At 39.7% G+C, this 62,254-nt stretch overlaps 2 protein-coding genes across 6 annotated transcripts; both read right to left on the reverse strand.

Moving 5' to 3' along the window:
• Positions 1 to 8,695: 8,695 nt before the first annotated feature.
• Positions 8,696 to 25,427, reverse strand: LOC135462798 (zinc finger protein 883-like). Of its 3 annotated transcripts, XR_010443493.1 has the most exons (4): positions 25,290 to 25,427; positions 19,237 to 21,309; positions 10,592 to 10,738; positions 8,696 to 9,622 (listed from the first exon to the last, which is right to left on the reverse strand). XR_010443493.1 is itself a non-coding variant. In XM_064740064.1 (2 exons), the coding sequence occupies exon 2, from the start codon at positions 21,264 to 21,266 to the stop codon at positions 19,554 to 19,556; it is 1,713 nt and encodes a 570-aa protein (XP_064596134.1). In that variant the 5' UTR covers positions 21,267 to 21,309; positions 25,290 to 25,427; the 3' UTR covers positions 18,793 to 19,553. The 3 variants fall into 3 exon arrangements, 1 of the variants encoding a protein (XP_064596134.1); XR_010443494.1 differs by lacking the exon at positions 8,696 to 9,622 and having other exon boundaries at positions 10,722 to 10,738; positions 19,298 to 21,309; XM_064740064.1 differs by lacking the exons at positions 8,696 to 9,622; positions 10,592 to 10,738 and having other exon boundaries at positions 18,793 to 21,309.
• Positions 25,428 to 33,456: 8,029 nt separating this feature from the next.
• LOC135462937 (uncharacterized) lies at positions 33,457 to 55,185 on the reverse strand. 3 transcript variants are annotated; one of them, XM_064740251.1, is made up of 12 exons: positions 55,018 to 55,185; positions 48,662 to 48,700; positions 47,086 to 47,115; positions 46,253 to 46,291; positions 44,675 to 44,704; positions 43,842 to 43,880; positions 42,271 to 42,300; positions 41,558 to 41,596; positions 40,598 to 40,636; positions 39,824 to 39,868; positions 35,283 to 35,376; positions 33,457 to 34,012 (listed from the first exon to the last, which is right to left on the reverse strand). In XM_064740251.1, exons 1-12 carry the CDS (start codon positions 55,082 to 55,084, stop codon positions 33,997 to 33,999), a joined length of 507 nt encoding a protein of 168 aa, XP_064596321.1. In that variant the 5' UTR covers positions 55,085 to 55,185; the 3' UTR covers positions 33,457 to 33,996. The 3 variants fall into 3 exon arrangements, with proteins under 3 accessions (XP_064596321.1, XP_064596322.1, XP_064596323.1); XM_064740252.1 differs by lacking the exons at positions 44,675 to 44,704; positions 46,253 to 46,291 and having other exon boundaries at positions 55,018 to 55,183; XM_064740253.1 differs by lacking the exons at positions 42,271 to 42,300; positions 43,842 to 43,880 and having other exon boundaries at positions 55,018 to 55,183.
• Between the last annotated feature and the right edge of the window lie 7,069 nt (positions 55,186 to 62,254).

Genomic DNA, 62,254 nt, shown 5'->3' on the forward strand with positions numbered 1-62,254 from the left:
GAATAATAACCAAGATTGTAATCCTGTAATTAAAATTGGCGTTATTTGATAATCTCGCTGAAATCAGTTGTTGTTTAGGCTCTTTGTATTAAGTCCTCCTCTCTTCATCGCCACATTTCTTCCCTGCCCTCCACTCACCGGCTCGTCCCTCTCTTCACCGGCTCACCCTTTCTTCAGTACCATCTCTTCATGCAGACTCGCCAATCTGTACAGACTCACGACTTTAAATACTGACTCACGACTTTTTCTACTGACTCACGACTTTTTCTACTGACTCACGACTTCTTCAGTACATACTTTATGTACCAACTCGCCCTGGTAGGATGTAGAAAGCAGTTTTAATACTTCTGGTTATATGTGTATTTACACCATGTCCGAAAACTGAGATCATTTGTTTTATAAACCTAAATTCTAGACAACTTGTACTAAAGTGTATCGCCAGGTAAGTTAAGTTTATTACCACGTTCATTTTATGCCGAATAAATTGCATCACAATACAGTACAGATTTGTGGTCTTTCTGGCCCCGAGGTGCTTAGTGTGTAAGCATTGTGTTTTGACTCATTAGCTGTTGGCGGCCGTCGTATAAGTGAAATATTTTGGAGTACGGACTAAAGTGCAGACTTCAGGTAATACCTGGGCCTAAATCACAATACGCTTCTAGACAAGGTGGGTTTTCGAGTTAGAAACAGTAAAAAAAAAACATATACCATGTGACCTATCAGAAACGTTAGGAAACAATGTCTATTTACATATCCAATGGCATTGGCGTGGTAAACAAGCTTTGCAAAAGTTATTTTGGAGTAAACGAACGGTGCAGACAACTGAGGCTCTGTGTGTTTGTGAACTTATTACGTTCCGTGATGAAAGGAGTGTAATATGTTCCTCCATAGCAGGGTGACACAGGTGATCGGTAAATCAATGTCAAACACACAAATCTGATGCAGTCACATGGTGCGTTAGGACCTTTTTTTCCCACTTTATGACGACAGAAGAGTTTTTCCTCAAGACTCCCATTCTGGGTTGGCCCATGCAGTTGTTCATAGTAGCCCGTGCCGTTGTTCAAAATAGCCCATGCAGTTGATCAATATAGCCCGTGCCGTTGTTCAAAATAGCCCATGCAGTTGATCAATATAGCCCATGCACTTGATCAATATAGCCCATGCACTTGATCAATATAGCCCATGCAGTTGATGAAAATGGTATCATTAGTTATGTTCAGAATTAAGTTTAGTCTGGCCTGTGAAGTCTCGTTAGTTTTGCTCATACTCATATTCCCTACAGCGCATGCGCCGCTATCTACCCTTCGCTTTATATCACTGCCACCACTAGTAAATTTTATATAGGAATCTTGAGTAACACCAATGTCACTCGGGTCACAGTAATGAGGCGGGAAGTGATGTAAGAAAACACGAACAATACCGTCTCAACCTTAGTCTCTAATAAGACGTTATACGCATGCATTCTCTTTATCCAGAGTGTGTTCAACGTGGTTCTAGCCAAAACCTAAAACAATTTTGTTGATGAATGCTGATTAAATAGCCCAAACAAGCTTACAAGTGAGTGTGATGTAAAGCGGAAGGTCGAGAGCGACTCATGCGCTGTAAGGAGTGTGAAATATACACTCAAAAAATAATCTGTTGATTTTAACAGAAAGTCTGTTGTCTGAGTGATGCTAGAATGTATTTTGTTATAGCAACAGATTATTCTGTTAAATACACACAAATAGCTTATTCTTTTAATTGAACATAAAGATTCTATTAGACTAACAGGATATTATGTTGAGTATGAAACTGTTATTTTATAATAACAGGATGCATTTTAGTGCCAGTCAGGCAACAGACTTTGTGTTAAAAGTAACAGATTTATTTGGTGTCGTCACTGAATGACGTCACTGAATGCTTGTTATATGATTGCTGACATTCCAAATTTCTCACGGTGTAATTTGGCTGCAATTGACAGCTTACTTGGTTAATTATCACACTTTGAACTACCGATAATTTACCATGTGAATCATGCGTGAGTTTTTGGAACAGTATATATGTATCATTACAATATAGTTAAAGTATCTTTTCTGCATCGTGTAAATTACATATGACAGTAGATCTTTGTATGGCTGCAAACAGTTTGATTTGTACAGTTAGTAACAAAGCACACTGTCGTACGGTGTTTAATGTAAACTATTAATGAACATGTATGCTGTACAAAAAAATAAACCAAAATGAACTATATCCTGGTTTGATTATTACCGCGTTGCAGTGGTTGGTTCTTTAGCACCCCTGGCACATATAGACAGAAACCTGCGGATGGTCGTGGGCTTCCCCTTGGCTCTGCCCGGTTTCCACCCACCATAATGCTGGCCGCCGTCGTATAAGTGAAATATTCTTGAGTGCAGCGTAAAATACCAATCAAATAAATAAATAACATGTAGACGGAAAGAGGGTTTGAGTTCAAAACTGCCTATAGGACCTGCCAAGCCGGTAAAGCGTCAAACTTAAGACATGGTGTTGGCTGGTAGGTGGTTTACACGGTGGCGCAATTGTCCCCCGCCCGTAATAATGAGTCCATCCCATCGCCCATGGTATAAGTGAAGTATTCAGCAGCTTGTCATTAAACCATTAAATAAATAAATAGATCACCGGTTGTCTACGTCAGTGATTTTGACAGACGGATACTGCCTAAGATGAGGTGGACCCAACTACCGTAAATATACATGTAATTGTAACAGAAGTGCAGTTTCTCTTTTCTCACCTGTTATAGCATATATCGGATACATCACTTTTTAGTACTTTCGGAAAAAACTGAGGTATTTTTTTTTCTTTCCACACTACTAATGTCTGTCCTAAAAATCCTAGGAATTACAGTATGTTGGCCTACAAATTGCGTACATGTATTAACTCGTATAAAAATTAGGTCAATAAAAGGAATTTGAAACAAACTGGCAGCTAACAATAAATGGCTATACTTTCTTAAGGAGGTCCAGGAAATGAAAAGACAGCGTAATTTTACCAATAACCCATATTAACATGTCGCTTGCTGGGACTTGCAGGGACGTGTTTTGTCAACATTTACGCGCCGGAATTAAGAAGATAGGGACAAGAACTAAGGTAACTAGAATTGAGAACTAGTTGACCCACGATTAAATTAAGAAAGCGTGATATCTCCTGTGATAATCATTGGGAGTATGATAACGTACAACAACAACAACAACCTCGTGATGTTGATAACGTCAGCACATGACGTTAGGGAACCGTAAAAAACGTAAACTTTTTGCACCCCCGCCGTCCCCCATCCCCCCATCCCATTACCCTTATAAGGTGTACCAGAGGTATTCCACTGGAATACCTGAGGTGTACCATTGGGGTGTAGCATATCTGAGCGGAGGTGTACCCTGTAAATATTGGGTAAAAAATATGCCTGAGGTGTATCTGAAATCACATCTACCCTTATACAATTACAATATCTACATGTACACTTATACAATCACAATATCTACACTTATACAATCACAATATCTACACTTATACAATCATAATATCTACATGTACACTTATACAATCACAATATCTACACTTATACAATCACAATATCTACATGTACACTTATACAATCACAGTATCTACACTTATACAATCACAATATCTACACTTATCCAATCACAACATCTACACTTATACAATTGCAATATCTACACTTATACAATTACAATATATACACTTATACAATCACAATATCTACACTTATACAATCACATAATCTACACTTATATAATCACAATATCTACACTTATACAATCACAACATCTACACTTATACAATTACAATATCTACACTTATACAATTACAATATATACACTTATACAATCACAATATCTACACTTATACAATCACAACATCTACACTTATACAATCACAACATCTACACTTATACAATAACAACATTTAAACTTATACAATCACAACATCTGCACCATGTTTTTAATGTTGTTAGGCCTTTACCTCCATTACCTTGTAAATAAAGTGGTGTTTGCGACTGTGCACATACATTTAGTACCTTGTACTATACTTTTTTTGCAAAGTTTTTTCTGCTTATACTTGACAAATAGCCTTGGAGAAATGAGATCACATATACAAGTGATGGTTGCCATAGTTACAAATCATAGCATAACATCAAATCTGATACAGTGGTTTGCTGCCATGCCTCTTGGTACTGGCCAGTCGCAAAACATCTGATGAAAGTGAAATGTCCAAAAACAGGACTTGAACCATTCACCAATCACTGTTTAATAACGAAACAGGTGTATGCTGTGTGTTTTGAGATGAAAGCTGATTGTTGTACCTAATTTGATTTTATTGTACCTTTCTAGACCAAGATCAAAGTTATATGGGCGGGAAATGCCATTGCTGAGCAAATCTCTGCATGCAAATAATAAAAAGTGTATACCCAAAGATGTTATAAACAAAGCTCCAAGTAAACAGTGGGTACAACCTTGACTTTGGTAGACAACTGAAGTAATGTGGCGACCTGTTAAAATGGACATCAAAGTGGAGCCAGTTCATCAACGGATAGGCGCTAAGTACAGTGCAGTCTCTCGCAGACAGGATTTAGCTAATGCTGACAAGGTTCCAGATAGACATAGTGTACAGAGCTAAGCCAGTACATCAATGGATAAGTGCTTATAGTCAGTGCAATCTCTCATAGACAGGATTTAGCTAATGCTGACAAGGTTCCAGATAGTCATAGTGTACAGAGCTAAGCCAGTACATCAATGGATAAGTGCTTATATTCAGTGCAATCTCTCACAGACAGGATTTAGCTAATGCTGACAGGTTCCAGATAGACATAGTGTACAGAGCTAAGCCAGTACATCAATGGATAAGTGCTTATAGTCAGTGCAGTCTCTCACAGACAGAATTTAGCTAATGCTGACAGGTTCCAGATAGACATAGTGTACAGAGCTAAGCCACTACATCAATGAATAAGTGCTTATATTCAGTGCAATCTCTCACAGACAGGATTTAGCTAATGCTGACAGGTTCCAGATAGACATAGTGTACAGAGCTAAGCCAGTGTAACAATGGATAAGTGCTTATATTCAGTGCAATCTCTCACAGACAGGATTTAGCTAATGCTGACAAGGTTCCAGATAGACACAGTGTACAGAGCTAAGCCAGTACATCAATGGATAAGTGCTAAGGGTCAGTCCAGTCTCTCACAGACAGGATTTAGCTAATGCTGACAAGGTTCCAGATGGACATAGGGTACGGAGCTAAGCCAGATGTTGTGCTCCCTGATCAGCCAGGTGGTGTGCTCCCTGATCAACCAGGTGATGTGCTCCTCATCAGTCAGATGTTGTGCTCCCTGATCAGCCAGGTGTTGTGCTCCCTGATCAGCCAGGTGGTGTGCTCCCTGATCAACCAGGTGGTGTGCTTCCTGATCAGGCAGGTGATGTGCTCCCTGATCAACCAGGTGTTTTGCTCCCTGATCAGCCAGGTGGTGTGCTCCCTGATCAACCAGGTGTTGTGCTTCCTCATCAGTCAGATGTTGTGCTCCCTGATCAGCCAGGTGATGTGCTCCCTGATCAACCAGGTGGTGTGCTCCCTGATCAACCAGGTGGTGTGCTCCCTGATCAGCCAGGTGGTGTGCTCCCTGATCAACCAGGTGGTGTGCTCCCTGATCAGCCAGGTCGTGTGCTCCCTGATAAATCAGGTGTTGTGCTGCCTGATCAGCCAGGTGGTGTGCTCCCTAATCAACCAGGTGTTGTGCTCCCTGATCAACAGGGAGCTATGTTTTCTGTTGAACTAAGTGTTGCGCTCCGTGATCAGCCCGGTGTCTGGTCAGTAAAGCTAGAGGACAGATGACCCACAGGTCTGGCACATCGTTAAGCAGGAAGATAATGATGTGTCAGGGGGAAAACTGTGTCAAAGTAGTGACGATGAATACAAAGGCAGTCCAGATGACATGACCGAACGACTTGAGTGCCAGTCGCAGAGTAGCCTAAGTGCGGGAGAGGAACTGGTCGGTCCTATTAATTGTGCGTCACTCCCATACACGTTCCTGGTGTTACAGAAGGTGACAGGGTTCCAGACGTTGCGCTTTTGTATCACCAGGTGCCGAATGAAGCTGTTAATATGCCACACATAGTGACGCTCATACAGCCTGTTTACTCATCTTGGCCAGTCGTTTCCAAAGCAGGTCCTCTCTTTCAGACCCTTCCTACACAGCTAGTCAGTAAAGAGGGTGACAGACAAATTGACACATGGCGCGTTGAACCAGGCGCGTGTTGGTTAATTTCGGGACACACTACAACAGATGATGCATTACTTAAAACAAAGCTGAATGAAAATAGTCCTGGATTTGTACCAGCGGTGAACCAGCACGATCACCCTGGTTATATAGAGCAAATGGATAACTTGCTGTAAAAGCTGTACTGACAACTCTGCCTTTAGAAAACGTAGAAAGTACCAAAGGCAAAATGTCACATATTTGCTAAACCTGTGGCACAGGCTTTACAGCGAAGAGAAAACTGGTAAAACCCCGCCGAACACACACAAGAGTGAAGAAACCCCTCTATTGTGATCTGTGTGGTATGAGCTTTTTCAAGCATTTTACACCGAAAGTTCGTAATCTTACGCACACTGGGGAAAAACCTTACCTTTGCAGTGTTTGCGATAAATCCACATTAACCATTCACATTCCAACACACACAGGTGAGAGACCTTATGCATGTACAGTCTTCGACAAGAGCTATAGAAAACTCAACGCTTTGAAAATACAACAGCGAAAACACACTGGTGAGAAGCCATATAGCTGCATTACTTGTGACAAAAGATTTAGATGCAAACCATCGTTGAATTCCCATTGTCGAAAACGCAGATGTGAAAACCGTGATAGGCGCACGATTGAGGAGTTGCGTCGAGAGATGCCGACTGAAGATGAAAACCAGAATGTGCCTCAAATGGCGACACTCGCACAGCCTAACAGTCGCCTCGTTCTGATGTCATATCTGGTCCGGATTTCATTGGGCTTCCTACACAGCCAATCAGCACGGAGATTCCGACTGACGTTGTTAACCTGAACGTGCCACAAACGGTGACATTCATACGGTGTAAAGCGTTACCAAGTTCTGATCATCATGTCGCCATAGGTAGTCGGCGTTTTTAGGGGCTTCCTGCACAGTACACTCAGTGCAGCGAGTGTGACGGAAAAAATGAGTGAGTGACTGTTTGCGGTTTAACGTCGTACTCAACAATTTTTCAGTCATATGACGACGAAGGAATCATTAGGGTGAATGTAATGTGCCTCCCTGTCGCAAGACGGATTTCCGCAGCTATTTTATCTAGTGCTGCTTCACTGAGATGGCTCTCCGAATGCAAGTAAGCCACCCCTCCCGAGCCATTATACTGACAGTGCTCAACCAGTCTTGCACTATCCCCTTCATGCTGAACGCCAAGCGAGGAAGTTGCAACTTCCTCTTTTAAAGTCTTAGGTGTGACTCGACCCAGGATTGATCCTGAATCTACCGCTCCCGAAGCAGATGCTCTACCAACTGTGCTATCTGGGCCGGTACCGGAAAAATTGACATGTGATCCTGGGTCGAGTCACACCTAAGACTTTAAAAGAGGAAGTTGTAACTTGGGTGAACTGATAACTCTGCCTTTAGAAAACGTAGGAAATGGCCATGAAAAAAATCACTTATCTGCCAAGCCTGTGGCAAAGGATGGAATTCGAAGGAATTTTACAGAATGGAAAAGACTGGAAAGACACTGTCGAACACACACGAAAGTAAAGAGACATAAACTTTATCCAAAAATATGGGTTGAATTTCCACTGTCGCAGACACATGGGTGAGAAACGTTTTCTATGTCATATTTGTGGGAAAAGTTTTGGTTGCAGGAATTATAAGAAAACACATTTTTGCTTGCGGCAAAAGTTTTACCTCCAAAGCTTGGTTGAAAAGGCATGCTTGTCGTGTGAAACATATATAGGGAAGTGTGCGAGTTATATGTACCATATGTAACTAATGTGTTTATTACATTTACATTATGTGAACACGACTGAAAGTCTACCTTGGTTTTGAGTTGCGATTTACATGTTGCTGTTTATCTGACAGTGGGTCAGTTGATGTAAGGTTAAATGTTTCCCAGTCTCTCCTCGACAGACCATTCGGTTTTAAAGATTCTGTGCTCTGTGGAAAAAAATCTGTTGCAGATTCCACAAGGCCTTTCCTGATTTTAGCCAAAATTTGAAATATGACTTTAGCGGTTATTATTAAGCCTTAATAAATACAATTTTGACAACCTATTCAGTGTTATACAGAAATGTGCCACAAGTTTAACTTCGAGTGCTAAAAACAAAACATTGCGATGAGGATTTAAGTTTTGACTTAAATCAGAAATGGCTTCGTGGAATCGGCCCCAATAATAACTGTATTACAATTCCTCTCTTCCTGGAATAGGAAAATCCGCATGCATAAAACGAAGTGTACTATTTATTACATACGCCTACGAAGAAAGTGTTTATTTCACAAGGTAACGTTTTTCTATGGAATTGAATGGCAAGTCTCGAGGAAATCTGTTGTCAGATATCCTCGACGCAATCATCTGATTTAAATCACAGATTAAGTTTGGTAACTGATCCGAAGAGCCAGATCTAAGGATTCAATAATTTCTTGTAGATGCTGACCATCAGGCCTGTTTGTGTAGTCAGTCACTGTCATGTCAACCACTTCGAGTAATCTTCCCTGATTAAATGCCACGATTCCTAACACTATGCTTTGTTCAACCCTTTTCTAGTAATCAAGGCTAGGCTGTGGTTAATTTAACACCTTCAGTAATTGGAGTCCACCAGGGAATCCTTTAGTCTGACTAAACTAGATCTTCTGTTATGTGTGCATTCGTTTCTTTTTTGTTCATTCTCCTAAGTTTTTGTCGTCTGTTGGCCATGCTTGCTACTTCACTGTTCCACAATACTTCATAGAGACCCTTAAAGTCGCGGCCTTCACGCCTTATTGCTGCATTATTTGTTGGGTTGGGCAGATTTATTTCACCAGACAAATTTGTTTCACGTAATTCCCTAGTACTTGGGCTAAGCGAGGGAAATCGGGTTCACATTCTAAGTCATTTACAGCCTTCGTCACCGAATTAAATCCGGAACCCGATATGAAAAAGCTTAGGGGTTTGGGCTGAGGATTACCTTTGTTTACTTTCTTCAGCAATCTCGAAACAGTCCTTAGTTTTCTTCTTAAGTTTTCCAAGTCTTTCTTCCTTTGTTACGATTCCTCTCCAATTCTGCCCGCAAACAATATCTAAACCCTTTAATTAAACTGTCTTTCTCACAAATGTCTTACACTCCAGGATTACCGATGGTTTCTTTCATTCCGGAAAGTACGTATTCTAGCGGCTCATCACCTTCCAAAGGATTATGAGCGAACCGAGACAGAAGCATTAGACCACTCCGTACGAAACTGCTCTCGGACTGTTTCGGGGTAGGTTTGGCAGTGCACTTTGTGGCATGCGTCCAAAGAGAATCTCTTGGCAAGAAATCCTTGGCTGTAATCTTGGCTTTGTCATGATCTCGAGGGCATGGAGAAATTACGAACTTCCCTGCTCCATACATAATGACCTGTAGCAATACAAACAGGTAAAGGTTTTTGAGACCTTGTTTGTGAGGAAGGTTTCAGTGAGACATAATAACAATCAAAAAAAGATATCTGCCAGAAAGCCTGACACAAGAGGTTTGAATCTTGTGACTGTCGTCGTTAAGGACTGTAAACTGATCTCCACATTCATATACATGCTACTGCACAATTTCTAAAGTGCTCTTGCGGAACCTAGATGATTAAAGCCACTCTGTGGCCGAGGTGTTTAGCACGCCAGCGCGAAAATGACCCAGGAGCCTCTCACCAATGCGGTCACTGTGAGGTCAAGTCCGGGCTCATGCTGGCTTCCTCTATGGTCGTACGTGGGAAGGTCTGCCAGTAACCTGCGGATAGTCGTGGGTTTCCCTCGGGTTCTGCCGGGTTTCCTCGAACCATAATGCTGGCCACCGTCGTAAAAGTGAAATATTCTTGAGTGCGGCGTAAAACACCAATCAAATAAATACATGACCAAAGCTCTGGCCTGCAGCAACTACACATGTATCAGACCCTTAGGAGCTAGCTGTATTCCTTACTTATTTGACTGATGTTTTACATCGCACTCAAGAATATTTCACTTATACCACGGCTTCACCACTATGATGGGATGAAACCTGACAGATTCCTAGGGAAACACACAACCATCCGCTAACATGAGCAACCGCATTGGTGAGAGACTTTTGGGTCATTGCGTCGCTCTGGCACTCTAACCGCTCTAACCGTTCCACCACGTGAAAAAGACTTCGAGTGATGTCAGAGCACCCAGACATGTTCATAAAACCCACAATAGAATTCAAACATTTCACATGTTTCAGTGAGTTTAAAAACTTAGTTCTGTATTACCAGTCTAATGAACCTTGCCCCATATATTACCATTACTTCACTGCTAAATCTAACGTCGCATTGCTCTTGAAATTGCCTTCGTTCGGTAACTTCAGCCAAGCAGCTTTTCTCACCTTCCTGCCAACTTTTAACAGAAGGATCTTCTTAACAGAGTTTTCATCAGAATGGACGAGTGCGTAATGTTCCGATGTTTTGGACTTGAATACATGGACAGAAAAGACGCAATGGTCAGCTTACTGATTACTTCTCCGCACATTCGCCTTGTTCAAAGGAATGGAAAATAAATAAAAGACAAGCATATATACTGATAAAATCATGAACATTACTGCCCCGGATTTCCTGAAATAAATATAATTCAGAACAACGGGGTGTTGATCATTGCAAAATAAGGAAATAAGACCATTTGCATCTGCATCTACAATGGAAATTTTATTTTTGGGTCATACGATTTAACGACCTGGACAAGAGGGGTAATGATGTAAATGCACTGCTTTGATCTGCCTAATGGAAAAGACAATCAAATAATCGAAATACTTGTACAGGAATTACATATACCGCTATAACTGATAAATACATGTATACATGTTTATGCATATGGTGCGGGTTCAAACCCAGCAAAGGGCATGAAATTTGCAATATTCCGTTCTCTAATCATGCTAATTGTCTGTGTGGTCATGGTGATGTTATGCTGTTTATGATGCACCTATGTCCCTTAAACGTTTGTTGAACACCGCTTAAACGTTCGTTAAACACCGCTTAAACGTTCGTTGAACACCGCTTTAACGTTCACCCAATATGGTTTGCATTTGTGTACTTGAAGGAAAGTTCATCAATAACTTGCCAATGGTCCTTGGTTTATTTCGGGTATATTTTTGACTGGGTTTTGGGGGAAAACCAGGCAACTTTCCCACGTGTGAGGTGCAGAGGCACATGGCATTTTCATTTACGGCAGAAGAACTTGATTGGTAGTTCACAAGGTAAAAAGGAATACCACTTTGGCAAGTAATTGGCAAAGTTTCGAACCCGTGGCATAAAGACTATTACCACAAATTTGTGGAAGGCTCTCATTGTATGTGTCGGAATAGTACGAAAGCATTCATTGCTAAGGTACGATATCACACAATGAGTAATTTCATATTCCAAAATCCACTATTTTCATACAGATCATGTACAGCGGTTAGTCCTAAACAATCAGAGGTTTCACCTGCGTGTCTTTGTCTACTGTAAATCTTCAAACTATTCAAGCACTTTCTCTAGCGAAAGTTATACATACAATTACAATGAAAATTATGCTAAAATGATATCTTTGTGTTATTATGATATTAAAGATGCAAACTTTATAAAACTTATAAGCAAACTATATTCTACAACCCATCGTTCTCTCAGAATGTTTCAAAATATTGGTTGTAGAGGTGGTTAAAAAAGTTCGAAAAATTAGCGTATGTCTTTTCAATGAAAATAGCTGAGCAAAGTACTGATCACCAGTACTTCAGACATAACGAATTTTAACGATATGTACATGTGTGTACATCCATGTCTTTTCAACCAGGAATGCTGAGCAAAGCAATTATCACAAATATTACTGGCGTAAGGATTTTCACTTAGATGTGTGTGTTAGTCTATATCTTTTCAATCAGGAATACTCGGCAAAGTGTTTATCACAATTACTGCTGACGTAAGGATTTTCACCTACATGTGTGTGTTCGTCTTGTCTTTTCAACTAAGAATGCTGAGCAAAGTTTTTATCACAAGCACTGCTGGCGAAAGAATTTTCCTGTGGTTTTTTCTTCTCTGTGTGTTTGTGCATGATTTTTCCATGTAGGGAGCTGAGTAACGTTTTTATCACAGATCGAGCAGGTGTCAGACTTTTCTCCTGTTTATTTTACTTTGTCTCTACAAGGTGGTTAACATTATACACCCTGGTACGCAGTCATCACAGGTAAGCCCTTTCTTCTGGGTCCAACCACTCCCTCTGTCTGTTTTTGGGAAATGATGCCTCCCACAGTCGCGTAAAGATTTTGCCACAAATTGTGCATGCGATCAGTTTTTCCCCTGTGTATATTCGTCTGTCTCTCTAATCCAGACTGACCCGCAAAGCTTTTATGACGAGTATCACAGGTGTATCGTTTCTGTTTATGAGATCATTTGATGGTCTAATGATGTTTCTATGGCAACAAGGCTTTTCTGACCGATATAACAGGTGAATATTTGTCTGTTGCTCTCAAATTCAGACTGAGTCACAAAGCTTTTATGTGTGCCGCTTGTCTTATAGTAAGGAAAGGTAAAACTTTACAGGGGAGATAACCCATGGGGTTGTATATGGTAGAGTAAGACGGTGCGTTGAAACCTCCGATGTCGTACTGGCCATGACAGTACATATAAGTGCCATAGGGACAAATACAATTGATTTGCAAATACTAGGGATGGATTTGAGCAGATAATAGCTCCAGGTAGGGAAATGAGTGGAAAGGCTAGAAATCGAAGGCTTTATTTTTTGAATTTCGGAGACATTGCGTCGTGCCGGTAGAACGTCTTCTTAGGGTTTACGGACTGGACTCAAGCGCCTGTGTCCATACACAGTCCGAGGTTATGCAAATGGCAATGTGAATCAATTCCTATCACAAGTTCAAAACTGGTCCTACTTCGCTCCGCAAAGAGCCTTGCGAAATGGACCTACCGTGTTTTTTAATTCAACGATTAAACACTGAGGCAGGTAAAAATCAGAAATTGTTCAAAATAAACCTCCACGTTTAATTTAATTGATCTAGCACTGTGGGTAATTTTTAGAGGAATTTGAGAATGTCAGGGAACACACGATACACACGAGATCAAGCATAAGCCAGTTGGATGTGCTGGATCGTTTCCTCTAACATTACACTATAAAAAAAAACAGAACTATGTTTTGTTGTTGTTGGAACTGAAAATTTGATTTGATTGATTGATTTGATTGGTGTTTTTTTACGCCGTACTCAAGAATATTTCCCTTATACGACGGAGGCCAGCATCATGGTGGGTGGTAACCGGGCACAGCCGGGGGAAACCCACGACCATCCGCAGGTTGTTGGCAGACCTTCCCACTTACGGCCGGAGAGGAAGCCAGCATGAGCTGGACTTGAACTCACAGCGACCGCATTGGTGAGAGGCTCGTCGGACATTACGCTGCGCTAGCGCGCTAACCGACTGAGCCATGGATTAGGAGGTACAATATCTCGATGGAGTCATTATACCTCCACGGAGTCATTATACCTTGATGGGGGTATCTAGTGGTCCTGATGTAACAAATGATTTCATCAGTGTTAACCATGCGCTACTTATCTTAACCCAACAACAACAACGCATACTGATCGAGTTGAAGAGGGTTGAACCCCGTCATAAAAATGATACCAACCGTTACCTTCAAGAAATATTTACTTACATATATCTCCAAAAAACAACCCAAAAAATGATTTTATTTACCTACAGCTTGATACTATTTGTCCTTCCAGGTATTATACCTCGAAATCCGTTTGGTAAACCAGTGGTGAAGCTGAACACAATCCGTGATACTGGAATAAAACTTCCTCAGCCTTTGCTATACTCACCTTATCTCCCAACACACTGATTTTCAGCTGGCTCTTTTCGGCGCCAGTTTTATGCTCGTTGACTGAATTTAACCGCAAACCGCAGAATTCTTGCTGGAGTGCCACGACAGCCTTTATCGGAGGATTTAGTTTTTTGACTCCGATCGGATTTAATTTTTTGACTCCGATGGGATTTAGTTTTTTGATTCCGATCGGATTTAATTTTTTGACTCCGATCGGATTTAATTGTTTGACTCCGATCATAAATTTTGAAAATTATACAGCTACACAATTAACTACCTGTGACTTAATCAGTTAAATATTTGATAATATGCAGAATTGATCAGGTTTAATTTTTGCATGGCGATCAATCATTCTGTAGTCTTACAGCATATCTTGGTTTGTATGTCAGTATGTGGGAGCGGGGAGTGATTTACATGGTGATCAAAAGCGCTTTTCTTTCCACCGATAGGCCTCAGTTAAGTGCTGGGTTAACCCTTACCTGGGACAAGTTATTTGTACATTGCCTCATACCTCTCACTGCCTGTGGGTCATTGGGTACAACACTCGAACGGTCGTGTACACAGTCTAAGGTTCGTTAAAGGCCAATTTTTTTATTAACACCAATTTTGTGGTGTGTAAAACTAGATCACATATGCGAGTCACGTGTGTAGTGGTTCACCACCATTATCTTGCCAAAGGTATATTAAAGGTTTATGGGTGTGACTTATTGTAAAAGAATAAATTCTTGAAATTGTTATTTAACAAACAACAAATCGAAAACGTAATAACATTGCGAAAGAGTTTCAGGCCTACGAGTATAGCTGTTCCAGTGCATATAAGAGCCTATAAACTCTATATATGTTATAAATTTCACTGCTGACGTCGCGTCTACTTCTGCTTAAGCGAAGTTATCTGAGGTACATTGTATTTATATAGCTCCGCCGCACCTAGTTACACAGCGCAATTTGTTTGTTGCGATCCTCTAGAAGCTTTGTGATGTAAAGAAAGCATGATTTATTGCCACCATTTTACGTAGCGGTATACGGCATAATCCGGGTGTCAGTTTTACTTTCTGTTTGACATATTAATGGTTAGATAAATATGATCATTTCTTATTCAAACAGATTCTCTTTTTCTTTTTATAAATAACGTGAAATCAGTATTCAAAATAATATTATGAATTCTGAAATTCTTTTTTATCTTTCGATCAGATAAGGCTCATTTACGAAGCCTTTAACACAGTGAAAAAATTTCACCAAAGACGTACATCTACATGTGGCGGCCATACAGAAGTCTGAACCCTGACTCCTAACCCCGCCGCACAGACTTTTAGCCTATTTTTTGTCAGTTTTCGGCCCCGAACTCTTCTATATCCAACGTCTTCGGGCACCATTTAACACTGAATGACTGAAACATACTGGCAATCTAGGGTCGTAAAGCTTTCGGGTCCCACGCTGCCCTTGGGGATAGGCACATAAGGTGCCCCCTGTACGCCCCCACCCCCGCCCGGTCCCTCACTATTAATATGTTTAATTATTTGATTGGTGCTTTACGCCGTACTCAACAATATTTCATTTGTACGACGGCGGCCAGCATTAGGGTGGGTGGAAACCGGGCACAGCCTGGGGGAAACCCACGACCATCCGCAGGTTGCTTGCAGACCTTCCCACAAACGGCTGGAGAGGAAGCCAGTTAATGTGTTTATGGGTGTGCACTCTTGGATACAGAATCCACACTGATTGGCAGTTGAGGTACGGTTCCCTGGGTTAAATCTTGCAGCCTTCATCACGATTGAATAACCAAAAATTCAGCTCATGCAAGGCAGAGCCAGGGCAGGGGGCAGATTGTCAGTGACTTACCTTAATCGTTGGTCCGTGGTTTTCCTCTGGCATTAGGTGCACGCAATGTGCAAATAACCTCCGTCATTCAAATGAAATGTTTCTCATCTAGTTCGTTTATTGATGTCTTACTAAATAATATATTGACATCAATATAACGGCTGACAAGGTTACGATGAATAGAGCTCGCGGTACGATTGCATGAAAATACAGTAGTACATGCTCTCTGTATATACCGTCTTTATATAAAGAGTCACTGTACTGTGTAGAAAACAAATCAAAGCAAACAAGTTGATCGGCGGTAGAGAAAGATCGCAGGTTCCAACATAAAAATACGTTTACAGAGGTACTGTTGTCCCCAACGATTTCTCCACAGAGATCTATAACGCCTAATATGTCCCCAAAGAAGCTCTTATAGAACGTAACAAATATTACCGTACACAGAACAAATTAATTTCCTCCAAACGGCTGAGAACGAATCTCTGGTAATCTAAGATTGTACAGCTTCCTGGGCCAAGGCGGCGTGATATAGTGGTGATATAGCCGAACATTGCACCCCCCCCCCCCCTCCCTTTATCCGCCCTTGTCTATTCTGTCCGTCTTTAATTCAATTGTATTCCTGCATAAACCAGGAATCTGCTGGTGGACTAATTTACTGAGGTAGATTTACAAGAGGCCGTATTTAACCGGTTAAGTGTGACCATTTGCTATCTATCTAATGCTGTCGCTGCTCTGGTTTTACTTCCCATGCTGTACGTTTTTAATTGTAATTAATCCCATTAATCTCCATGGCAACAGCTTACGCAGATATTTCAATCAATGTACGAGACAACTGAATTCGCACGGGATATCTAAGTTCTTGTACCATAGTCCGAATTTTCAGACCAGAAAAAGCAGATATTGTGATAAGCATGAAGGCATAATCAAATTGTAGTCAGAAGACGTCTAAATGCACTAAGGGTTTCCAAACAACAATGCTAAAGCTAAATTACCTACATTATCTCTTGTTTCACCCAAGCACTTACACAGTCATTTTCTCCTCGCCCACAGTTAAGTCTCGCGCAATATTTCTCCGATATCAGGAATTCATCATCACCTCTTCTTTGTTCACCTTGGTGTATTTGTTCATGTCCGCGCACGGACTACTTACATGTACTTTGCATACGCCATACACACTGTAACCGGCTCAAAGACATCATTTTCAAATCGTTTACAACGATTTACTAGTATTTACGTGTAGCCGAAGGGCAATTTCACACAGTGTTGCGGGACAAGTCTGTATCATTTACGGGCCACCACATACGCGTAATATATTCAACGACGGTATCACAAGTTGACAGAGGCATTACTTATGGATAACAACTCCTGGATTTATTGTGTTGGTGACGTTTCGGTGTAGGTTCTTACATTGTTATCAAACCATATGAACATACAGAGATACAAGACAACTTATATATAGTAAGAGAGTGAGTGGTGTCAAAAACAGGCAACATAGATAATAGCTTCAGGGTTAATGGCTTCAGGGTTTAAGGCGGTCACTGTAGGCGCTCGGTAGGTGGTACCCGCTGTCTCGGTTAAGCTGTGGATTGTGTCGTCGGATCACGATGGCTTCCAGCAGTTCCAGACAGCGGGTACCAGCTACCGAGCGCCTACAATGACGTCATCAGATTAGACAGTGACCGCCTTAAACCCTAAAGCCATTAACTCTGAAGCTATTATCTATGTTACATTGTTGCCTGTTTTTGACACCACTCACTCTCTTACTGTATATAAGTTGTCTTGTATCTCTGTATGTTCATATGGTTTGATAACGATGTAAGAAAATACATCGAAATGTCACCAACACAATAAATCCAGGAGTTGTTATCCATAAGTAATGCCTCTGTCAATGTATACCATCCCAATTCCTAAATGCCTCTGAAAGAAGACGGTATCACAACTTATGTCAGACAGCAGCAGACTGTCTCGGCCCAAACCGCATTCGTTTCCCCAGTAGACCGTAGGCCTACTTAGACACGCTACAAAAGAAAATGTGTTTTCAATGAAAAGAATGCCAAAAAAACGAGATTTTTTTCGTTTTAGAGGGTTACTTCACATGTATTAATATCCCCTCTATTTTATGCATACTTTCCGGAAATGATCTGAAATTTTCGGAATGACGTCATCGGTACACTTCCTGGATACGCGGGGCGAGCTTAATGTCCCCCAATTCCAACCATCTCCTCCAACAAAGCTTTTCTGACATCTATCACCACGAACATCACCACAGCAGGCTACTTAATTTCTGGATCGACTACTTGGGCCTTACGAAAGCTGTAGTTTGGTATCATTTTTACACCCCATGAAGGAAGGTGAAATGGTGTTGAGTACTCTTCTATGTTACGCTACATCCTAAATTTCATATTAAGAAACAAAAACCAAGCGTTTTATGTATCCTATGTTTCTGGGCGAATGTAAATTCATTGCCATTGGGTAAAGCCGAATGGGATCCTATCCTATCGACATTTCGAGTTCGTCAAGTTTAAAGAAAACATGACGTTTATTTCATAAGCAGCGTTCAGATGATGCTATTTTTCAAATCCTACAATCTCACAAAATAGACCATGTTCTATTTCATCTGACTAGTCGCATTCGACTGGTCGACTCGACAATGGTATGGTGTCAACGAGGCTTTTGTTGAACAACATGGGAAACCTAATGACGTGTAGTCAAAATATTAATACGTTAATTTCAACAGAAAGTCTGTTGTCGGAGTTATGCCAGAGTGTATTCTGTTATTACAACACAACATTCTGTCATATTCAACATAATACTCTGTAAGTTTAAAGAATCTTTATGATGGATTAATTTAATATCACAAGTGTTATATTTAACAGAATAATCTGTTGTAACAGCAGAATATATTCTAGCATCACTCAGACAACAGATTTTCTGTTAAATTTAACAGATTATTTTTGTGATTGTAGTTAACAAAAATATAAACGCACAAACCCAAAATGCTATATTAAAATGGCCCTTCATGAAACATGTCCCAAACCGAGTGGCCCAATTTTAAATGTATACTTAACTTAACTGTTGAGTTTACACGTTATTTAACGCTGAGAGAAAACAACATAAAAATTGCTTCCTGCGTTTATATTTTTGCGTATATCCACATCACAACCAATGGCAGGACTACAGTAACTCTTGTAATATACTTTTCAAACTGATGTCACTTCAGCAATTTAACCGTGTTAAACACATAAACATTTTTGTTACAAGTACCTCATATAACTAGCACCAGTAGGATTTACATAGGTGTGTTCCAGATAGTTCAACGCTATCTAGAACACTACGATAACGTAGAATCTAGCTTACGTGCAATCTAGGCCCACGCGAACAAAATGACCCAAAATAACAGCATCGAACCCGTTCTTACATTTGGTATCCACAGATTTCCTAAGTCATCAGAAGAACATAAGGTCACAGCCAGCATCCGTAAGCCATCATTTAATGTAATTCGGACATTTAAACGTCTGAATCGAGCAAGTCCAACCAACGTTCGCCATGTTTTGAAGCCCAACTTCTAAACTGCCAAGGCTCGTGCAAGCTTTGCATCTCTGTAGTGGGGCCAAACTCCAATGTCATGTCAAACCCACACTGTTTACATATTTCAATGCTACTGTTCCACACCACTACCGTTCCAAAGAGAAAACCTTGCCTTTTTGACTCAGATTGGATGCAGAGTCACTCCGAAGCAAACTCAGAATTGTTTGACATTTCCCGCGCACACGGTTCGAATGTGACGCTGCTTTATCCGTCACATCGGATACTTCTGCCGTTTGTTGCTCGGCGTTTATTTGTTGCCCGGTCTCCTCCAGCTGCCTTACCTCTTCTTCTTGTCGCTTTTGTCTCTTGTGTGTCCTCCCGTGATTATTCAGCGAGTAGGAATTCGTGAAAGTCTGACAGCAGATCTCGCAGGAATAAGATATCTCGCGCGTGTGAATCCTGATGTGGCTTTTCAACTGAGAAATTTGCGTGAAACTCTTGCTGCACACTTTGCAGACGTGTGGTTTCACGCCAGTGTGGATCGCTCTGTGTCTCTTCAGGGTTAACATCAGCTTGAAGCTCTTCCCACAAACGTTGCACGAGAAGCCCTTGCCTTCGACGTGGATCAAATGGTAGTTTAAGTGTGATGAGGATGAGAACCTCTTTCCGCACACCTCGCAGATGTACGGCTTCACGTCCAGGTGACTGTACCTGTGGTTCTTTAATGCGAAGGCCTCCGTGAAGCTTTTATCGCATATATCGCAGGTGTGGGGTCTTTCCCCTGTATGTATTCGCATGTGCCTCCTCAACTTGCTAGGGTATTTCAAACAAATCCCGCAGATTTCGCACAATAAAGGATTTTCCTCTATGTGCCACGCGTCTGGCGTGGAGGAGTCTATATGAGTTGTGCTTGACCCAAACTGTGGCATGGCTGAGGCCCTTTCTGCTGTATGTGTCTCAAAGTTTGTGACATCAGGCTCAATTGTTTCTGGAAAAGTGCCTGTCCCACATTCTAGCATGTCAGCTTCCCCTCTGCCTTCGACGTGAATCAAGTGGTAGTTTGAGTGTGATGAGGATGAGAAGCTCTTTCCGCACACCTCGCAGATGTACGGCTTCACGTCCAGGTGATTGTACCTGTGGTTCTTCAATGCGAAGGCCTCCGTGAAGCTTTTACCGCACATATCGCAGGTGTGGGGCCTTTCCCCTGTATGTATTCGCATGTGCCTCCTCAACTTGCTCGGGTATTTCAAACAAATCCCGCAGATTTCGCACAATAAAGGATTTTCCTCTATGTGCCAGGCGTCTGGCGTGGATGAGTCTATATGAGCTGTGCTTGACCCAAACTGAAGCATGGCTGAGGCCATTTCTGCTGTATGTGTCTCAGAGATTGCGACATCAGACTCAACCGTTTGTGGACAAGTGCCTGTCCCACATTCTAGCACGTCTGCTTCGATAGGTTCTGTCTTCACATTTTGCGACAACTGGCCGTTGTTAGGAATAATCTCCCTTTCTGACTTCCTCACAGGCTCTGTACTTGGCCTCAAAGAACCCACTACAGAATCATACATAGTCTTCGTACCCACCGTGGTCCTACATACTGCTGATGATGGCTGCTGATGTGGTGTATATTTTTCTTCAGTTTTCCAGTCATGTTTTGGGAGAGTTCCATCATCTGGCATACCCTGTGACAGAGTGTTATCTTGAAGGCTATCTGCAGAGCGCAATCCTTCCTCAGACTCATGGTCATCTTCTCGCTTGACGACATACCACACCTGAGGTTCATCTGTAGCATCGTGAGTTTCCACCTTTATGGGCCAGAGACCTGTCGTATTTGTCAGGGGAGCACCTTCTGTCTCCATCTCTTCATCTGGTATCTTCTCATTTGCATATCACTGAACTCATCTGATAAAAAGGAACATACAAATCAGACACAAATAGTTGTAATAAGAGTTGCTTTAAATGCATTCTTACAAGAGAAGGTAGTAAAATTTTACCCCAAGTGTTTCGAGTCATTCTTGGCAGATATGACAAAGCACCATCCATGTTTCATTGTTATGCATGTCATGTGGTACCCCTAGCTATATATGGGCTTATTTAGAATGGCGCTGCACCCTGCCCCTTTCTTGTGGACAGTGTCGCCATGTGCTATTCTGATATATACCTAGCAAGATCTACCCATTAATGCAAACTTCAGCCTAATACATAAAGCACTAAAATCGTGAATTCTGATAATTTACAGTAATTAATATGCACAAAAGAGCATCAGCGATGTCATTGTGCCTTAAAATACATCAGGTCAATACATTCTGTACTTTTTGTGACACCACCCCTAACATTTTGACCTGAAAAAACGAATATAATAATCACACACAAGTAGTTGTAATAAGAGTTGCTTTGTTAAAACATGCATGTAACATGCATGTAAAAAACATCAGGTCAATACATTCTGTACTTTCTGTGACACCACCCCTAACACCTGATAAAATCTGTAATAATCAGACACAAGTAGTTGTAATAAAAGTTGCCTTGTTAGAACGTGATTGGGACTGTGCTGCTTATGCTTCTTAGTAAAGACAGAAAAACCTACACAGAAGTTAAGTTTTTGTCCCAAAGTAACACGATTTTAATGCATTCTTACAAGAAAGAGTAGTAAAATTTTACGGCATATTTTGCAAGTCATTTTTGATTCCACTGCTATGCATGTCATATGATACCTGTAGCTAGGCTTTTTTAGAACAGCGCTGCAGCTGCCCCTTTTTTGTGAGACACAATGTTAACAGATAGGCAGTTGACATTGTCAGCATGTGCCGTCCGGGGCCACTTTCACAAAACTTCATAACTCGTTTTTCTTGTAATTTTGTTCGTAAAAGATGTTGTCCGGGTATACTGCCTATTGGTGACGTCATGTATGAGGAAAAAATACGAAAAATTGAGTTACAAAGTTTTGTGAAAATGGCCCCTGATTTCTAACTAAGGGACTGAATGCTACATTAGAAAAGCCTATACCATAAGGAATACTCCACCATCTTATACATATGCTTGTATATGTACATACTACAATGTAGTAGACCAATCAACCATTCACTGTACAATGCAATTATACTGTGTGGTCATTGCACAGCAGGTTTGAACTTTCTGGAAATGCACAAAAGGCTGTATTAAAACACTATCTGCCCTGTCACTTAGCAGTATTGTACGGCTGCTGCATGGTCTATAGTGTGGCTTTAACGGAAGAATTGCAAACGCGTTGTATTCTGCTGTAGTTCATCAGATCTGGAACAATGAGGTCCCAGGTTCAAATCCAGCTCTTGCTACTTCTGATGTGTCTTAAAATCAGGAGGTTTGTCAGGTATGGATGTGTTCAGACTAAGCATCCATCAAACCTGATTACTGTTTTATTGAGTTCTTGAGTAATGTCTTACACATTAAACAAATGATTAAACAGACCAGCATTTTGTCTGAATCACTTGACAATTTAATAGCCTGGAATGTACAGGTTAAATTTTATTTATTTATTTATTTCATTGGTGTTTTATGTCGTATATTCAAGAGTATTTCACTGCTATGACATAATGGTGGGAGCTAACCATCATGGTCATTGAGGTTAAATGTAAACTACAGTATTAAAGGTGTCCCGATTTTTCCCATAATTCCTTGGAAATGATAGGGATTATGCATGATCATAAAGTTATTCAGACAGAATGTTTGTCTAAATTGTGGAACTTCACAAAAAAAATCATAAATCATGAGCAAACCTAAAGATATATCAACACGTACTTGGCATATGCAGTCACTGTGAGTTCAAGTCCAGCTCATGCTGGCTTCCTCTCTGGCTGTAAGTGGAAGGTCTGTCACCAACCTGTGGATGGTCATGGGTTACCCCCGGGCTCTGCCCGGTTTCCTCCCAACATAATGCTGGCCACCGTCATATAAGTGAAATATTCTTGAGTACGGCATGAAACACCAATCCAATAAATAAATAAATAAATAAATGTCTTACTGATCATGTTCATCAGTCTGCAATGAAATGGGTTTAAAAGATAACAAGAAATCTAGCGAATGAAACTGCCTAAGTCTGAAATGTACAAATACAGCATGCCTAGAGAACTTACCTTCCATCATGCTAAACACAAGTAATGAGAAAAGATGTTTTGTAAAACTTAAGGTCATAAGGGTGGGACAGACACACTGGCAGGCCTCGGTTACCACAGACAGAGGACTATAGGGCTTATTAAAGGGAAAGAATGCACACTAGCATGATGCACATATACAAGTTAGATGAAGAACCATTTAATATTGTCTGGGAAAATTAAAGTCTGATTTATTTTTTAGAAAATTCTTTGATCTAGTAAAATGCATTGAAAACTTTGGATACTACTGTGGCCTTTTCTGACCATACTGGGACCAGTGATGTCACTTCAGATTTTTGCCACTTTACACACATAGATACAGACTGGTATACTTCATCATTCAAAATGCTAATCTTCAATCAGAGCTATGAATACATTCAACAAATGGACCTTGAAACAGACTATTTCTAACCAAAAATATTACTGTGATGTCACTGATACCCTCTGTGTCCCAACACAACACCAGAGAATCCTATGTTTTAAATGCATTTTAGCATTTTTAGTCAGTAAGAAAAATTCTAAAAAATGAATCAAACAATCTTCCTGGACAGTGTTTAATGGATTTTCATCTGACAAATACTTTATTTTAGTGGTTTTTTTGTGTCTTGGGTGGTTGCACGTTCATCTAAGCTTTGCATGGTGATTCTTGGTCATAGACAGGAAGTCGGACAATAGCACAGCAGTTCACAACCCATACATACAACCAATGCATGGCAAGATGGACAAGTCTAGCACATACACATTGTAAAAACAGACATATGACCTTTGCTTTTAAATTCTTTGTTCTCTATAAAGTCCATGAGAAAGTCTTTTCGTTTGAAAGGCGTACATGTCAATAGTTTATTTATATCACATGAAGAATTTACCAATTGTAAACTGCTATGCTATTCCACCAGATATACGTGCAGGTGTCACAGTTTGCAGCCAGCACTCAGAGCTTTGCAGTGATATCACAGCTCTTCTGAGCCAATCATCAGTATGTTCTCAGGTCACAAGACCAAGCAGAGCAAGGGAGGTGAAAACAAAGCAAATAGGCATGGGGCAGGCATCGAACAAGATTTTCGCATAAAAAATGAAGAATATACAGTAGCTTATAGGGTACGAAATTCTACCTTTAAAAGTAACCAGAATGTATATAACCTTCCCCTACGATAGCTTCAGTGTCATGTAGTACTTCAAACTTTAGGAAACAACAAAAATCACTAATTTGCCCATTTATGTCTATGTTATTTATCACCTCCAGCTCCTAGCAAGGAACCCAGGTGCTTGAAACTATGAACAGATTGACATGATCAGGGAATCTGCCTAAGTCCTATGAAAATATCAATCAAAATCACAGCGATGCTGGAGCCATACATTTCCAATTCTGGGTTCCTTACTTGTAGATCTTTCTGTTGTAAATAAATCACTGACATACAACTTTTTACAGTTAAAATCTTATGGACGTGTTTAGCCATGATGGTCAACGCTGAGCCTATCCAACTGAAACATCAAGAAGAGAAGTGGAGTGACATTTTTTATCTAAGCTTTTTATCAGGAATTTTACACCCAACAAAGTATTTTTTTAAAAATACGGTTTCCATACCTACCTGATCCCCTCTGTCATGTATGGTGCATTGTTCTCCGAACATTACACTGTCAAACATTTGAACAGTGTTTTATCGTTGTCTGTTGAGTGATGTTGTTGTTGTTGGGACTGAAAGAGTAACCCCAGCAACTGAACAAAATTTCTCCAGTCTCTGCTAAGCTTACCTTATCTCCCAAAACACTGGTTTTCAGCTTGCTCTTTTTATGCCCATCCACTCAATTTAACCGAAAACCGCGAATACTTTTTTGCTCGAGTGCAATACATTCGCGACCATGAGAAAAGGCTGATCTTAAACCAGGAAGTTATCACCGGTAATACTTGTGGTGTTTGAGGCGGGATGTCTGGTGGGGGTAGTCAAAACTTAAACCTGCAAGATTTTCGGAAACCCAGATTTTGAATGTTTACAAACATCGCTCGTCTTACACGTGTATTTAAATGTAATGATGTGTTTACATAATCAGCCGCTTGGGTCAGTTTTAGGTCATTATGAAGGTAAAATAACGCCCGCATCGAACCTGTCAGAAAGTTCACAGCTAGATCAGAATCTTGTATACAGATTTAGCTCTAACGTTACCCTTTAGGACGAAGAGACGGCCCGTCAGAGCTAGTACAGATTACGCTGGCTGTTCTGTTCTCTTAATTGCCGAAAGTCATCATTACCCTGCAGAATATGCATCAATGGTAAAACAGGCTAACTGAAATGGGATGGACATTTCATCGTTTCTGAGTTTTCACTGTTGGCAGTTTGTAAACATTAGTGATGTTAAAGTACACACGTGTATGTACGTGTACATGTAGAACCTACATTTATACATAGGGCCTATTTACACATGTTGTCTGCTGAGTTGGTTTTCAGTTACTGCTGTGTTCTAAAATGGAACTAATTCTATTTGCGTCGTTGGGCCTACATCGAAATAAGAAGTTCTCACGAGAATGCTATTGTTACTGTCCATACAAATTGAATCAAACCTAGGCATGTATTTCCATTTTTTTCCGAACGTGTTGAAGTTCGATTGGAGTGGCATGAAGGTTCACACAAAAGTGAGAGAAAAAAAAATATAACGCGTGATGCACATTTCATATGAAATATTATGTCACATATTAATATTGTGAAATAAAGAACACAAATTCATTCATTTTACTAGAAACACATTCTCATTTCGACCATGCATGAATGTGTGAGGTTTCCAACTGCTGCCAAGTATATGACCTTACAAATGCCCTTTGAATTCTCCGTCGGGATAACTGAAAACTAAACGGTGCCGGATGACACCTAAACCTGTGGAAAAAAAAGGTTTTTGCAGCAGCACTCTGGGGTTAGAACATGGAAACAGGACTGGTTTGCCCGGTTCCAGTATAATGTCACAGGTAAAAAGGTCTTACATAAAGTCACCACGCACATACTGGTTATAAAAAAAATGGTTCTTGCTGCTGCCTCGCTTGGCGCTCAGCACTCTGAGGTTAGAACATGGAAACAGGACTGGTTTGCCTGTTGTCATGATAATGTTACAGGTAAACAGGTGATACATAGTCATCACGCACATACTGGTAATAAGACAAATGCCTTTGCCCATTTAGATCTTATATGTAGCCTGAAAAAAAAATTATAGATATATTTTTTTGTCTTTTTTTAAAGAAGAATCGAAAAGAAAATTGATGACCATATATTTACAAATAACTCCTCACACAGTCTTTATCACATGTACATGTATGTTTTCTTCTCATTTTAAAGGACACTTAAAACGCTTTTCTTTTTATTTCACAATATGGAATTGTTATGTGGTCTAAGATAGACAATTACAAATCGCTTCTCATCTTTATTCTTGGGGCGTAGAAATTATTTTAACTATATATAGATTCCCTAACGTCAGCGGTCAGTCCGGAAATTAGGTAGCCTGCTTTGATGACGTTATCGATGATAGCTATCAAAACGAAACTGATGAGGTGAGAACCCTGGATGGGGGGAGCTAAGGTAGTCCCGCGTTCCAAGTATGATGACATCATTTTCGAATGTTTCCGACCACTGACGGAAAATATACATAAAACAGAGTGACTATTAAGAAATATATCACATGTCTCAAATATCATACCACAGACTTTCAAACCGGTACTTGCACCTGCGAGAAGGTCTGTCAGCAATGATCGTGGGTTTCCCCGGGGGCTCTGCCCGGCTTCGTCCCACGTTAATGCTTACCGCCCCCGTATGAGTGAAATATTCATGAGTACTGCGAAAAGCACAATCAAATAAATATTTTTTTAAGTTATCATATTACTGGCGTATTTTGTTCAGCTTCAGAGAACGGTCAAAATCGAAGTGAAGACACCGGTTAGCGTAAATAGCGCGTGTAGTACAATTCCACAAGCATCAGGAGAAACCCCTGCTTACAAACAACAGAGTGCCCGCATGAGCATGGGAGATGATTTCATTTCGAACGAATTTCCAACTGACCGCAAATGCGACCAGTGTAAATACATTAGAAAACTTTTTGAAAGGTGTATCATTTGGAGGTATCATTGTGTCTGTAAACCTATACAATGACATTTCTCACCGTGAAAGTGAACATTGTTGGCCCTGTTAAAACAATTCTAGGTGTAACCTTTACAGTCTAGCCCTACCATATCGCCATGATTTAGCCTGGCGGTAGTCGAGATCGCACTGAAACGATTGAAGCGATTCATCAAACCTATTCTCTGAATGTTTCTACATGTGTTCTTTCAGGAAAACACACATATTGTTTGGTCGTTGGCCTACCTTGTTTGAAAGAAACACAAAGATAAACATCAAAACTCCGGCTCGAGTTCTCCTCCACCGCCATGTTATCTTTGTTTTGACGTGGGTAGACTACATCTACTCTAGGAAAACCTTGGCTCCACCCTTCCAATACAAACCCCCGACCTGGACGGCACACACGCCAACTGTCTTTTGTTAATTGCTACTTTAACAGACTGTCATATGTCCTGTCGGAATTCTATGGAAAATCATAATGAGCAGAGAAATCCGCTACAGTAAGTTGTGCCGTATATTTAATGCAATTGTTCCAAGGGTAGAATTCGGTCGACGTTTTCCTAGAGTAGATGTGCCTACTTCAAAGCGAAGCCAAACATGGTGGATGCGGAAAACGCCTTGGCTGTCACGAACAAACACGGCTAACAGGTGTGACTTGACGGGAGTTGCTAGATATTATATGCGGACATCTTGCATATATGGGTCTATTGGCTCAACGCAATTTGGTCACGTTAGGCCTACTTGCGTAAACTCGCTAGACTTATTGGCAGAGGAGGAGAACGTCGAGCTGGAGTTTTGATGGTAATCTTCGGTTTTCTTTCTAACAAGGTTAGCCAACAACCAAACAATATGTGAGTTTTACTTAGAACAGATGTAGGACCATTCAGAGCATAAGTCTGACGCAGTGCTCCAAGCACTTCAGTGCCACCTGGCGATGTGGTAGGGCTAGAGTGTAATATATTATGTTATAATATGGGGGCTTAATTTTACCCGTTAAGTTTCTGCATAATATTTGCTATATTCTGTACGACGCACATAAAGGCCGTATAATATACTAAGGTGTCGCTGTCGTATATCATGAACACGAAGTATTTAGCATACAAAATGCAAAAGTTCAAGATTTTATTATTTCTATTGCCTTCGTCAAAACAACCGAATATGACATGGTCAGAGTTAAGCGTTTTCTCCGTTTTTAGTGCAGTCATCCAGTTAGAAGATAACAACAATTGGATTGAAGCTTTACACACGAGAAATAAATGGTGTTTTATCGTATCTCTTTATTTTATCTATTGTATTTCGTTGCCACGTGCAGAGCATGAAGGAATTTCACAAATACCATATTTACATAAAAACTGTCTTGATGAGTATATATTGTGTAGAACTTTGACTTGTAACTGTTTCACTTTGTTCTCTGCCATTTTCTGTCTCGTGTTGACGAAACCATATTGACTCGCTCTTTGATTCCATGGTTTTCGACTCGGGACGTTAGCTATAGTTTTACCAGTTGCCGATTTTCTCTTTTGTATTGAATACAAATATTTTGTACGGGGCAGACAGACAGATATAATATTATTGGCATTCCATTCATTGGAATGATTCACGCCAAAGCAATACAACAACATCAATTACAGATCATGGCAAAACACACAAAAGGTAGGCACAGAAAAAAAACCAGTTCATAACAACAGCACGCAAACGCAAATGGACTAAGCCAGAAACATGCAGAGTGGAGTTCTGATCATGCGAAGCAATAATAAAACACACCATTATACACGAGCAGCATTTCATGCAAAAAAGAAATGTAAACAAGATTACAGCTCATGACAAAATACACAAGTAGGTTAAACCAAAAGCATGCCGAGAGGGATTATTTTGTACAGGCTTTGGGCTCATTACAGCTGTAATTTCAACCTTATCCTTAGGTCTAATGTTACCTAAGTTTACATTTTTATTGACTAAGAAAGAGATCAATGCTTTATCCAAGTTATTTCATAAATAATTGTCATAATCAAGATCGATTTTATATGTAATAGGTATGCCTCATAACTATGCCATTTTGCATCCGTTGTTAAGAACATCTCTCATAAACACAATACCTGGTGATAACCAAGTATCAAAATATAACTCCCTAGAACTTCTTAGAATAGAGAACGTTTTAATTATTCCAAATGATATGGTTAGCTGGTTCAGCATCTTCATTACTAATTTCCTTCCAAGGGCCTGTCTGTTTGTTTGTAGAATTCTGGTAACTTTTATTTCATTTGGACGAATCCCAAAGATTCAATCTGGTCAAACACATCGGTCCTCATCAATTCCCAGTAAGCGATCTCGTTCCCCCCAAAACGCCTTATTCACCTCAGCTTTAAGGCCTTATTCATAATATTAAAACCTAATGCATTGACAACCTCCAGCTGACAACTTATTTGTTTTAGGATTTCTTTTAATTTTACCCTTCCTGTTACCCCATATAAATTTAAACAGTTTATGATTGATTTGATTACAGTAACCTCTATTAACACCTAACACACCACCCTGACATACCAGTCGGGAAACACCTTCGACCTCCGGTAGCAATACGTTGCCAAAATATGTGAAATTTCTTCCACTCCATATATTTAAGCGCTTGCTTACCTTCTGTATATTGGGTTCAATATTTCCTTTATGCAATTTATTTAAACTCTTACCGATACGTATTGTTGTATTGTTTACTTGAATTAAATTTGATGCTGGAAAATGTTTATGCATAGGCATCAATTTGGTTTTCCTAATATCTAATGGGAGACCAGTCACATTCTCCTGCCAGGTGTAAAATTTTAATGAGGCCCTTTAAGTTCTGTAATGAAAGTGTTGTGTCATCTGCAAAATGTACGCGTTTTAACCAGTTGCCCTGCAATGTTTAGCCCTTGATAATGCGACTTCTGCCTTAAAGCAAGATTTATAAGCTTTGTGCAAAGAACAAACACTTACGGCGACAAAGGACAGCCTTGTTTAAAACCTCTATGATTGCGAAACCAATGTGTGGTCGAACCCTTATTTATAACACTACTATAAGTATTTGAGTAAAGAATGACAATCCCTCTCGAAATGACAGATCCAAAGTTAAGATTTTCTAATACTTTTTCCATGTAACTGTATACTATTGACTCATATGCCTTTTCTATATCTGATAATAACAGCCAACCTTCGGCCTGGTAATAGAATAAATTAAGTATAAATCTAATGTTTTGGCCTATGTTTCTGCCTGGAATAAAACGTGCCTGCGACTGATGAATTAAGTTTGTTAACACCGTCTTCACTCTGTTAGCTATCGCTTTTCCTTAAATTTTGTAGTCGGTGTTCAGTAAAGTGATAGATCCCCAATTCTGTAACAAAATTTTCTCTTTGTCTGTCTTTTGAATTAGTATAATTGGCCCTCGTCTTTGTGAAATGCCGAGTTCTTTAGTATCAAATGACATCCGAATCGACTGGAAGTGTAAGTCCTTAAAAATGGGCCAGAATGTCCGGTAAAATTAACTTATTTGATTTTAATTGTTTGACAGCATCAAAAAGTTCTTTAACTGTTAAATTCATATCAAGAGGATCAGATAGACCGTCCACATTTAGACTTCCAAATACTGACTTATAAGAATCTTCAAAATCAAACCCGGTCGGCTGTTTAGATTGATACAAACTGGAAAAATGCGAAAATATTTCTTTGTTAATATTTGCCCCTTTTACAAACACTGTTTCTCCCAATTTCAATTCAGAAATAGACCTTTTCAAGCATTGGCTTCGTTCCGAATATATTTAAAAAATGGTTAAAACTATATTCCGAGCTTTTTTTCACCATGTTCAATCCATTTCATTTTGAACGCACAGTAGCTCCCTGTGCCTTTTGCATGTATATTTTTTGCAAATCACGTGGCTTATCCTCATATTACTCAGAGCTTGACTACTATACATTTCTGTTGCATTAGTTCAAAAAGATAATTCTCTTGGTCATTCATTCTCTTCTTTTCTAATTAATGCTAACCTTTCTTTACTATATTTAATACTTTCATTCATTATTTTATATTTAACCCATTCCCAGCGAACTATTGGATCAACGTCCTCTCTCTCCTTTCTAAGCTAAGTAATCAAATTTTGAACCAGCTTAAAAATCTTCCTACAATTTAACCATGTGTAACCTAAACACAAACATACTAACAGAAAATACTCTCTAAATCCTCCCCTACGATAGGTAAAGAAATAACACCTCCCAAACCAGAATACCCTAAAATACTCGCCACAATACAGCAAAGTCGGTCAAAGTACTGACAACTGCACTCATCTCACTCATTGTTACTGAAGTCAGTGAAGTAGCCCAAAAAGTCCACATCATCTTCCTATTGTATACGTACGGGAACTGTCACCAAGTACGGGAGTTCACGCCTTTAAAACCAAGTATGGTTCAACCACTCCTTTCCTCGCACTGGTCAGCCTCTCACTGGTTTCAACAATGTTTCTCAATGTTCTCTCATGAACTTAAATAAACCCGTCGTAAAATAAACGTTCATCAACAAAAAATATCATTTTCAATCTTATTTGTATCAGAGTATATTAACAATATCATAATGCTGGCCGCCGTCATATAAGTGAAATATTCTTGAGTACGGCGTAAAACACCAATCAAATAAATAAATAAATAAATAAATAAATAAATAAATAAATCAAGCCTGTCTCGCTGGGACTGTATGCAAAGGTTGAAAATTGATGCAGCTTCGCATCCTGTAAAACCATTCTAAGGATTCTGCCTGGAGCAAACTCTTCAATAATTTCCCTTTTCAGCATGGCTGAAACGAAAAATCTTTGCATCAGGCTCGCGTTTTCTTGAGTAAATGGAAGTAATCGGCCTTTTTGTTTACATGTTACCTCTGTGCGCCTCACCTTGGCACCGGGGATGCAACCAAATGTGGCCCCTGCATTCCCGGGAAGAACCGATATATTCCCGGAGTTCCGCCATATACGGTCTGGTATATTGGGCATTTCAACCGGGTACATAAAGATGATATGAACCTAGAGTTCACGTTTTGGGTGATAGTCTGTCCGTGAAATGTAGCGGAGGTTGATTACAAATGGAACACCTTCAAGTCTCGCGAGTTCACACAAGTAACGTGGCGAAATGGCGTTAAGCCGATAGACCTATGTATCCAAGATACATGAATATAACATCCAGCAACTGCCACGAAGTCACACCTGTTAGCCGTCTTCGTTCGCACCAGCCCAAACATTGTCTCGCTGAAATTCAAAAAACTCGCCAGATTCCTGAAATGCCGATTCGGCTTAATGAAGAGAAGTATTCTAACGACTGGTTCGGTCTCATAAACGGAATGCCTGTGTCATGTTTTGGTGTCAGAGAAATGAAATACATTTGGCTCATTTGGTAGGATAAGCTCTTTGCTGTCAGCAAAGTGTTCTATTTCTTTACTTATTTATATGACTAGTGTTTTGCACCGTACTGAAAGAATATTCCGCTGTCCTGGATTTATTTATTTTATAATTTTTTCAACCCAGAAAAATGCATTTGGAACTTTGGATACTTCGGATAACTTGTCTAACTATATTGGTCCAGGTTTTTGCTTCTTAACTCTCATACACAGCTTGACTTTATTCTTTGATATGCATATATATATATGTACATCTATGATTGCGCGCCTGGAATAGACCATGAAACAAAGAAACTATGGACGTGACGTCACTGATACCCTCTGGGTCAGCACATGCCACCGTGGATTCTGACGTTCCAAAACCATTTTACTACGCTGGAAACATTCTAAAAAAAAAATTACAATAAATTGAACTATTTTCACATACAATGTTTATTGGTCTTTCACCTGATATACACTTCGTTTAAGTCTTTTCTTTGCTTTAAAAGTTTTATTACAGTTAAATATTTATTATAAAAAGGTAAATTATCGGCATAATAGAGAAGACGAGCTACAATGTATCTACAATGTATCTCATACGGCTGTCACCACATTTGTCATAGCATACATGCATCATTACAGACATACTATAATACATATCGCATCTGGCATTTGGCGAATAACTTACACCTTATATTCAGGTGTCAACCTGAACAGAAGTGTGTGAATACTGAATCTAAATATTACTCGGTCATTCTAAATGACTAACATGTTGGTTATATGAAAAGCTTGGAGTTTAATTTAATGCAAGTTGGCGTGATAGCACTTTCATTCCAGACTATTGTACAAAATGTCACACATTCTCCATTGCCACGCTCTGCGACACAGGCCTTCGGAAACCCATTGTAAATTCCGTCATATGGCATTGCCTCTTTTAGAGCTGAAGACTTCATACATTCCTTGCTGATTTGTTGGCAGAACTTACCACACACAATACCTGCAATATATAACGCAATTATGTTTGAAAGATAAAACCTCAGAAGTTTTCTTTTTAATCGTACTGATGTCAATGTTTTATGATAGCAACATGTCAAGGCTGTAGTCTTCGTAGCCAGTGCTGAACCCAGTCTTATGAAGGTCTAAAGACGTTAGTTTTCATTTTGTCTTAAAAATATCCGAAATCTCTAAGTAATAAAATAAAATTTCAGTGGTTTATCAAGGCTTTAGCGAAGTAACTGATTTGAAGTTAAGACAAAGACTGAATTAGCTTTCTCTCCCCGTAGCCCCCTATTCCATGTAGCGATAGGTACTATAGTAGTAAGTATATATGTATGTATCTCATCATGGATGCTTCACCCCCGCTAACACCCCTTGGTTGGACTGGAGAGCTGTTGAAATACTGCAAGCAGTCTATCCATAGAACTGAATTAAATAATTTTAGTCAGTAGAATCAAAGAGCAGGTTTACTTAAGAAATAAAGGCTTGATTTTGTCAACACAATGTCTGAAATGTATGATGAATAAACAGATATATTCACCGTTTACGGAAGAGGCCGTGAGCCGAATATTTATTTATTTTATTTGATTCATGTTTTACGCCTTACTTAAGAATATTTCATTTTTACAAGGGCGGCAAGTATTATGGTGGGAGGAAACAGAGCAGAACCCGGGGGAATCTCACGGCCATCCGCACGTTGCTGGCAGACCTTCCCACGTACGGCCGGAGAGGAAACCAGCATGAGCTGGACTTGAACGCACAGCTATCCCCTTGGCCATGGAAGCCCAATGTGAACCGAATACTTAAACGATCGGTATGTTTATTTCTCCGGTATTTATTAAATATACATTTCAGAAATTTTGCGGCAAAATATCGAACCTTATTGATTTGTGGCATTTTAAAATAATTCTGTTTCAAAAGTCCGAGATTTCTCCCACAACCCACATTAGTATATCTCAACTAATCTGAAGTGTTAAAGCCGATGATTCTAATGTAACAACAACAACACGCACCCCCCACCCCCCTTAAAAAAACAAAACAAAAAAAACAAAAAAAACAAAACACAATAATGGAGAAAAGCTTTCGGCTAATTCGAATATCATTCGAATTCGGGTAGGGGTGGGGGGGGGGACATTGAAACATTTTATCGCGGCTAGGTCGTCACAGGTGGAAGTCTTGGCAAGGTGCCAACTTTCGTAAAAATGAGATGGCATGTGTGTGCCCTACACTTTCTAGACTGAAGCGTCGAGAGCAATTGAAGGTGTACTTACTTCATTATCAAGACGCCGGCAACTGACATGACAACGGCACCACCCACACTTCCCACTGCCACACCTGCTGCACTGTCTTTATTATCGTCTTTTTCTAACGAAAAAGAAAAATTAAAAACAAACTATGATTTATGTATTTATTTATTTGATGTTTTACGTCGTACTCAAAAATATTTCATTTTTACGACGACGGCCAGCATTATGGCAGGAGGAAACTGGGAAGAGCCCGGGGGATTCCGCGATAATTAACAGGTTGTTGGCAGGCCTTCCCATGTGCGGCAGGAGAGGAAGCCAGCATAAACTGGACTTGAACTCTCAGCGACCGCATCGATGAGAGGCTCCTGGGTTATGGCACCGCGTTGGCGTAATAAACCCTGGGCAACGGAAGCTTCAAAATAGGCTATGCACAAGTGTAACAAATTTATGACAACGTGCGTGGAAAAAGTAACCCAATAAAATAGTTAATTATTAATTAATGGATTAATTAATTAATTGATTGATTTATTAATTAAAAAGTGAAAGCCACCTAATACGCTAAAAATGATACAAATTTTATAATTATAAAATTGGGATTGATCGTTAGGAGTGGTATCCAGTGTCTGCGTCTGGAGTGCGCGTTTCACAAAGTCTAAAGGCTAAGCTTAAACGGATAACTCCGTGATAAGACTCGCCATTTTGTCTAACCTGTTTCACAAAGAAAGTTTTGGGCTATCAGCTAAAGCTTTTTGTCTTCGATTTTGAAAGTTAGTTCAAGCTCCGGAGATGGCTAGGAAAAAAGCAAATTTTACTTTAAAAGTGTTCTGTGTGCAATTTTTAAGGTTTATTTACTGATTCTAAAAAATAGGAATAAATCATTTTCTTACAGCACGCAAAAGTGTTTTCAAGGAAAGGGATATGGTGTTTCCGTTTCGTTTCGACCATTTGTTATGAATGTTAATATCCTTTCTTAAGCTGTCAATTCGGAAACTTAATGAGAAATTATCACCTTTGATCTGTTATTTACACATGGTACTTTAATGTGTTTATATTTTGGAAATAATTCAACAATTATCAGCATTGATTCAGTCAGTGACGCTGATGCATATAGCGGTCACATAACCGGCTCTGGTAAGCCTGCTATGCATGTAAGGCTACAGACAGGTTCACTCTTGTGAAATGGCCAAGTCATGTGTCAAGTTTCTTAGCTTGGTTACGGTAGACAGCTAAATGACACTTAGCCCACCAACAGACCGTAGACAGCTAAATGACACTTAGCCCACCAACAGACCGTAGACAGCTAAATGACACTTAGCCCACAAAAAGGCCTTAGACAGCTGAATGACACTTAGCTCACTAACAGGCCTTAGACAGATAAATGAGACTTAGCCCACTAACAGGCCTTAAACAGCTAAATGACACTTAGCCCACTAACAGGCCTTAAACATCTAAATGACACTTAGCCCACCAACAGACCTTAGACAGCTAAATGACACTTAGCCCTCTAACAGGCCTTAGACAGCTAAATGACACTTACCCAACCAACAAACCTTAAAAGGGAAAGTGAAACGAGCCTCAACACTAGACAGATTTTAGCATTTTAAAGCTCCTATGTGTCGAGAGCACAACACAATGCCTAAAACAACAAACGTAGTGGTTGTCATGTAATGCTATGCAATGTACCAGCTCGCAGATGCATAAAGGTACTAGTGAAAATAGGTTGTTGAATGAGAGATCACGACTTGACAACGTAACATCCACATGGTATCAGAAAAAGTGGGATGCTGTAAAACTAAAAATGTGATAAAGGTGCATAAAATACTGCAACATAATGAAAGGGAATTCTTTCTGGGAAAGAATGTTATTGATGTTAAGGATTGTTTGTACGTAAATCTCAGATTACACAAGCCAAATGTGGAATTGAAAATACTCTTTGGAGCAGATGTAATTATGATGTCAGACAGCACACACAGACAACTTAACAATCTACCACAGTCAACTTTCAGAGCTCATACATTGAGAGGTGTTATTGGTGTTCTTGACTGTAAGGAAACGTTTATTGCCGCTACCGAATTACCGATAAACAGTACACATTTGATGTCTACGTAGTTGAGGCACAGTTCCTGAGAATATGAAACTAGTGAAACTGAACATCCATGAAGTCAAAACCACTATGGGTAAAATTAACGGCGATCCACTAAATATCCGTCTGAAGGAAAACGCACTTCCATTCCATGCTAATACTGCGCGTAACATTCCTGTTCCATTAATACCCGAACTTAATGAAGAGATAGAACGAATGGAAAGGGATGAGAAAATAAGCGGACCAACGGAATGGTGTTTTATTGTAGTGTTACCAAAGCATAACAGTAAAGCTGTCAGAATATGTGTAGATCTACTACACTTGAATAAATCGGTTAAACGCGAGCGATATGTGTTGCCAACCATTGAAGACATTACAGCTGTACTGGATGGACAAACAGTTTTCACAAAACTTGATGCAGCTTCTGTATATTTCCAGTTAGAATAAGACCTAGAGAGCGCAAAACTATAAACGTTTATTACACCCAAGGGAAGATACTTCACAGGTTTACCATTTGGCATAACTTTAACCAGTGAGATTTTCCAGAGAAAACACATGGACATAGCGCCATACACAGGACAGTGCATTCAAAGCAATGAAGCAGGCGTTAACTATTGCACCAGCGGTTGCCTCTTATGGCACAACAAAGTCAATTGTTTCCGCCGAAGCCAGTAGTTACGGGGTAGGCGGTGTTCTCATGCAGAAAAGCAACAATGCATTAAAACGAGTGGCTTTCGCATCCCGTACACTCCTCCCGGCAGAGACTAGGTACGCTCAAATAGAAAAAAGAGTTTCTTGCGTCTGTGTGGGCATTTGAAAAATGTGATCGGTATCTGTGCTGACCTGACCATTTTCGGCTACAAACAGCTCACAAACCCCTACAACCGCTAACTAATGGAACAGACATTGTACCGCTACGTTGCCAACGGTTACCAATGAGAATGATGCGGTACAATCCTGTAGCTGAGCGTGTTTGTTTCGGGTAAACAACTGATTGTAGCAGATACTTTGTCACGGCATCAACCGGAAATGAACAATACCAGTACAGAAGAAACCAAATTGGATTATGAAACTGACGTGTATGTTCATGGAGTCACTGAGCAGTGGCCAGTTTCATACGATTGGCTGGAAGAAACCATGCGAGCTGTGTACCACAATGACGTCATGCAGAAGGCAATTGAGTTCAGGGTTAACGTATGCCCAAGATATTGCGCCAACATGAGTTCCTATCGGAAGAATCTGCATTCTGTCGCTGAGATACTGTTAATCTATGATGACAAAATTGCAATCTCGAAAGCACTTCTAGACATGATTGTGAAGGTTATTCACCATGGTCATCAAGGCATTACAAAGTGTAAGGAAAGAGCGAACACTGGAATATGGTGGTATGGCATTGGATGCGATATTAGGGACATTCAGAAACTGTCAACACTGTCAGTTATAGAAATCAGCTCAAACCACAGAGCCATTAAAATCAACGGAGCTTCCAAATGGACCGTGGGAACGAGTTGGAACGGACTTGCTAACATACAATGGAAGAACATACGTCGTGACAGCAGTGATGTTTTCTTTATGAACAAGTCTCCATTTCTGAGAGTGGAGATGTCTTGTAATGTTATGCAATGTACGAGTGCGGAGTAATGTGAAGGTAATAGTGGATAAAGGTTATTGAATGAGCTATCACGACTAGACGACGTAACATCCACAGTGGTGACTTTTTGTTAACCTTCTGGTAACCTTGCCCACCTGAATATATTGAAAGATAAAGTTTCAACTGTTAGTCGGATTTGTCTTATAATTTATATTTAAAACAAAAACAGAACTAAAGGGTACAATAAGTTATAGTTAGTGGAAGCCGACCAACACTGAGAACTTCATCAGATACAGCTTCGTTTTAGTCTGTTTTCTTTAGGGTATATTATTGTCTTGATTATGTCGGATGCCAGCAAATAGAATCCATGAAGGTGACTGAATGGGGTAGCACTTTATGTTAATGTTGAGGCCCACCTGCTGAAGGAAGCATTACTTTTAGAATTCACACTAAAACTAAATGTTTTGTTTTTCAGCACATTTCATATACAGTTTACAATAGCAACATGGTGTTTATTCATAAAACACTACAAATGTGTAAACATGTGATATTTACTATTTAAACGTGTTAGATGTTTACAATAGTAGACATTTTTACATGTTTATCGCCTTTTCTCATTTAATATGAACACAAAATCATGTTTACTGAGCTATTTGTGTTCTCTGAAAATATCCAACACATTAGTATGCAAACATGTTAACCATCCAAAATCTTTTTAGTAGTATTTTATGATTATACACCAGGAAGCGTTTGAAAATTGGATCAGAAATGTGTTTTCGTTAAACGAAACCCTTATTTTCTGTTTGAATGTCATTGTCCATGGATTACGCGAAGAACGTGTTGAGTAATATATCACTATAGGATGGTTTCCGAAAACGAGGTCTGTCTTACCTGTCGACGGACCTGACCCTTCCTGCTCTGGCAAGGTTGTATTACCTGGATGCCCATGAATAAACAGATGAATAAATGAAGATAATAACAATAATGGTGATCGAATCAGTTTGAGTATATATCCAAAAACATACAATTAAGTTTTTTTTTTTTTTTTTTTTTTTTTGTCATCGTAGGGAAAGCGAAATCGTATTTTATATATTTGCAAACAACCTCAATGTGAAAATTGTCGCCAAATGTGAAAAAAGAAATTTTGTCAAAATTCCCTCCAAAACTACAAGACATCATGTCATTTATTTATTTATTTATTTGATTGGTGTTTTACGCCGTACTCAAGAATGTTTCACTTATACGACGGCGGCCAGCATTATGGTGGGAGGAAACCGGGCACAGCTCGGGGGAAATCCACGACCATCCGCAGGTTGCTGACAGACCTCCCCACTTACGGCCGGAGAGGAAGCCAGCATGAGCTGGACTTGAACTCACAGCGACTGCATTGGTGAGAGGCTCTGGGTCATTACGCTGCGCAATAATGTCATGTATTTTGACAAAATTGCTTTTCCTTTTTTATCTTAATATATAGTTCTACAATAGAATAAAGGGCTATGTGCTGCTGTCTGTGTTATCAGCGCATGTCTGAGGGAAAAAAACATACAGGTGAGATCAATCCCTTCTGCTGAATTTGTCACCCATCTGGATTTTTAAAACTGTGTAATTCGGTTGGAAATCCTATTATTTGAACACAATGAATTGTCATGAAAACCCTACACTTACCTGAAGTTGGGTCAGATACAGTTCCTGTCGAGGACGGGTCTACAAGATCCAAAGAAAAATTTTATTAATATCAGTTTTTGAAAAATATTGTCAAGCTTGGCATTTGGAGGTAAACATCAGTAAGAAAAAAGTGATGATTTTCTGCAAAGGTAAACAAAGGTAAAATATCCCTGTCTTTTGTTACAGTGAGCAGATTCTAGATATTGGCTGCATATGTATATCCTGACACTGCATGTAAGTAAAGAGCTAATTAGCCAGGTATCAAAAGCTCTATTGCTCTTACAAACAAAATAACTTTTTTATCCATTCCTATTGATTGCCTCGTGCTACATTATTGTATATTATTGTATTAATTATGTTGGATGGTAGCCAATGGAACAACAGCAGGTGATTAAAGTGGGGTGAAGTTGTATCACCTGGACACGAGGAAAACTGAATAATTTCCACAGCAGAGAAGCTCATAGAAAAGGTTATGTAACTTTCAAGACCTTCAAGAAGCGTCAACAAATGTTGACTGCACACTCGAAATTCACTGACGTCAACAGCACGAAGCTCTATCTGTCGTTGAGTTAAAACCCTCTAGCAGCTTTGTAACCAAGTTAGTTGATCGGCCACAGGTATCGCCAGTCACAACAAACAGACAAACTGCCATGACATCCTCGTACCTACCAGAGGTTGTAGCAGTAAGACACAAAAAAATCACAGATTGTTTGGTTTAAACACATTTTGTTAAAAACGTTGAAAGGAAAGAATGTAACCGTACTAAGCCGCCTGAATAAAAGCATAGTGATATAGATTCGACGTGCACAAAAACAACTTCCTTGAATTGTGATGTACATTATACTACTTCGTTGCTGAAAAATGCTTGTAGTTCAGTAGTCCTGTAGTTGATTATTAAGAGAAAAATTCTAATCCTTCAAATACATCCATAAAATTTCATAAAATTTTTTCCGCACTCACCGGAAGTTGAAGCAGATGAACTGTCAGTGTCTTTGGCGGCTGCAACACACAAGGATAAAACAATAAGTATCACGGCAAAAAAGCATACAGAAAGTTTTTCGAAAAGATCAGAATCCTGGCGAATTTTCAAAAATGTTTTTGCACACTGATATTGCACTCATGATATAACCACGAACTGTGCGCCCATGTTGTTGTTGTTGCTTTCTAAATACAGTAGTAGTGTAGTACCCAGGCTGCGTGACCAGTAACTGATAAATGCCTTTGATGTGATTAAGACTTAAACGCATGATTTTTCCTGCTTCCAACGGTCAATGCCCACGCATGTTAATGTTATAATCCCCAAAGTAGAGCATCTGATTAAGAAGAACGTCTTAAGTAAAGGATATAACTTGAACCAGATGTTTGACTAAAAACATTCTAATAGAAAACAAGTTCTTTAATTAACTGTTTTTTTTTTTTGCTGTTTTTTTTATTGGGGTTTTATGTCGCTACCAACACTCTCATGGTGAAATGAAACCGTGCACAGCCCAGGAGAAATCCATGAGAATATCTTTGAATCTTAGTATCTGTTTGATTAGTTCGTGATTCACAGAAAATCTTTTAAATGTCCACTGGCTCTGTTCTCTTATCTTCCCAAACTACCAGCGTCGTTTAAAACGGGTTAAAGAGTGCATCATTTGTACACACAACCTGCCAGACATTTCCATACTTACTGGAAACTGTAGTCTCAGTTGGGGAAGAACCTGTGTTCAACAAAAAAAGAAAAGCTAGGTCTTGAAAAACCATATTCATAATTATAGACTAAATATTCTAAAACTTCGGTTAATTTGCGCACATGTCTGTTGGATAGCTAAAACCTAATGACGCTATTGTATCGGAACGGTGGTTGTAAGATCGCAAACACTGTAGTCTACCAGTCTGGTAACCATGTTATATGGAGCTTTAATATTGCGTGACAAATACTTTTGAAGATTTGATGACTTTGGTGCATGTTTTTTTGCTGCTTCTATCAGTTGATGTGCACATATTAAAGAGCAATGCCTATTGTAGTGCAGCTTAGGACACATAATGTTAGTATATTTAGTATAACTTGAACCAGATACTTGTCTTAAAAAGCATGTCATGCTGGCTTCCTCTCGGGCCGTACGTGGGAAGCCGGCATCCTGCGGATGGTCGTGGGTATTCCCCGGGCTCTGCCCGCTTTCCTCCCACAATAATGCTGGCCGCCGTCGTATAAGTGAAATATTCTTGAGTACGGCCTAAAACACCAATCAACTAATCAACTAATGAAACAGCATGATGATAGAAACACCTTTTTTGAATCCTAATACTTACATCTCTACTTCGTTTCTGAAAGTTATGGCTTCTCTGGTTTTTGAATCTGCTTAAATAATCAACTACAAATGTATGCTAATGTTTTCTTGGGCTAAAACTCTCAGAACACATGGAATGCCATGATGAAGGTCAATCAATTGTCACCTTTACATATTTGTAGTGTTTTATGAATAAACACCATGTTGTTATTGTAAACTATCAGAAATGTGCTGAAAATCAAAACATTTAGTTTTGTTGTGAAGTCTAAAATTACTGCTTCTTTCAGCAGGCACGAGGCAATCAATAGGAATCAATTCCTATTGATTGCCTCGTGCTACATTATTGTATATTATTGTCTTAATTATGTTGGATGGCAGCGAATCGAATCCCTGCAGGTGATTAAGTGTGGCGAAGCTGTATCATCTGGACACAAGGAAAACTGAATAATTTTCACAGCAGAGAAGCTCATAGAAAAGGTTATGTAACTTTCAAGACCTTCAAGAAGAGTCAACAAAGGTTGATTGCACACTCAAAATTCACTGACGTCAACAGCACGAAGCTCTATCTGTCGTTGAGTTAAAACACTCTAGCAGCTTTGTAACCAAGTTAGCTGATCGGCCACAGGTATCGCCAGTCACAAAAAAAACAGACAAACTGCCATGACATCCTCATACCTACCGGAAGTTGTAGCAGTAAGACACAAAAGAATCACAGATTGTTTGGTTTAAATACATCTGGTTAAAAACATTGAAAAGAAAGAATGTAACCGTACTAAGCCGCCTGAATAAAAGCATAGTGATATAGATTCGACGTGCACAAAAACAACTTCCTTGAATCATGATGTATGTTATACTACTTCGTTGCTAAAAAAATGCTTGTAGTTCAGTAGTCCTGTAGTTGATTATTAAGAGTAAAACTCTAATCCTTCAAATACATCCATAAAATTTCATGAAATTTTTTCCACACTCACCGGAAATTGAAGCAGATGAACTGTCAGTTTCTGTGTCGGCTGCAACACACAAGGAAAAACCATAAGTATCACGGCAAAGAAACCCACAGAAAGTTTTCCGAAAAGATTAGAATCCTGGCGAATTTTGGAAAATGTTTTTGCACACTGATATTGTACTCATGATATCACCACGAACTGTGCGCCGATGTTGTTGTTGTTGCTTTCTAAATACAGTAGTAGTGTAGTACCCAGGCTGCGTGACCAGTAACTGATAAATGCCTTTGATGTGATTAAGACTTAAACAAATGATTTTTCCTGCTTCCAACGGTTAATGTCCACGCATGTTAATGTTATAATCCCCAAAGTAGAGCATCTGATTAAGAAGAACGTCTTAAGTAAAGGATATAACTTCAACCAGATGTTTGACTCAAAAGTATATAATAGAAAACAAGATATTTAATTAACTGATTTGTTTCTTTTCTTGTTTTGTTTTGTTTTTGTTTTTTTCATTAGGGTTTTATGTCGTTTCCAACAGTAAAACAAGATATCTAATTAACTGATTTGTTTCTTTTCCTGTTATTTTGTTTTATTTTTGTTTTTTTTTTATTAGGGTTTGATGTGGCTTTATGTCTTTTTCAACAGTATTGGACTTGCACTAAGGCTGCCAGCCTCACGGTGAGATGAAACAATGCAGAGCCCAGGAGAAATCTATGAGAATATCTTTGAATCTTAGTATCTGTTTGATTAGTTCGTTATTCACAGAAAATCATTTGAATGTCCACTGGCTCTGTTCTCTTATCTTCCCAAACTACCAGCGTAACTACACACAACCTGCCAGACATTTCCATACTTACTGGAAACTGTAGTCTCAGTTGGGGAAGAACCTGTGTACAACAGAAAAAGAAAAGGTAGGTCTTGAAAAACCATATTCATAATTATAGACTAAATATTCTAAAACTTCAGATCATTTGCGCACATGTGTGCTGGATAGCTAAAACCTAATGACGTTATTGTATCGGAACGGTGGTTGTAATATCGCGAACACTGTAGTCTACCAGTCTGGTAACCAGGTTATATGGAGATTTAATATTGTTTTGACAAATACTTTTGAAGATTTGATGACTTTGGTGCATGTTTTTTTGCTGCTTCCATCAGTTGATGTGCACATATTAAAGAGCAATGCCTATTGTAGTGCAGCTTAGGACACACAATGTTAGTATATTTAGTATAACTTGAACCAGATAATTGTCTTAAAAAGCATGCAGCGCTGGCTTCCTCTCGGGCCGTATGTGGGAAGGTCTCTTGGCACCCTGCGGATGGTCGTGGGTTTACCCCGGGCTCTGTCCGCTTTCCTTCCACAATAATGCTGGCCGCCGTTGTATAATTGCAATATTCTTGAGTACGGCGTAAAACACCAATCAACTAATCAACTAATGAAACAGCATGATGATAGAAAACACCTTCTTTGAATCCTAATACTTATATCTCTACTTCGTTACTGAAAGACATGGCATCTGTGGTTTTTGAATCTGCTTAAATAATCAACTACAAATATATGCTAATGTTTTCTTGGGCTAAAACTCGCACAAAACATGGAATGCCATGATGAAGGTCAATAAATTGTCACCTTTACATATTTGTAGTGTTTTATGAATAAACACCATGTTGCTATTGTAAACTATCAGAAATGTGCTGAAAATCGAAACATTTAGTTTTATTGTGAAGTCTAAAATTACTGCTTCTTTTAGCAGGCACGAGGCAATCAATAGGAATCGATTACTATTGATTGCCTCGTGCTACATTATTGTATATTATGGTCTTAATTATGTTGGATGGCAGCGAATCGAATCCCTGCAGGTGATTAAGTGTGGCGAAGCTGTATCATCTGGACACAAGGAAAACTGAATAATTTTCACAGCAGAGAAGCTCATAGAAAAGGTTATGTAACTTTCAAGACCTTCAAGAAGAGTCAACAAAGGTTGATTGCACACTCAAAATTCACTGACGTCAACAGCACGAAGCTCTGCCTGTCGTTGAGTTAAAACACTCTAGCAGCTTTGTAACCAAGTTAGCTGATCGGCCACAGGTATCGCCAGTCACAAAAAAAACAGACAAACTGCCATGACATCCTCATACCTACCGGAAGTTGTAGCAGTAAGACACAAAAGAATCACAGATTGTTTGGTTTAAATACATCTGGTTAAAAACATTGAAAAGAAAGAATGTAACCGTACTAAGCCGCCTGAATAAAAGCATAGTGATATAGATTCGACGTGCACAAAAACAACTTCCTTGAATCATGATGTATGTTATACTACTTCGTTGCTAAAAAAATGCTTGTAGTTCAGTAGTCCTGTAGTTGATTATTAAGAGTAAAACTCTAATCCTTCAAATACATCCATAAAATTTCATGAAATTTTTTCCACACTCACCGGAAATTGAAGCAGATGAACTGTCAGTTTCTGTGTCGGCTGCAACACACAAGGAAAAACCATAAGTATCACGGCAAAGAAACCCACAGAAAGTTTTCCGAAAAGATTAGAATCCTGGCGAATTTTGGAAAATGTTTTTGCACACTGATATTGTACTCATGATATCACCACGAACTGTGCGCCGATGTTGTTGTTGTTGCTTTCTAAATACAGTAGTAGTGTAGTACCCAGGCTGCGTGACCAGTAACTGATAAATGCCTTTGATGTGATTAAGACTTAAACAAATGATTTTTCCTGCTTCCAACGGTTAATGTCCACGCATGTTAATGTTATAATCCCCAAAGTAGAGCATCTGATTAAGAAGAACGTCTTAAGTAAAGGATATAACTTCAACCAGATGTTTGACTCAAAAGTATATAATAGAAAACAAGATATTTAATTAACTGATTTGTTTCTTTTCTTGTTTTGTTTTGTTTTTGTTTTTTTCATTAGGGTTTTATGTCGTTTCCAACAGTAAAACAAGATATCTAATTAACTGATTTGTTTCTTTTCCTGTTATTTTGTTTTATTTTTGTTTTTTTTTTTTTAGGGTTTGATGTGGCTTTATGTCTTTTTCAACAGTATTGGACTTGCACTAAGGCTGCCAGCCTCACGGTGAGATGAAACAATGCAGAGCCCAGGAGAAATCTATGAGAATATCTTTGAATCTTAGTATCTGTTTGATTAGTTCGTTATTCACAGAAAATCATTTGAATGTCCACTGGCTCTGTTCTCTTATCTTCCCAAACTACCAGCGTAACTACACACAACCTGCCAGACATTTCCATACTTACTGGAAACTGTAGTCTCAGTTGGGGAAGAACCTGTGTACAACAGAAAAAGAAAAGGTAGGTCTTGAAAAACCATATTCATAATTATAGACTAAATATTCTAAAACTTCAGATCATTTGCGCACATGTGTGCTGGATAGCTAAAACCTAATGACGTTATTGTATCGGAACGGTGGTTGTAATATCGCGAACACTGTAGTCTACCAGTCTGGTAACCAGGTTATATGGAGATTTAATATTGTTTTGACAAATACTTGTGAAGATTTGATGACTTTGGTGCATGTTTTTTTGCTGCTTCCATCAGTTGATGTGCACATATTAAAGAGCAATGCCTATTGTAGTGCAGCTTAGGACACACAATGTTAGTATATTTAGTATAACTTGAACCAGATAATTGTCTTAAAAAGCATGCAGCGCTGGCTTCCTCTCGGGCCGTATGTGGGAAGGTCTCTTGGCACCCTGCGGATGGTCGTGGGTTTACCCCGGGCTCTGTCCGCTTTCCTTCCACAATAATGCTGGCCGCCGTTGTATAATTGCAATATTCTTGAGTACGGCGTAAAACACCAATCAACTAATCAACTAATGAAACAGCATGATGATAGAAAACACCTTCTTTGAATCCTAATACTTATATCTCTACTTCGTTACTGAAAGACATGGCATCTGTGGTTTTTGAATCTGCTTAAATAATCAACTACAAATATATGCTAATGTTTTCTTGGGCTAAAACTCGCACAAAACATGGAATGCCATGATGAAGGTCAATAAATTGTCACCTTTACATATTTGTAGTGTTTTATGAATAAACACCATGTTGCTATTGTAAACTATCAGAAATGGTGCTGAAAATCGAAACATTTAGTTTTATTGTGAAGTCTAAAATTACTGCTTCTTTTAGCAGGCACGAGGCAATCAATAGGAATCGATTACTATTGATTGCCTCGTGCTACATTATTGTATATTATGGTCTTAATTATGTTGGATGGCAGCGAATCGAATCCCTGCAGGTGATTAAGTGTGGCGAAGCTGTATCACCTGGACACAAGGAAAACTGAATAATTTTCACAGCAGAGAAGCTCATAGAAAAGGTTATGTAACTTTCAAGACCTTCAAGAAGCGTCAACAAATGTTGATTGCACACTCAAAATTCACTGACGTCAACAGCACGAAGCCCTGACTCTCTTTGAGTTAAAACACTCTAGCAGCTTTGTAACCAAGTTAGTTGATCGGCCACAGGTATCGCCAGTAACAACAAACAGACAAACTGCCATGACATCCTCATACCTACCGGAAGTTGTAGCAGAAAGACACAAAAGAATCACAGATTGTTTGGTTTAAATACATCTGGTTAAAAACATTGAAAAGAAAGAATGTAACCGTACTAAGCCGCCTGAATAAAAGCATAGTGATATAGATTCCACTTGCACACAAACAACTCCCTTGAATCCTGATGTATATTATACTACTTCGTTGCTTAAAAATGCTTGTAGTTCAGTAGTCCGGTACTTGATTATTAAGAGTAAAACTCTAATCTTTCGGACACATGCATAAAATTTCATAAAATTTTTTCCACACTCACCGGAAGTTAAAGCAGGTGAACTGTCAGTTTCTGTGGCGGCTGCAACACACAAGGATAAAACAATAAGTATCACGGCAAAAAAGCATACAGAAAGTTTTCCGAAAAGATCAGAATCCTGGCGAATTTTCAAAAATGTTTTTGCACTCTGATATTGCACTCATGATATAACCACGAACTGTGCGCCGATGTTGTTGTTGTTGCTTTCTAAATACAGTAGTAGTGTAGTACCCAGGCTGCGTGACCAGTAACTGATAAATGCCTTTGATGTGATTAAGACTTAAACAAATGATTTTTCCTGCTTCCAACGGTCAATATCCACGCATGTTAATGTTATAATCCCCAAAGTAGAGCATCTGATAAAGAAGAACGTCTTAAGTAAAGGGTATAACTTGAACCAGATTCCCGTACGTGGGAAGGTCTCTTGGCACCCTGCGGATGGTCGTGGGTTTACCCCGGGCTCTGTCCGCTTTCCTCCCACCATAATGCTGGCCGCCGTCGTATAAGTGAAATATTCTTGAGTACGGCCTAAAACACCAATCAACTAATCAACTATTCAAAAAGCATGATGATAGAAAACACCTTCTTTGAATCCTAATACTTATATCTCTACTTCGCTACTGAAAGACATGGCTTCTCTGGTTTTTGAATCTGCTTAAATAATCATCTACAAATATATGCTAATGTTTTCTTGGGCTAAAACTCTCAGAACACATGGAATGCCATGATGAAGGTCAATAAATTGTCAATGTGTCAGTCAATGTGTGCAGCATGTGGCACGTACTTTAAATGGCTCTGCCCATTCGGCCTTTATGTGAAACTTTTTGAACGGTAATAAGAAGTTTGGAATTCAAGCATGTAATTGGTTAAAGACAATAATGTCTTAGTTGAGGCAGAGAAAAACGCCTATAAATAAGAATGTTGACGTAAGCGGATGCCCTATTTCGAAACAACATTGTGTTATATACGCGAACCATGTACGTATTTTTTCAAGTGAACAAGTGTATTTGTGGCTGTGACGTCCACAGGTTAAGCTGTCTAATCTATCTGATCCTCTCAAGTTGTTTAAACCGGCTGAAATTGTAATCAGCTGAACACAGAAAATGCCATGGTATTTCCGGACTCACCGGATGGTGGATTTCTCAAAGTATTAGTTAAGGTTGAATGTGTAAGACAACACGAAAAGGTTGAATCCTGCACTAATCACAAAAAGGTAACAGAATATTCAAAACTCTCGAAATAATGGCAGCATTGTTAAAATCCAATGACCCCCCCCCCCTAGTTCTTTTGGCCATATAGAAGTAGTGTTTTAGTGTTCCGCTGTTTTCCTTCTGTTCACGAGAAATTTCTGATATAATTTAAATCGATTTTCAACCACAAAGTGGTAGTGCCATACGTCTGTCGTTATTCCCAAGATCTCAAGCAGGAGACCACAACGCGTGACCTTTAGGTTGTAGAAAGGGGAAACCGTACTTCGCATGACAAAGGAGTGTCTCGTCTCTAATACTGATAAGAGTACGATACGGATGACGCGACATGGTGTTTCCGATTTCTTTAAAATGACATATCCCATATCTCGTGAAAATTCCAGACTAAAAGGTGAATGAAAATGCTTATGCCCGTTTAGGTCTGCATGGACTCCTCTTCTAAAGAAACTTTGGCTATATTTTCTGTTGTCCGTTGTTTTTAACAGTTTACTGGTTCTATGTTGTCACCTAACATGTCTGAACAAGTCGTTGTAACTGGGATAAAGCTAATTCTTTGAGGATAAAAAAAATTTATCACGTTCCTGAACTCAACTGAAGCTAAAGTAAGACGTCATAAATCATACGAAATATGATGCTATATACCCTCAAAACACGCGGCTAAATGTTCCCAGCATTATTAGAATCCAGTGAAATCAGAGTACAGAAAGCCACCTTGTTTGGGTGTTTCTTGTGTAATCCGACACTGCTGAACCCTGTTTCGTGCCGAGTCAGTTGAATAAGTTCGAAGCAAAGTTTAACTGTATCGGACTACACAACAAGCACCAGGACGAAGGTGGTAAAGCCTATTTTGTCTCCCAGAACGAAATAAAAGTGCAACAAAACCGTATGTTTAATGCTGTCGATCTCAAACACCCTCTGCAGAGCTCATGAATTTTAATGAAACCAGTTAACGGCATGTTGAGCTTTACGAAGGCTGACTTCTTGATTCGTAGCCTTAGCAAGCTTCTTGGTTGTAGGATTAACTAGAAGTTGCTCGGTATTCTGCCCAGTCCCAGTGCTCGGTATTCTGCCCAGTCCCAGTGCTCGGTATTCTGCCCAGTCCCAGTGCTCGGTATTCTGCCCAGTCCCAGTGCTCGGTATTCTGCCCAGTCCCAGTGCTCGGTATTCTGCCCAGTCCCAGTGCTCGGTATTCTGCCCAGTCCCAGTGCTCGGTATTCTGCCCAGTCCCAGTGCTCGGTATTCTGCCCAGATAAACTGCGTTTATTTTGTGAAAGATTTATTTGTTTATTTGTATGGCCTTTACCCTTGCGGTCGATATCCTACACACCCTGGCTGTAAGATAACACATGCTAGGTCTGACAGAGTGTTTTGTCTCAGTGCTGTTATCTGACAAATTGCATTTATTTTGGGAAAGATTTATGTCTTTATTTGCATGGCTTTTGCAGTTCTGGTTGAAGTACATCGAGTCATATATAATGCAATACTGTCGACAAAGTACTATGGTGACATAGTATATGATTTAACCACACGTGTCCAAAGATCGATTTGTTTGAGTCATTTTTGTCAAGGAAGGGTAGGAGGCGTGTGTCGGTGGCCAAGAGACTAGCTTTCTAGCGCAGTAAAACAAACTTAGGAACCTCTCATCAATACAGTTACTGTGAGTTCATGTCCAGCTCATACTGGATGGCTTCCTCTCCGGTTGTACACGAGGAGGTCTGCCAGACACCTGCTGACGGTTGTTGGATTCCTACCGCCATAATGCTGGAAACCGGCGTATAAGTGAAATATTCCTGAAGAGGGCGTAAAACACCAGTCCAATCTATAAAATTAAGTAAAAAAATCCACCCGTTTCACATCTAGTATGTGAGAGAGCCAATCTATTGAAACACAGTCTCATGAAATATTTTTTTTCCTTGGACAGTTATTTGTAAATGTACTAATTGTCCGTCTGATAACTAGTTTCCTGGAAATCAGCCCATTTGACAATTAGTGAACATGACAATTAACTCGCCTGACAACTAATGTCATCCTATCATTTGTTGTGACAACTAAACTCTCCAATAGTGACAACTAGTCCATCTGATAGTTATTGTGACAGTTAGTCCATCTGGTAGTTATTGTGACAGCTAGTCCATCTGGTAGTTATTGTGACAATTAGTCCATCTGGTAGTTATTGTGACAATTAGTCCATCTGATAGTCACTGTAACAGCTAGTCCATGTGATAGTTATTGTGACAGCTAGTCCATCTAATAGTTATTGTGAGAGCTAGTCCATCTGGAAGTTACTGTAACAGCTAGTCCATGTGATAGTTATTGTGACAGCTAATCCATCTGATAGTTATTGTGACATCTAGTCCATCTGGAAGTTATTGTGACAGCCAGTCCATCTGATAGTTATTGTGACAACTAATAATTGAGACAACTAGTGTCTTTAATAGTTAATGTGACAACTAACACCTATGAAGACTATTGTCAAAACACTTACTATAGTTTATGCTACAACTGGCATGTAGGTTTTACCTTGTAGGTAAACAACAATTATACAGTCACATATTGACAGGCCCATCGCTGTTATTGTCACAAGTGATCATTGGGGCAACTGATCTCTGTGACAGTCATTGTGACCAGTAATCTCTATTGCAGTTATGGTGACAACTAGTGGTTAGGACATCTAGTACGTTTCACAACTATAGAGACCACTAATGATTGGGACATCTAGTGCCTTTCACAGTTATGGAGACCACTAATGATTGGGACATCTCGTACCTCTCACAGCTTTGGAGACCATTAATGATTGGGACATCTAGTACCTTTCACAGCTTTGGAGACCACTACTGATTGGGACATCTAGTACCTTTCACAGCTATGGAGACCACTAATGATTGGAACATCTAGTACTTTTCACAGCTATGGAGACCACTAATGATTGGGACATCTAGTACCTTTCACAGCTTTGGAGACCACTAATGATTGGGACATCTAGTACCGTTCACAGCTACGGAGACCACTACTGATAGGGACATCTAGTACCTTTCACAGGTATGGAGACCACTAATGATTGGGACATCTAGTACCTTTAACAGCTATGGAGACCACAACTGGTTGGGACATCTAGTACCTTTCACAGTTATGGAGACCACTAATGATTGGAACATCTAGTACTTTTCACAGCTATGGAGACCACTAATGATTGGGACATCTAGTACCTTTCACAGCTTTGGAGACCACTATTGATTGGGACATCTAGTACCGTTCACAGCTACGGAGACCACTACTGATAGGGACATCTAGTACCTTTCACAGGTATGGAGACCACTAATGATTGGGACATCTAGTACCTTTAACAGCTATGGAGACCACAACTGGTTGGGACATCTAGTACCTTTCACAGTTATGGAGACCACTACTGATTGGGACATCTAGTACCTTTAACAGCCATGGAGACCACTAATGATTGGGACATCTAGTACCGTTCACAGTTATGGTGACAACTAGTGATTGGGACATCTAGTACCTTTCACAGCTATGTAGACCACTAGTGATTGGGAGATCTAGTACCTTTCAAAGCTTTGGAGACCACTACTGATTGGGACATCTAGTACCTTTCACAGTTATGGTGATAACTAGTGATTGGGAGAACTAGTACCTTTCACAGCTATGGAGACCACTACTGATTGCGACAACTACTACCTTTCACAGCTATTTTGAAAAATAATCCCCGTAACAGTTATTGTGACAACTAATCATTGAGACCACCAGATCCTCTCACAATTATTGTGACAAACAATCCCAGTAACAGTAATTGTGACAACTAATCATTGAGACCACCAGATCCTCTCACAATTATTGTGACAAACAATCCCAGTAACAGTAATTGTGGCAACTAATCATTGAGACCACCAGATCCTTTTACAGTTATTGTGACAAATAATCCCCGTAACAGTTATTGTGATATATCCAATCATCGATACAGCTAGTGTCCTTAGTAGTTAATTTGACAACTAATCTTTGAGACAACTAATCTTTTTGACAGTTTTTTAGACAACTAATAACTGAATCATTTAGTACGTGTAGCAAAACCAATTATTGTGAGATCTAGCCCATAAGATAACTGGTTGGGAACTGTGGTAAGGCCCAGTTGTTCTAAAGTGGTTTTAGAGAATACTGGTATTAAGTCAGTTTTTATATTTAAATTTTAGCCAAATTCAACAGCCGATGTAGTTCTCCATAGTCAAAGTATGACAACAGCAGTTTTAGCTCATATTTAATACACTGTTACGCAATTATTGTTGGGTTAAGTACTAAACTGAAGATCTGGATTAAAGTTAAATCGGGTTTTAAGTCTTAAAATGGTTTTGAACAACCAGGTCCATTGCTTACAAGCTCTCCGTACCTTACTTGCAGAATGGGAAACGTTTCCCACCTAATCAAGTAGCTGCCATATTGCGCGCACTTAAAGCCACATCACCAGAGATGAATACTTTTCAACTACTTGTTAATCATGCACCTCTTTGCTGAGCAGGCACATCTACACGGAAACGTTGACATAGTTAATGGACACATGCAACGCTACTATGAAAACGAAGAGTATGGTTTGAGGGTATTGGAGAAAGATAATATCCCCAAAATATATATATTCTTTCATTTTTAGGCATAGTATATATATTTTAATAAGCGCTGTGTAATATGCAAATTTTCCTTCAATTGACCATCTCTAGTTCCACGATTAAGCAAACAATAACGCCATTTCCTACTTAGATATTAGTTTGTCAGGAGCTCTGTTCACCAGGAAAAAAAAAACTCTGTTCCGTATTTATCAAACGACTTAAGACATCAGTCACAAATTCAAACACAGCAATAATTAAAACATTTTGTTGTATGAAGTTTACAATTTGTGAACTGATTACTTACTGAAGAGTGATGCATCAACCACAGTTTGGGTTCTTTTCTGTTCTGAATTTGGCTATTAAACCACTTGCAATTTAAAATCTTAACTAAAATTTTAAATCTTAAGTTGATATAGTTGATAAATACGAGCCCTGGTTCCCAACGATCACACTGATTTCCTACACCAATAAAACTAACACCCGTTTAAGAAGTCAGACTTTCTTCAGCACGAATCTAAGCACCAATCGAACACACTGATCTTACCTACTGCTTTATATGGTCTTTCGATTAAGACCAACACAAGCAAGATGCACATCATTTCCTTCCACATGATGACGATGAAACGTCCGTCTTTGAATACGTCCAGTTGGTCTGAAAACTGAAACGGGTGTGCATGCAGCGCGGTCCACGTTGCTTCCAAGGGTAACGTGAAATAACAGGTATAGGGGGTAAAAAGATTACCTTTGGAACTGCGTCAAATATAAGCATATATCTTTATGCCAAACGTATCCGGACCTGTAAATCGAAAACAAATCAGGTGGCACAAGCGGTCTTTTATTACTTTATGATGCCATATGGATTGCAAATTCCAGTGATGAAATTATTTATGCGACCTACGGAGAGAATGCAAAATAGCATATGATAACTATCAAATAGAACTGAGATAAACAGGTCGTGACAAAATTATAACATGATTAAATCACGTGGTCGGGGCAACTTGGTTTCTAGATTGGGTAAACCTTGAGAGACGTGGTCAAGAGAAATTGATCAAGAGATGCCTGAGGAACATTGGTTGCAAGATACTGATCGAGAGACGCCTGAGAGACACTGGCTGCAACACGCTTATCGAAAGAAGCCTCAGAGACGCTGGTCGAGGGAAGTTTGAGAAATGATGGTCGCACGAAGCTGATAGAGACGCTGAAGGAGAGATGATGATAGCCAGGCACTGATAGCCAGACGCTGATGGCCAGACTCTGATGGCCAGACACTGAGGTAAAGACGCTGAGGTAGAGACACTGATGGAGACACGCTGATGGAGAAATGTTGATGGAGACGCTGAGGGAGAGACACTGATAGAGAGACGCTGAGGGAGAGACGCTGATGGAGAGGCGCGAAGGGAAAGGCGCTGAGGGAGAGGCGCTGAGGGAGAGACGCTGATGGAGAGACACTGATGGAGAGACGCTGATAGAGAGACGCTGAGGGAGAGACGCTAAGGGAAAGGCGCTGAGGGAGAGGCGCTGAGGGAGAGACGCTGCTCGAAAACGCCTGGGAGACACTGGCTGTAAGACGCTGGTCGAGAGACGCTTTAGGGACGCTGGCTGCAGGGCGCTAATCAAGAGATCCTTGACAAACGTTGATTGCAAAATGCTGATTAAGAGACACCTGAAAGATGCTTGTCTGTAAACGCTGGTCGAGAGACACTTGACAAGCGTTAGTCGAGACGCTAATTGCAAGACGCTGATCGAGATGCCGACAAACACATCGACAACTATGACCATCGAAATGCGGTTCTGAATTATCACCTTGGGGGCTTTTACGACGAGTGTAGTATTTCATTGTTTATGCAGTTGTTCTCAATCCGCATTTATGAGCCGTCATAAAAAATTGTCAAGTACGACGTTAAACCTCAAGCACTCACTCACATATATGAGAAATGGCTAGTCTTCATCGACTTTCACTACGGTATTGTAAGTGTGAACACGTCTGTCTTTGACACTGTAGTTCTGGTTTTTTTTTTTACTGTACCTTTGTAGAGCTCATGCTATAAATAACCCCGGCTACGAAACTGGGTGTTGAATTGTTGAATGGTTGGTGAGCGCGCGGCTTACCGAGGGCACAAGCCTACCAACTGATGTGAATATGAACTGGCGTTTGCATGTCTGAGGCGTTCGGGCTTTTATAAGCTTGGCTGGCGGGGTCGCTTGTCATCCATACATAAGTGCTGAGACCGCTTCGGCCTTTGGTCTGCGTTACCAGGGCGCTACCTGAGTAGGAAGAACTAAGAGTTCGGACGCGTGTTTTGTGTGTGTGAGTGTGGGTGTGTGTGTGTGTGGTATAAATAGGGCATTTGTAACAACTGCACAAGTATTTCGGCCGTGTTATATTGTTGTATATTGTATATTTTACATGAAGTGTTAGCTAACACTTTTGTATACGGATGTGGGACGTTATCTATACTCCATGTAGAGGTCTGGGCTGCACCCCGTACGTATTGCCAGGCTGCCACTTGACGGTGGTGTGTCGTCTATCCTCAGGTATGGGGCTACCACATTTTTCATGAGCTTGTAAGCTCATTAAATCATTAAACAATTATGGGTGGTAAACTATTTGTTATTGAACTGATGCAATAAGTATGATGTAAATATTTTCACCTGGAATTACTGTAGCCTACAATAGTCGAACACGTAGCGCTAATGTGTACTGGTACTCTGCCAACCGTATTGCTGTGGAATAATAGGTGTTTCTTTTCTCAGTTCTCCCTTCAGATTGTTCTTCGACGGCCATGCAAACAACAGCCGACGTTTCCGATGGATGCACGTTAGATCAGCTCGCCGATCGTATATAACGCCTTCCGGGAGCCTCCAGAAAATCCTCTTCTGTAGTAATTGTATTGTCCTTTTGTTGTAACGGTTTTGTTTGTTCGTTTTTTTGTTTTGGTTTTTTTTTTCATTATTTTTGCTTATGTAGTTGTAATTACCTCTGTCTGTATCCTGCAAATAAAATTTAATATTTGTTTTGCATTCAGTTGTTTTCGTGTCGTCCTTGTTTCCATTCTTTTCCAAAGTTCTGACAGCTGATTCGTTAATTTTTGTTTGTGACGTCACGTCACTGTTAACACGTAACACGACCCAAAGACCATATGTCCGAGGAGACTCAGTGGAAAGCCAAAAAATGTATTTATTTATTTATTTGATTGGTGTTTTACGCCGTACTTAAGAGTATTTCTCGTATACGACGGCGGCCAGCATTATGGTGAGAGGAAACCGAGCAGAGTCTATGGGAAACCCACGACCGTCCGCAGGTTGCTGGCAAACCATCCCACTTACGGGAATGCTAAAAAGGTTTGTGGACATAAAAACCTAATCTCAATCGCATGCTGGCCATTTTTTGGCATCGCGTTGTAATGTGTCTGGAAATGGAAACGTCGAACGGTTCCAATAGTGATCCCTTTACTCTCGACGAACAAACTTCAATAAAACAAAATTTATTTATTTATTTATTTATTCATTTGGTTAATGTTTTACGCCGTACTTAAGATTTGTTCACTAATTTGACGGCGGCCAGAATTACTGTGGGAGGAAACCGGACAGAGCCTGAGGGAAACCCACGACCGTCCACAGGTTGCTGCCTGACCTTCCCACGTAGGCAAGAAAAAGAAACCAGCATGCACTGGAACTGGTGAGAAGGTAGACGAAAAATAACAAACATTTTTAACTGCGAAGAAGATCATGTTGGGGGTGGTGGTGTATTTTCTGTTTTTATATATGAAATGCTTATCCGTCGTACCTTTTGACCATACTCCTTACAGCGTATGTGCAGCTCTCTACCTTTCGCTTTACATCACTGCCACAAATAGCCGCACGTAGGCTTGTTTATGCTTAACCTCATCACACGTCTCCTCCCGTCGAACTATTTAATCGGAACTCTTCATGTTCTGTTTAGAATCACGTTGTACATACTCTATATAAAGAATGCATGTGTATAAAGTATTATTAGAGACAAAGGTTGAGACGGATTGTTTGTGTTTTTTGACATCACTTCCTGCCTCACCACCTTGACCCCAGTGACCTTGGCCTTGTTCTGTGCAAAATTTACTATTGGTCTCAGTGATGAAATGAGAAATGATAACTAGACTACGAAACGGTTAGCAGGCGTTCTGATATGAAGTAGTTTTATTTTCATTCGATGCATTTAAGGAAATATTGAACTCCGTTTAGCAAAAATGGTATATGCTATATGATTATCTCCCTTTGTTCATTTTTATCATGGTCATCAGCGTGATTCAAGCCTTTGGTTGAGTTTTGGCGCTGAAACAAGAAAAATGACACCACTAAATAATTAATGACAATTAAAATATCTAATGAATAACTATGTATTTTATCAATGGGATATGAATGGAAGGCACATGGCACAGACCTGGAAATGATACGACAAATTGCCAGGTCATAGATAACCTTCATGTCTTAAAACCGAATACAAACGGACCACTGTAAGATTCGAACCCCCGCCCTCATCGATGAATGCCAGGTATCTTCCGATATAATCATATGTAAAATAGATTTTGATTTGATTGATTTTGATTGGTGTTTTACGCCGTACTCAAGAATATTTCACTTAGACGACGGCGGCCAACATTATGGTGGGTGGAAAACGCACAGATCCCGGGAGAAACCCACGACCATCCGCAGGTTGCTGACAGACCTTCCCACGTACGGCCGGAGAGGAAGCCAGCATAGGCTGGTCTTGAACTCACAGCGACCGCATTGGTGAGAGGCTTCTGGGTCACTACGCTGCGCCAGCGCGCTAACCGACCGAGCCACGGAGGCCCCGGGGGTTTTTGAGATCGACAGCATTAAACATACGGTTTTGTGTGTGCAATGGAGTAAAAAAAAAAAAAAAAAACTTTTTACGGTGTTCTTCAAAAATCTAGTAACCGTAGAGTAGCATTACACTGGTATTATAGATACCTAAATAGCTTTGTGAAGACATATTCGAAAAGTGCTGCTCAAAAAAGTGCTGCTACGAGCTTACATGATATATACGCATGCATAGAACGAGCCTCTCGTAGGACAAACAAAGGCAACTTTTTTTTAATGTCTATGCTAGCTACAACATTGTGCACTTTGGTGTCAACTTTCGACTCGGCTCGGTAGAACTGTTTTATATGGATTTTCCTCAGTTTTTGATTTAAAACTATGTTGAAGCCTGTGCAATGTTTCAGAATCACAAAAAACATTTTTTTTTAGACCAATCGAAATACGACATGTTTAAAATGCATATGCAGAAGACAATTAAATGTTTGGAGCCAGTTTTTCAGAAGTGTGTCCACAGGTAAGCGAACTTAAATCTTAAGGCTAGTGCAAAACCAGCAAATTAGCAAAAACCTAGATTACAGTAAATACCTGGTCTGACAGTCTTTCGAGAAACTGGGTTTCGAAGTCTAAATCTGATCAGTTACAGTTCTCGCGACAAAATTAAGCTTTTATTAAGTTAAGTTTGATTGATGTCACTAATATACGCATCATGTATGTAAACGTACTGGTACTCTTCTGAGTAGTTCGCAATTCAAAAATTAGGAGCCGTTTTTAACCTTAAACGGACAGAGCAAGCAAAACGTGCTTATCTGGTCGACATCAACAGCTCTTTTATTTCAAACCCAAATGTACAATGCCTTAAACCCAGAGGGTTGCATTCGCGTCCTACGGGTTGAGAAATATAGTCTTGAAAATATATAAATCCTAACAACATGATAAAAACAAGGAGGTTGATATGTTTCATACTGGTTGACGTGTGTTGACCTCCACCGTAGAAGTGAATATATGCGGCGAAACAGACATTCGCATAACAGATAAATAATCGCAAGGCCAATCCACAAAAACGAGGCATACATAATTATCAAAGAACTAAAAAAGTATATAAAGCAAGAGAATAGGACCGAATCACGCAAAGGGAAACTGTCAACAGTTTTTAATGATGTTTGAAAGACGCAAGGTATGTTCTAGGTGACTGAATGAAATCAGTATTTAAATCGTGTACCATGCTAGAATGTCAGTTACCGATAAGTGAGCACGACGTAAAGCGATAATCCATACTGCTCATAGTGCAGGTTCCCCTCTCTATTCTCGCTTTACATCACTGCCACCAATGGACAAGTCTGTGCACCCTGAGCCTGTGACATTCATCCAATGTTATTGGCGACATACATTATCACTGTTGTCCATAAGTCTATAGAATCCAAAGTTTCAAATGTATTTTACTAGACTGAAAAAATTTTTTAAAAATCCATCTATTTTTCGGACAGTCTTTAATGGTCTTTCATCTGACATATATTTTCATTTTAAATCACACATTTGTGCAGTGAAGCTTTGCAATATTAACACCATGTTAAGTGTCACAAAGTCATCACAGTACAGATTAGAAAACATTGTACCTAACACTGTCTGACGTCACATTAACACCCGCAGGTGTTCTTTGCATTATAAATGTTAATAACCATTATGTTACAACCTGCAAACATTCATTAAACTGATTAACATTTTAAGATTGAACATTTTTAAGCCTGATATTTACGGCATTTAACAATGTTGTGTCACTTTTACCATTTAACAAATGTTAACGTTTTACCATTTAGCAAATGTTAACTTTTTAACATTTGTATTTTAAGAAAGTAATGGAAATTCTCAACTTACGCTCTGCGAGTAAAGGCCGGGCACCCACGGTGACCAAAACACCAACAATAAGCAGTGCTAACATGGTTCGTTTTCGTTCCGTTCATACATCGGTTATTGTCCTCAGATAATTGGCCATACAACGGTATGGTTCTGTCCCTCGTTCATTTAGCGGTCGTCGGTTACTCAGCGGTTCTCGGCCTTCGTTGTTCACCAAGTGTTTTGTGGTTATCGGCATAAGTATAGGTTCTCGGCGTTCATTGTTCGATAAGAGTTTTGCGGTTATCAGTTTGTATAAGTGAAGAGTACAATTATAAATTTAATATTCATGCATTTTTATATGAAGACAAAATAAACGTTTCTTTCTCTGTAATACATGCATACATGTTATGAGGGATTGATTCTTCGTAATAATGAGTGATCCGGCAGATGGTCGCGGGTTTTCTCCGGGCTCTGTCCGGTTTCCTCCCTCACAACACTGGCAGCTGAGGAATAAGTGAAATATTCTTCCATATGACGCCTAAAAAGAACGTTCACAGAAATCGCTACCGGGAGAATTAAAGCTTATTTTCGGTCATCGTTCATGGAATGATCGGTTTTTATTCTTGGGTCTTTGGTCACATATGGATAAAAAAGCGTTCTTGGGTCAACGTTCGTAGCGGTGAGAAAGTGTGCTGTCGGTCGTCGTTTATCGTTTATCGGATGGTATTTTGTGATCATAACGCCTCCATTTGTCTTTCAAAACGTTCACCGTTTCGTCCTACACATCGGTCTAATAAATTGCATTTAACATCACTGCCCTTTAAACCCCATTCGACTTAAGCCATGGTGCTTGGGGGCGTTCAGCTTGCTATTTTCTTGAAAGAAAAGCAAAACACTTTCACAGTCCCCGAGACGCAATGGAAGTACGGGCCTCTTAATTTCGTTTTCAGAGAGTATATGCTTGAATGATTTGAACTTCGTGTGTGATAAACTGTTATTTGCATCTATCTGCTGTCAAAATTCATGACGTCACGACGTATAATGGACTCATCGGCGTACGTTGTGTGTGAATTTATTTTAGTGGTGCTTTACGTTGTACTTGAGAATATTTCGCTTATACGACTGCAGCC

This window comes from Liolophura sinensis, chromosome 2, assembly GCF_032854445.1.
Source record: "Liolophura sinensis isolate JHLJ2023 chromosome 2, CUHK_Ljap_v2, whole genome shotgun sequence".
Taxonomy (NCBI): domain Eukaryota; kingdom Metazoa; phylum Mollusca; class Polyplacophora; order Chitonida; family Chitonidae; genus Liolophura; species Liolophura sinensis.

Bases quoted from the DNA above. Each gene is read 5' to 3' on its own strand.
- LOC135462798 (XM_064740064.1), bottom strand. From the start codon at position 21,266: ATGGAGACAGAAGGTGCTCCCCTGACAAATACGACAGGTCTCTGGCCC.
- LOC135462937 (XM_064740251.1), bottom strand. From the start codon at position 55,084: ATGTGGAAGGAAATGATGTGCATCTTGCTTGTGTTGGTCTTAATCGAA. The intron at 44,705-46,252 runs GTGAGTGTGGAA...TGTTGTACACAG, and splicing joins TTCATCTGCTTCAATTTCCG to GTTCTTCCCCAACTGAGACT. The intron at 35,377-39,823 runs GTAAGACAGACC...CTTTTTCGTTAG, and splicing joins AGGGTCAGGTCCGTCGACAG to AAAAAGACGATAATAAAGAC.